The 70,949-nt window shown below is 47.3% G+C and overlaps 2 protein-coding genes and 1 pseudogene across 14 annotated transcripts; 2 read left to right on the forward strand and 1 right to left on the reverse strand.

Annotated features, from left to right (window-relative positions):
* Positions 1-438: 438 nt before the first annotated feature.
* Positions 439-26,407, reverse strand: MPP3 (MAGUK p55 scaffold protein 3). Its single transcript, XM_052658443.1, has 18 exons — positions 26,383-26,407; positions 26,021-26,139; positions 25,776-25,853; positions 24,458-24,571; positions 24,075-24,212; positions 20,422-20,503; positions 18,838-18,923; positions 17,034-17,108; positions 12,888-13,084; positions 10,428-10,492; positions 8,917-8,937; positions 8,312-8,353; positions 6,744-6,908; positions 6,568-6,648; positions 5,118-5,211; positions 4,476-4,584; positions 2,743-2,865; positions 439-615 (listed from the first exon to the last, which is right to left on the reverse strand). The coding sequence occupies exons 1-18, from the start codon at positions 26,405-26,407 to the stop codon at positions 439-441; spliced, it is 1,791 nt and encodes a 596-aa protein (XP_052514403.1).
* Positions 26,408-37,588: 11,181 nt separating this feature from the next.
* LOC128065794 (uncharacterized) lies at positions 37,589-37,690 on the forward strand (annotated as a pseudogene).
* A 9,235-nt stretch (positions 37,691-46,925) lies between these two features.
* On the forward strand, positions 46,926-58,941 carry CD300LG (CD300 molecule like family member g). 13 transcript variants are annotated; one of them, XM_052658458.1, is made up of 7 exons: positions 46,926-47,037; positions 47,929-48,255; positions 49,368-49,665; positions 50,482-50,616; positions 52,654-52,706; positions 55,893-56,012; positions 56,493-58,941. In XM_052658458.1, exons 1-7 carry the CDS (start codon positions 46,995-46,997, stop codon positions 56,504-56,506), a joined length of 990 nt encoding a protein of 329 aa, XP_052514418.1. In that variant the 5' UTR covers positions 46,926-46,994; the 3' UTR covers positions 56,507-58,941. The 13 variants fall into 13 exon arrangements, with proteins under 13 accessions (XP_052514418.1, XP_052514417.1, XP_052514419.1 ...); XM_052658457.1 differs by having other exon boundaries at positions 50,504-50,616; XM_052658459.1 differs by having other exon boundaries at positions 49,476-49,665; positions 50,504-50,616.
* The last annotated feature ends 12,008 nt before the right edge of the window (positions 58,942-70,949 follow it).

Genomic DNA, 70,949 nt, shown 5'->3' on the forward strand with positions numbered 1-70,949 from the left:
TAAGTCCTCTTGGGTAAAACAACTCAACTTTGGACAAAGCCCAGTAAATGAAGTGTCAGTCTGTTTATAAAGCTTAAATTATCTCTGCTAATTGGTACTGCATACATTCACCACCACCTCCCCCGCCAAAAGACAGTGGCTACTCAACTTTGGTACAGAGAATCAGGGTCAACTTGCCTGTGATACTTTAATGAATGACATGTGTTATATTGTGATATATACCCCCTTTTGATTCATGTTTTCTGCTCCAAAGGAGTGCAGTGAAAAGCAATGGACAAAAACCAATGACAAACAAGACTTCCCACAGAGACTCTTCTTGAGGATGGAGTTTATGGAAAATTCTGCCCCTCTCACTTGAGATTCCTTGATGGTATCATGGGGTAGGCTGGGCCAGGTGGTCTTCCAGGTCTCCTCCAACCTGGATGTTCTAGGATACAGTTACCTGACCCAACTAATAGGTACCCAGTGAGTGTCCTTGCTCAGCCTCTCTAAGAGTGCTCTGAGCTGGCTGTACGCACTCTGGAGGTCCTCCTTTACCAGTACAGCATCCACCAGGTGCCCGTAATGCTGGTCTATGAAGGAGGCAGAGGCGGCCATCTCTTGCTGCTCCTCATCCTGCAAGGAAAAGGGGTAATTACGGAACAAGTAGGTTGTTATCCCCCTGACAAGTAATGGACCTACAACCTTTGTCATGGGCAGTGCTGCAGTCTCTAATTTTATAGGCGATAAGTGCATGAATATGGCCCTTGAATAACCAACTGGGTACACAAGAACCAACTAGGTACACAAGGGCGTAATGATGCTAGCCTATCCAACGTCCAAGAAAAGTTCATGAATTGTAGCCATAATCACTGTTCAGTCATTCAGAAGATACCTACTGAGGACCTGTTAGCTGATATGAAGTGCTCTGGGGAGATGCTGAGTCTATCTGTGTGTATATATATGTCACTATCACACTTCTGTCTGAAGGTATTTCCAATATAGTACAATTATGGTACATGGCAATTTGGTTAAAATAATTACAGGAAAGAACCATAAATAGTATTCACTATACAAAAGCCAAGCAAGCATTTCTGGAATCAATGAGGGTAAAAAGGAAAAGAAGTAATTTGAATGCCCTCAGAGGATATCTTAATTCACCCTGTTGAACTCAGTTCTTTTCATTTCCTCAAACCAGAGCCAACCACTTGCATAGTAGACAAAGGAGAGTTATTTAAGAAAGTCTGGGACAACCCTGACCCAATGCCCCATTTCCTTAGGATACCTGACTTCTATCAGATTGCTTTCCTGACACCTAACACTAAAGCATAGACAGCCAATGAGCCCTCCCTTCCCCCAACCTATGCAAGTGTCTGAATCTTCATTCAGAAATACCTCTAGTAAGTCAAATTCCAAGCAGATAGTTCACTGACAATGAACTTGGGTTTTGGAAGACAGGAAAGTGGCAGGATCCACTCTTAAGTAAAACTGCAAAGTGAAATTATCACCGGCATTCACCCACCTCCCTTTCTATCCCTTTCCAATCCTCTGTTGCCTTCTCTCTGCTTCTAGGGCTCAGTGTTTTTATTCTGTCATGGAAGGGGGTGAGCTGTCTCCCCCTAAAAGGACATTCCAGAATATTCCCTTCTCCTCTTCTGTCTCCAGTCAAAACCAGATTCCTTCTTCAGTGACAGTGTCCGTGCTTTCAGAAAATATGTTCTAAAGGGCTAGGAAACAGTTTTTGCCTGCTACCGCAAAGATAGTAGAGGCTGAGATGATTTCCTCTCCTCACTTCTAACCCCCTAGGAGGGAAAGAAAAAAAAACCAACTATTGAGTTGGCCCAAAAGTTGGTTCAGATTTTTCCATAACATCAAATGGAAAAACCCAACAAACTATTTTGCCAACCCAATAGATTAAATTGGGCCAAGCTTCCCAATTCTTTATGGTATCTTACAGGGCTCCTCTCCTACTCAAAAGCACCCTGCAGCATCCCACTGCTGCCCTTGGATCTAACATCCTACTTCTCCCAACCCCTTACACACACACATCCTATAGACCTGTCCACCACTTCTGGAGTTTCCTCTCCCCCGGGCACCCATACGGTTCATCCTGGAAGCATGTATCTATTGGAGAAATTATAGAAGGGACTTTTCTTTTTTTTTGGCCCCTAAATCCCTCTATCTTCCTAATAAATATCTGTCTCTTGAAAGAACTCAAGTAAATCTGTAATGGAGTAAAACGTGTGACATTTGTTTTGCAGCCGTCAATCCCTTGAACCCTTTTCCTGACCTGTAAAGGTGGAACTCAACCACCTGCAGCTTCAGCAAGAGAGCCTCAGCCCTGAGCAGCATGTAGGGAAGACTCCCCCTGCTGCCCCTTGCCTCCATCTTGGATTAGCTTTCTGGACCTGAAGTTGGTGTTTCAATTAAAAATTATTCGGGTTTAACTTAGGAGTTCAACAAATTATTGTGGTTTGTCACACTCAGATCAGGTGCCTGAAAGAGGTCAGTCCCTTATTTTCTGAGAGGATGCTCATGTGAAGGGGTGGAGGGTGGGAAACCCTGGTTAAGCCGCCTCTGTGTGAATCAGGTGGTGCTTCCAGCTGCCCCAACTTAAGCCTTCCAATCATCACATGACGTCTGAGTCCGGGCAACAGGCAAAAATGGAAAGATGGTCTCATGCAGAAGGTACGTCTGCCCACATGCAGCTGTAACAGGCCCTTTTAGGCCTTGGGAGATGAAATGATCACCTTGAAAACTTACAAGTGGGGCTGCTGAGTCCTCACAAGCTGGAGACATGGGTGGCGTCTTCCTTTTTTCCTGAACTGCAGGTTTTACAAATATAACATAGGGTTTAAACTCTGAGGTCCTCAGTTGTTGCAGTGCCTGAAAAAGAAAGTTCAGGAATGTTATATACTTCAAGAATATTTTATTGTGAAATATATTTCTCGAATGCTCAATAATGGTGTGCCTCATCACATCACCCCAATGGCAAAGGTCCTGACTCTATGGTCATATGACAACTGACTTCAACCATGTAGACCACCTGCTCATTTTCCCACTCTTCACTATGACACTGGGCTCAGCTGGGCCCTGGAGGCTCACTCGCTGAGAACAGAGGTTCCAAAGCCTCAGTTCCGAGAGCTGCCATCTCTCTTCTCTCTGCCCACCCTCTCCCAAGCTCTAATTAGCCTTCATACACCCTTCTTTGCCTGCCTACTCCTGAAGGAAACACCAGCAGGATTCAATGCGTGTATCTATTTAGTCAGACGTCATCAATTTGGACTAATGCAAAATTTGTGCTATCACACAGGCTGCCTCCTCATGATATTCAAAGAAAAAAAAGTTTGTTAAGCAAATGAAGAGATTAAGAGATCCCTTGAAGTAAACTGTAAAGACTTTAAAAGGTTTTCCATATGTAAATTGTCCTGTTAATTAGCTCATTTTATTATGATGTGAGCCTCTATTCGGACACACTGGTATTAAACTGCTATGTATACAGTTTGCATGCCCCCACCCAAATCATAAAGTCACTTCTCAAAAAATTTTTGAAATTCAGACTATTTTAATTTCAACTACCAACTCCCAGGAAGTCCAAATTAGTGAGGATTTTCCTTTCTGGACATAAGGTGCTTTAGGGAATCTGTTTCAAGTCTAGCTCTGTAAAATAACAGTTTATGTGATAAAATCAGAACTCTGTTTCCACACAGGGGGAAAAAATGCCCAGACTGAGTTCAAAGCTTAGAAGTTTTTCTCAAAGACAAGGTGAAAAAGATGGTTAAGCCCCTGCGGGGTGTGCGGGACTGAAAATGTTTCTGAAACACTTCACAAGGTCAAGTCTGCCCATTTTCCCTTTCAAATTGCTCTCCTGACTGCCTCCCTCAGTGGTCCTCTAAGCCACTGACTTCACTTGTCCTAGTTGGGAAGGGGGTGGCCCAGCTTTCATTGGTGCATTTATATCTAACTGACTGTCCAGAAGAGCCTGGCAGGCTACAGTCCACGGGGTCACGAAGAGCCGGACATGACTTCACAACCAAACAACAACCCTGACTCTCACATCTAATGGACCAGTTGGTGCCATCACCTGCTGCATGACTTACTGCATGCAATCTATCCCAGGTCTGTGGGCCACCAAGAGGGTCCCTTCAATTAAAGGAGTTTCTGCACAGAGGTGCACATTTGGGGTACAAAAGCTTTCATTACTCAAAGGAATACCCAAGGAGATGTTTGGGGTTTTGTTTGCTTTGGTTGCACCACGTGGCATGCAGGATCTTAGCTCTCCAATCAGGGATCACACCTGCACCCCCTGCAGTGGAAGCACAGAGTCTAAACCACTGGATCCAAGGGAAGTTCCAAGGAGACCCAAAGAGATACTAACATTCACTGCTCTGGAATAAAAAGCCCTTGCACTGAGGTTGAATGTTCTGTAAAATGTATAGCCCCCTAGTTTACAAATTCCATTCATGGGAAATCCCTAACTGGCCCCAGGAACTCACATCTGGCTCCACGTCCACCAAACAAACTTTGTTTTTGGCCATCACAACCCGAATGGCTTCCAGGCTGGTTCCGTAGAGGTTTTCCTTATATTCACCATGCTCCAGGAACCTAGAACACCAACCACCAGAGGGGAAAAAAAAGGCTTTCGGCTCCCGAGCTCGCTTGAGTTCGCACCGAAGGTAAATGTGACGTGAAAGTTGCCCAGTCGTGTCTGACTCTTTGCGAGCCTATGGACTATACAGTCCATGGAATTCTCCAGGCCAGAATACTGGAGTGGGTAGCCTTTCCCTTCTCCAGGGGATCTTCCCAACCCAGGGACTGAACCCAGGTCTCCCGTATTGCAGGCAGATTCTTTACCAGCTGAGCCACAAGGGAATCCCAAGAATACTGGAGTGGGTAGCCTATCCCTTCTCCAGTGGATCTTCCTGGCCCAGGAATCAAACCAGGGTCTCCTGCACTGCAGGTGGATTCTTTACCAACTGAGCTATCAATGGCCCACCACGGCTACCACCCCCGCCCACCCCCGCCCCACTTTCTATGCCTTTTCCGGGAAGCCTTCCCAGGAGGACAAGTGGAACATTGGCCAGATGAAGAGACACACAGCTGCATGGAGGCCCCACTGGCCCATCAAGATGACATACTTGTTGTGATGCAAGTCGGCCTCAAATGTTTGCCTAGAGACAAAGTGATACTCTACTCCTTCCTTCTCATGGCTCTTCCGGGGCCTGGTGGTATCTGTGGAAGACAGAAGGACCACTGGGCAGAGATGTCATGTCACAGCAAGGCTGTGCTCTCATTCCTTTCAGAGGTTCATCGCTGATTTGTGTACAAACACCCACTTCCCTTCATCAAGGGTCCCTGTGCGCAGGTATGCCATTGATTTGCACAGCTCTGTGATGTAGGCAAAAGGAGGCCCCAGTTTTGCAGGTGAGGAAACTGAGAGGTGCAGAGGTTAAGCCCCGTTCTGAGGTCCCAAGGCTGGCAGGGAGCAAAGCCAGGCTGAACACACTGTCTCAGGCCAAGTGTATGCCCCTAACCACTCAACAAAACTGCCTCACTGATGCTGCAGGTTTTAAAGAATTGCTAAAGGAATTCCTAGTCCTCTAAGTTTTAATTTCCCATTTGTTCCTCTTTTAAAAAATATTTTAATTTATTTATTTGGCTGCACCAGGTCTTAGTTGTGGCACACACGATCTTCTATCTTCACCTCAGCATGCAAATTCTCAGTTACAGCATATGGGATCTAGTTCCCTGACCAGGGATCAAACCCAGCCCCATGCATAGCCACTGGAGCATCAGGGAAGTCCCTCCTAATTGTTTTTCTTTTTGAGAGCCAAAGAGCTAAAAACTCAGATGACCCTGCTGTATGCTTTTAATTCTTTATTCAATTATTTCTCATTTTGAGAGGAAAGGAGACGTGAAGACAGACAGTCCCCTTATGGACTGGATGTTTCTGCACAGGTGGCTCTTACAGTTTTAAAGCACATAGTGTTTTCCCTCTGATTTCCATAATAGAATCAAGGTGCACACCTCTGGGGAAAATCAGATTCCCCATAGAACAACGGACACACTCAAAGCAGTACACAGCTTTTTCCAGAGCATTCTGAAAGAAAAGAAGGGGTCTCAGAGGGCAGCCACCCAGGCGATGCTCTGCACTTTAATGTGTGACCTCTTTGTCCAACCTCTGGCAAAGCTGCTAGGGTCACTTGTGACCATGTGCTTGTGTTAATACTTTTATTCACTCACTGATTATATTCTAAACACCTTAGATGAGTATATGAGACCCTCTTGATCAACCCAGCCTCCCATTCAGCTTCATACCCCACCAATCACCCACACTAAGCTCCTCACTCCCTCACACTGCTACTCTGGGTCACATCTTCAAACCTTTGCATTTGTTCTCTTGATATAGAGAACTCGTCCTTCTCTGCCTGGAAAACTCCTATTTACTCTTCAAAACCCAGCATAAAAGTCACTGCTGCTGGGAGTCAAGGCCGCAAGAAATCTTCGTGTGCACATACATGTGCATGCATGCACATACATGTGCATGCATGCACATACACACAAACACACACACTCGGACCCTCTTACGTGGAATGGCAACACCGAAGTGCTGAGGGTTCTCTGCCACCACCTTCTGCTTCAGCTCGTGTAGTCGGGCTCCCAGAGACCCTGAGAAACAAGAGGAAGGCTGCCAGGTTCCAGCTGGGCTCCCTCCCTTCCCCATCAGGGAGGAAACCAGCCCATTCTCTGGAGATGTCACCTACCAATCAGAACCACCAGGCGGGGCCGCTCGCCAGGCTGGTGCTGGTACCTGGTCACCTCCTCATAAGTCGGCAGCTCTGAAGACTCAGCTACTGCAGACGTCTTTCCTTCCTGTGGGCTTCCCAGTCTCTCTCTGCGGCCCAGCCGGAAGCTCCTCCGAAGACCAGCTTGGAGAGAAGGGCAGGGGGACACCGTGGTATTTGTCCCAGCATCTCCCTACAGACTTTCTCTACCTGGTCAGACCTGGAGGTGCGACTGAGACCCACTGGCCTCTCCCAACCACCTCCTGCTGCAGGATGCACAGTAATATGATGAAAGGGGGACCACTTGGCACCCAAAATTAGGGTTCAAGGCTACTATCTTACTTGGCATGTGACTGACCTCAGGCAAGTCATCACCCCTCTGAGCCTCAGTTCCCCTATCCATGAAAGGAGACACAAATCTACAAATGCAATGGGTGCTCCTAGATTGGATCCTGGGTCAGGGGAAATGCTCTAAAGGACATTACTGGGACAACGGCGAAAATGTTGATACGAACAGCATAAATTAAAAAATATATATATATAAAAGAAATTCCCAGAATTGATAATAGCCCTAGATTATAAGAAAATGTCCTTGTCCTAGAGAACACATGCTGAGCTATTTAGGGGTGAAGGGATATGATGGCTGCAACTAGCTCTCACGTGACTCAGGGTGGAGGATTAAATGTGTATATGTGGGACTTCCTTGGTGGTGCAGTGGTTAAGAATCTGCCTGCCAAGGCAGGGAACATGGGTTCAGTCCCTGGTCCGGGAAGATCCTATATGCCTCGGGGCAGCTAAGCCCATGCACCACAACTACTGAAGCCCATGCACCTAGAGTCTATGCTCCACAACACGATAAGCCACCGCAATGAAAAGCCCTCACACCACAACGAGACAGTAGCCTCTGCTTGCCGCAACTAGAGAAAGCCTATGTGTAGCAATGAAGACCCAGGGCAGCCAAAAATACTCCTAAAAAAAAAAAAAGACTTAATAGTCTTAAAAATGTGTTTATGCAGAAAAAGAGAATAGAGGTAATACAGTAAAGTGTTAACGTCTAGTGAACCAAGGTGTAGAGTATACGGGAGTTCTTTGTACAATTCTCACAGCTTTTCAGTAAGCCTGAAATCACTCCTGAATGAAAGGCCTTTGAAAAGATTTACCAAAATAAAAGAAGCAAAGGTACTTCGGAGACTGGTAAAAGGCACCACTGCCGTATAGGGGTGGAAGAAACACTGAATAAGCTACAATTGGGGTTATGGTAATAATAAAATTGGTACTAAAGTAGGGGTCCTTGTCCGGGGCGCTGCTCCCAGTGGCTGGATGGAAGCTGGGGGCAGGCTGGGGACCCCGGGGCCAGGGCAGGCTCAGCTTGGCCTCTGGCTAACAGAGACTGAAAGGAAATGTAGGTCCCACAGACTCAGCTGCTCTTGAGGGGTTCCTGGGTCTCAGTCACCTCTCCCTGACCCAAGAGCCCACGATGGGCTAGGTTATGCGTGGGTGGGGGAGGGGTGTTAAGGCAGGGGTGGAGGAGAGCCCCCATTACTTACCCACGTAGTGTCCTTTGAAATACCCCTCACAGTCACAGGTCTCTGGGAACCAAACAGAGAGAGGGAGGCTGGTGAGCCAGGCTGGACACATGTCCCAGCCCAGAGGTACCTGGCCACAGGTAGCCAGGCAGGACCCTCGGGGATGGAGTCTCAGAGGGGCTTGGGACAAACGCCATGTTCCAGTCAGCCCTAGGTGAACAAACTCCTCTGTTTCTCCCAGTGCTCCATGCTTAGGCCACAAACAGCCTTTCCAGACCTAGGGTTCGGGGTCAGCAGGCCCCATTTCAGCCCCTCTGAGTTAGGGCCTGTGAGGATAAGGAGGGGAGATACACTCGCCCTGCCCTGCCCTCCTGTCTCCTGCCCGCTGCCCAGGCAGGTCACGTGACCAGCCCAGCCAGAATCCGGGGAGGGCTGGGCCCGTGTCCCCACCAGCTCTGCACGCCTGAAGGAGCAGATCGGTCCGGCTGGCAGAGCCGGGAGTGAGGTGCCAGGAGGCGTGCCTGAGGGGCACCGCCCCCCAGGAGGAGTGGGTGAAGGGGCTTGTTCAGACAGTCTACAGAAAAGGGACCTTGCCCATGCACCCAGGGGACAAATACCAGGCCTACCTTTGTCACAGGGCTCATCATCTGCGGTTTGCACAAAAGACAGATGGAGCAGCGTTAGCAGAGGGGAACCGGGAGGCCCCGCCACTGAGAGGCAGCAACAGCCTCGGGTCCTCAGGAGCCCTCCATCTGTCCCCTGTTTCTCTCCTCCAACAAACCTGGGATCTGAGCTGCGGCGCATTATTAAACCAAGACTTGCTCTAATTAGTTTTCCTGTGTGTGTCTCATTAGCGGCCCAAAGAAAGCCTGCTCATTACTGGCTTAAGTAAGCGGCCTCAGGGCCAACGTACTCAGCAGCCCCTCCGACTGGAGAGCAAGTCTGGAAACGCAGCCACACAGCCCAGGGAGCAGCTCGCTGAAGGGTGTCTGTGGCAGACCGGGACCTCTCCCGCTTTTCTGGGGTCTGAGACTCGCCTGGGCAGACACAGATGCAGATGATGGCAGAGCACAGAGCAGGGCAGCCGGCCAGCTGCGCTCCAGTCACCCGGTGTGCTTCTAACCCCCCAACTTGGTTCCGAGCCCCACTCTCGACCCCCCGCTAGAGAGGCCATCCCCTGACATTTCTTCACCACCAGGGGCTCTAACCTGGGGGCTCCGGAACCCTGTTCCCAACCCCACTTCCTTGACCTCATGAGCCTCTGTTTAACTATCTTGGAAAAGATGACCCTGACTCCACTATGAACCAGAGCTGTTGTGATGATTACAAGGCAAGAAGGTAAGTGAAAGTGTTTTGTAAAAGGTAAGGGCTGCACAGAGTAAAATTCCCAGGTAAAATTCAAGACACTAAGTTAAATGTGAATTTCAGATAAACAGCGAAGGGACTCAGCCATACATATACATGTAGCCATTCTCCCCCAAACTCTCCCCCACCGCATCCAGGCTGCCACATAACCTTAAGCAGAGTTCCATGTGCTATATAATAGGTCCTTGTTGGTTAACCATTTTAAATGTAGCAGTGTTTACATAAGAATGTCCCAAATATTGCATGGGATATACTTATATTAAAAACTGATTCATTGTTTATCTGAAATTTGAATTTAACTGGGAGTCCTTTTCTTTTATTTATCAAACCTGGCTGCTAACACAGAGGGTGAGATCACTCACAGCCATCTCCAACCCCTTCCAGCGTCAGTGGTTCCTACGTTGCCAGGGTCAGGGGGCCCCTTGGGGATCTAAGGAAAGCTGTGGAGCCTCTCACAGACACAACACAACACACACCTACAGTCTGCACACAATTCTGGAAGCGGCATCACCATGCCCTGCAGTGCTATCTATGGGCCCTCAATATAGTAGCTCCTCTCCAGGGAATAGCTCCCCACCACCTACCCCCATTTTTCCTCCTCACCCCTCTCCCCAGCCCTTCCTCCCTCAGGAGGTCTGAGAGCTCAGACAGGAGTACCCACTCCAGCCCAGCGCTTGCTTCTTCCGCACATGACGTCCCAGGGTCCTAGGGTCCTAACCCCAGCTCCTCCCTGAACTGCTTCCCTGAAGTGCCATCCTGCCAGACTACTCACAGGGGGGCTTCTTGAGGCTCTGGGGACTCGGCAGGGTGCCTGTGGCTCTCCGGTAGTTCAGTCGCCTATGGGGACAAAAGGGGATGGGCAGGCCAATGAGCTGGATGAGAGAACCAGTCAGAGGAAACCTTCTGGAAAACTCAGGGAAACCAAGGCCTGGATCCCACAGTGGGATACAGCCTGGCACTCCAAGGGCCTCCTGGCTTCACACTGAGTTCCAGTGCAGAGGGACATTTGCACAGGTGCTCACAGGTCTGTGAGGAAAAAACTAAGCTTCTTGCTCTGAGAGATGCTTGCCCAGCCTAAGGTGGTCATTCACACACAGAGGGGGCAGAGCCCAGTGTCCATGATCAGTGGTTGGTTGTTACTTTCCCAAAGCTGATTTTCAAGGAAAGGAAGCCCCTTCTCCACAGTCACCCGGCCTCCCCATCTCTGAGGAAGCCAGAAAACAGCAGGACGACTCTTAGGAGAAGTCAAGGGTGAAAGCGACTCTAATTTAATGCCCTAACCACCCTCTCCCCAGCCCAATGGAGAGCTCAGCCTGGCACTTTATTCAATGTGGCCTTCAGTGGAGAAGCAGCTTCCAAGGCCTCATCTCTGAGCTGACACCCAGGGCTCCTGGAGCTGTCTAGATTTCCACAATTAAATGCAGCTAGAGTGCCTTCCCCCACAACCTGTGAAGCCAAAGACGCAGATGGGTCTGAGGCTGCCCCGAGGAAACAGAGCAGCAGTCTTCAAACTCCAGCCCCTCAGAATCACCTGGAATATCTGTTAGAATGTAGAGCTCAGACTCTGGCCCTGGGGTCCCTGATTTAGCAGGTCTGGGGCAGGGCCCAGGCAGGGACTGGCTTTTCTAACAAATTCCTAGGGGATGCTAATACACCTGGGGACCACACCAGGAGAGCCACTGAAATGGATGAACCCTGAGGTTTGTACATACAGCGCCATGCCACACCCCCAAAATGGAAGAGGGCTACAAATCTCAGGAGAAGCATTGCAGGTGTAAATGCCACACCCTCTGACCCAGGGTTTACGCTTTTGGAAATCCAGCCTAAGGAATCAATTTGGAATATGAGGGCCAGACTATGTGCAAGATAATTATTACAGCCTTGTAGCAGTGAAACATTGAAGAGAGCTTCAACGTACAGCCACAGGGAAGAAGAGAAGTCACTTGAGGTATGACCTTTCTTCCATGAAGCCTTCCATGCTGGCCCAGACTAGGGCCAGTCCTCCTGCTAAGACCTGGTATCCTCCTCACACCCATCACATTTTATATGAAGTGTTCGTCTGAACCACGTGTGACTTTTCAGCTAAACTGTCAGCCCCTACAGGGCAGAAACCATATTTGCTGCCTGTGAATAAACAGTACATCTCCTGATGAAATATTATATTACCATTAATTAATATTATATTGTGATTAATTGGGCTTCCCTGGTGGCTCAGATGGTAAAGAATCCACCTGCAATGTGGGAGACCTGGGTTTGATCCCTGGGTTGGGAAGATCCCCTGGACAAGGGAACGGCTACCCACTCCAGTATTCTGGCCTGGAGAATTCCATGGACAGAGGAACCTGGCCGGCTATATAGTCCATGGGGTCGCAAACAGTCGGATACCTTGAGCGACTTTCACACTCTTCACTATTAATTAATAGTATAGAATAAATACTATTATTCTATAGTAATGCTGGAAATGCTCACGTCAAAATGTTAAGTCACCAAAAAAAAGAAAAGGCAAGACCTCAAATTCTATATGCACCACTCACATAACAGGCACAGGAAGGAAATAAATTATGCTGTTTAGATAAGTCGCTCAGTCGTGTCTGACTCTTCGCGACCCCAAGGACTGCAGCCCACCAGGCTCCTCTGTCCATGGGATTCTCCAGTACTCTTGCCTGGAAAATCCCATGGACAGAGGAGCCTGGTGGGCTGCAGTCCTTGGGGTCGCGAAGAGTCAGACACAACTGAGCGACTTCACTTTCACTTTTCACTTTCATGCATTGGAGAAGGAAATGGCAACCCACTCCAGTGTTCTTGCCTGGAGAATCCCGGGGACGGGGGAGCCTGGTGGGCTGCCGTCTCTGGGGTCGCACAGAGTCGGACACGACTGAAGCAACTTAGCAGTAGCAGCAGCAGATACTGGTGAGACTGGGTAATTTTCTTTTCCTTACCCTCCTCTCCTGTATTTTTATATTTTATTTTTCAACTTGCCCTAGTAGGCATTATAAAAAATACATTAATTTAATAGTACAGATTTATATACACTGACTAAAATCTCAAACAGACATCACTACCAATGATGAGAGAAGAGCCAACACAAGCACACTGGTACTTTGCATACAGAAGGACACCCTGTGGGCACCCCCGCCCCGGGGTTTACTAGCAGAAATTTGGGGCTCTGCCATGTACTTATGCCTCCGGCCACTCTAGAACCACACCCCCTTACAACACGCCCCAGACCCACCTTTCCTGGAACTGCTTGGAAGGGATGAGGCCAGCTCGAAGGTTGGTGTCCCCCACTCGCTTGGCCTGCCACCACGTGGGGTCATCCTGACTCACCACCTCCAGGACCTGCCTGCGCTGGAAGGGCAGGCCTGCCTCCTGGCAGGGAATGGCCCGGTCTTCCCGAGGGTTGTAGTGGAAGAGGGCCCGCATGAACACCTGCAAGGGAGGAGCTAGGTGAGACAGCCTGAAAGCACTGACATGTCTACGCCACATGGAAGGCCGAAGGAGGCTGTTCACAATTAGGAAGAACAAGCAGTGTCAAGAATAGAAGGCTAATCAGAAACCCACCACACCTATTTTCTTACTGTTGTTCAATCATTTTTAATATCCCACTCGGGAAATCCATCAAGAACCAAAAAACTGGGGACTTCTCTGGTGGTAAAGTAGTTAAGACTCCACCCTCTGAAATGCGAGGGGCCTGGATTCGATCCCTGGTCGGGGAACTAGATCCTCCACGCTGCAGCCAAGAGTTCACCTGCCACAACTAAGTTCCTGAATGAGGCTGCAGAGAGGAAGGAAGATCCCGATGGCTGCAGTTGGGACCGGGTGCAGTCAAATAAATAAATAAATGCTTTAAAAACCATCAACTTGCTAAGCTATTTTAAAAAGAATCAGAAAACGATTTACGGATTTCCCTTTCCAACCTAAATATCTCCTTATTAACCTGACCTGCGGTCCTTACAATAGCCTCTCAGCCTACACAAAGCAACCATTAGTCTTGGGAGCAAAAAAGCAAAGGCAAGCCCAATTTCTAACTCAAATGTTATTTCTGATATGCTAACTGCCCCTAATAATGTCAGCAGCCATCTGTTAACTAAGTAGTCTAGATGTTTTGATAAGAACACAAATATCAATGAAACTACTGTTCCTGATTCTTCATCATCACTTTTCAGTGGGTAATTGACAGTCATGTCTTTGACAATTCAGTCCTACCTCATGAGTTACATACTTGGCCAACCCCCAGCTCTCTTCTGTACCCAGAAGCCATCCCTCTAGAGAACAGGATGGGGACAGCATTGGGTCCCATTTCTTCATTCTCTTCTATAATTCAGTGGCATGGATTTATTTATTCCTACTTCCAAATCATTATGGCCCAATTGCTTTAACAGCAAAATAGGGGGGGAAAAAAGGCCAGAGGTTCTCCTTAGACAAATCCAAATCCCTTAGGAGCCAAGCAAAAGAGATTCAGTTAGACAATAGTACGAATTTTCTGGCCACATATTAATATTATGAGGACAGGGACCCTCATTTAACCATACATGTCACCAGGCTCCCAGGCACTCAAAAGAAGGCCAGCCCTGACCAAGGACCTAGCTAAAAGAAAAATATTCAGAAAGGATGGACTAAGAGATAAACTACCAATTTTGTCCTCCAGGAAAACCAAATCCTCTTCCTGTATCAAGTTAGAACCTGCAGAAGCTGCATATGGAGACCATACCAGCTTGTCCCAGGAAGAACAACCTTCCATCAGGTATTATGTGTGCCCTGGGATTCAACTCAAGGCGCAAATAAGAAATCGTCATATGAAGATGATTTCTTCATTTGCGTAAAAAAACTGTCAGACATTGTCTGCTCTTAATTGCCATTCATCAAATTATTTATTGACACCTACTCTATGCCAAGTGTTTTCATGCCCTGTCTTTCCTGCTCCTGGTCCTGGGAGATGGAGGCGGAAAATTAGTTTTCTTGAAAAATCAGCATGCTTCCTTCCATCTTCCATGAGAAGTATGTAATTCATTATGTTCTCCTTTTTGCCTTGGCTGCCAGAAAGTTCAGATCCAAGTTTACTGGGAAGTCAGAGTAATGCCTCTTCCATCCTTCCCACCACCATTTCTGCTCAGGGCTTAATAATCTCTCATCTGGGCTTTTACAACTCCTACCAGTTAGTCAATAGTATGAATTTTCTGGCCATATATTAATATTATGAGGACAGGGACCTCATAACTAACTAACTCCCAACTTTCAGACTCTTACTGTTGGGACCTAACAAACGCCATGATAGGCTTCAGGGACTAAGGTAGGACTCACGGAAAAAGCTGAGTCATTGCCCAGTGAGATCATCCCCGAGGAAGCCAGGACTTGTCTAATCAGCATACTCCCCATAACCTGGTTTGAGTTTATCAGGACGTAAAAGACATCCCCCTGCAGCCAATAGCCAATTAGTAAATACCAGGAAACCCCTGCAGCCAATAAAGATTAGCCAATTAGTAAATACTAGGAAACTCCTGCAGCCAATCAGCCCTTGCCAACTCTCTGTTCTAAAACTTATAAATACTGCTGTAAATCTGGGCTCGGGGCTCCTTGCTCCACTCCACTGCGTTGGATGTGGCGGGAGCCCTAGCTCGAGCTAGAAATAAAACCCCTTCATGCTTTTGCATTGCTGTGGACGTCTTATTCTCTCAGTTTTGGGGACTCAGACTCTGGGCATAACACTTCCCAGGCGCCCTGGACCCCATCTCCACCCTCCTCCACTCACTGCCCTAGGGAGCTTTGTAAAACACAAATGTGATTTCCATCGCTTCCCTCTCAGAACCAAACAAGCAAAGAACACCAAAAATCTAAATACCTTTAGGAGCTTCTCACTGCCTCTGAGGCTGTTACTTGGCCTGTGGGGTGCCTTCCCATATTCCCCAGGGGCCTTACCTTTTCAGTGCACCCCACCCTGACTGCCTAACGACTTCCTCCAGCCACTAGGATCTGCTCCCCCCTAATTCAGCAGGGAGGAACTGCTGGGAATCAACGCCTGGGGTACAGCCTGGTGAGAGCTGGTGTCTAGATTCTCCCTTCCCCAGCTCTCCCAGTTGTTAGGAGGAATGGAGGAGGCATGGTCTACAGGGGACCCTGAATTCTGAAGCAGGATTAAGCTCTGGTGTCTGCGGTGGTAACTTGCTGAGAAGACACCCTTTGTTGCACTGGCTGCCTTCCCTTCCCCAACCCTGTTCTGGTGTTTCCTGGGGTCACTGCCAAATAAACAATTTGCACTCAAATCCTTGCATCGGGATGGGCTTCTGAAATCTAAGCAGGGATTATGCCAAAACTCTGAACAAAGCATTCAAGGCCATTCAGACAGAGCCTTAACCCACCTCACCAGCACACCACCCCCTCCTCCTGGAGGCCCACACAGTGCACTTTCTCATGGACCTCATACTCCTCTCTGCCATGTCTGTGAGCCCCCACTTATGCAGACCCTTCTGCCCGCCCTTCTCTTCTCCCTCTTCTAGGCTCACTGCCAGCCCTCCTATTATGTGCCACCTTCCGAAGTGCCTAGGGACTTCCCTGGTGGTCCAGTGGTTAAGAATCCACCTGCCAATGCAGGGACACAGGTTCGATCCCCGGTCTGGGAAGATTCCATATGCCTCGGAGCAACTAAGCCCATGTGCCACAACTACTGAGCCCTAGAGCCCCATGCATTGCAACAAGAGAAGCCATTGCAATGAGAAGCTCGTGAAACACAACTAGAGAGTAGCCCCTGCTCACTGCAACCAGAAAAAGCCCACATGCAGCAATGAAGACCCAATGAAGGGGGAAAAAAAAGTGCCTAGAACTCTGCTGCAGTCCATGGGTCACAAAGAGTAAAACACAACTGAGCGACTGAACTGAGAACTCTGCACAGAATTTTCCTGAAGCACTTATCACGTTTCAAGGAGACACTGGGTCCCCAGCCTCCCCTACGGAATCAGGAAACCTCTAAGCTACTAATCATCCTGGTCTCCAGCATCTGGCAGGGCGCTTGGCACAGAGCAGGTGCCCACCAAAGGTAGGCTCCACCAGGAATTGAACAAATGGCAGTTACTTAATTGGGCCTGAAGCTGGAACATTTGGTATCTTCTCCTCCTCTTCATGGCCTGGCTTTTCTACTTCAATTAGAAGAATCTTGTCTTTTATTAGCAAGCTACGTCAAATCCTGTTTAGAAGAGATGGGGTACAAACAAATGAATCACAGGTGATTCAGTTTTGGTGACTGAATTACAGGTCTCTACCGAGCACTTGCTCCGAGGACCAGATGGATGGTCTCTTCCCGAGTGACTGTTTCAAAGACAGGGCTGGAGTCCCGCCACCCCCACCACCCCCCTTGCCCACTCCCTTGCCTTCAGCTCCCCCATACCTTGCTGTCCTTTAGGCGGTCTTCCTCCTGGGTGGCTGGGATGATTTTCAGGGTGATGGATCCCTGGGACTGCGCCTGAAAGGAGACAGCACATGACCATATCATCTCCCAGGTCTAACCCTCCAGGACATCCCATTACCTCCCTGATCTGGAAACTCACATGCAGAAGGAAAGTTGGACGTGCAGCCTCCCCTGTGACCTGCCCTTCTGTGGTGGCACCCAGATGAATTAACTCAAGCATTTTTATGGGACAAAGGGACAGAACACTTTTCTCTCTTTTTTTGTTTTTTGGCCACACCACACAGCTTGCAATATCTTAGTTCCCTGACCAGGGATTGAACCTGGGCCCTGGAGAATTGAAGGCATGGAGTCCTAACCACTGGAGTGCCAGGAAAGTCCCCAGAAGATTCTAAATGAGAACTTGAGAACAATGCATACAACAAATACAGCTCTCTCTCTCCCTCCTGACCTCTAGTGCCCTCAAGCACTTCCCTTCTTTTCTCTTGGGTTATTTTCATATCCTCGTTCAATTTCATTTTCCTCTTTCCTGCCTGATTTGGGGCTGGTTCCCAACCAGCACTTCCCTGTTGACCTGCATCTTCCCCAATCTCAGGTCCCCCTCCCTTCTACCAGAGACAGATCCTGCACCCCACGTGGGGGCCCATTAGAGCACATCTCACCCGATACTGTCCCTGATCCCGCCTCACTCTGGAACATGGGAGGCTGGTGCCCAGAACCAGGGGAAAAGGAGAGGGGGCAGAAAGACTGAAGGGTCTGCCTGCAACCAGGGTTCCCTGTGGTCAGGGCCTTAAAGAGTGGGCCTCTGAACTTTAGATCTCATCCCATTTCCAACCCCCTAAACCATTAAAAGTTAGCAAACAGTGTCGTGCTGGAAGAGGATGCCTGAGGATTATAGAGGTCAGAACTATGACAGGGGCTTTTTATAATTTCAGTTTTGACTTCAATTCCCAGAATGGACTGAGAAGGTTGTTTCCATCCCAGCACTGGCTACCCTAGAATCCCCTCGCAGTTGTGAAGTGCAATGCCCTCTTCCAGATGTTTACATCCTAATGATAACCATGCCTTGGTTGAGAAACCATCCCTACCCCTATTGTACAGGAAAGGAAATCAAAACTTGATGATTTGATGACTTGTCCATCAAGGTTACACAAGACACCCCTGGTGGCTCAGTTAGTAAAGAATCCACCTGCCAATGCAGGAGACCTGGGTTCAGTCCCTGGGTTGGGAAGATCCTCTGGAGAAGGAAATGACAACCCACTCTAGTATTCTTGCCTGGGAAATCCCATGGACAGAAGAGTCTGGTGGGCTACAGTCCATGGGGTCACAAAAGAATCAGACACAACTTAGCGACTAAATCACCACCACCACCAAGGTTGCACAATTGTAACGTGATGGAGACAAGATTCTAACCCAGGACCAGCTGACCCCAAAGCCCTTGCTCTCCTGTGCTACAGCCTTTTACTCCATGTTCCTCAGCTCTTTAGAAGAGGGGACCCTTTCAAGAGGCTGTTCTAGAAGGGTCCTCAGGAAACAAGGCTGGGGGTAGGGAGAATGGCTGTGCTGAAGACAGAGTCTGAGAGAGGCAGGTGGTCTGGGCACTCTCCTCCTCCTGTCCCCAACACCCCCACCCCTGCCCCGGTGCAGGGCACACTGTAAGGTCACTAGGCCTGCAGTCTCCCCATGAAAACAGGGAGACTGGGCTAGATCAGCCCTGGCTCCAGGAAGCGCCCTGCTCTGGGTCTCTGAAGAACCACCGCACCCCCAGCTCACGCACAGCACGGACCAGAATCTGGCTAATCTCGTCGGGCCGCTTGTGCAGGACTGTGATCCCGTTCACTTCCCGGAGCTCGTCTCCAACGTGGACCAGGCCTAGGAAATACGAGGGCTGACCGTCAGCACAGCAAGGGGGCCAAGTTTCCCAGAGCGCGAAGTTTTAGGCACCTCTGGCACCTGCCTACAGAACCCAAGCAGGGGGGATTCAAGGCTTAAAGGTAGTGGATGGGACTGGGATGAACTTATCCCCAGGTGTGCTGGGTGGCTCACCTCGAATCACAGCCTCACAGCAGCCTGGTGAAACCCCCCAGTTTACAAACAGTCAGCTGAGATTCAGAAAAGTGATGCAGCTTGCCCAAGGCCACATTGCTAAGAAATAATGGAGCCAGTGCACAGACGCAGTTACTTGGCTATAGAAAGCCTATGTTCTTTCTGCTGTTACCTCTGCTTCTTTAAAAATATCATTAACTCTTCCCCTTCCTGGGTGAGACATAACTCCAAGGACACCCTTCTCCAGTGTTACATGAAAACTGAAGGGCACCAGAGAAGATGGAGTTAAGAGTGTTAGACACACCTGTCTGTTGGCCTCTGCTTTAATGACAAGCAACTCTGCATATGGGGCCCTATTTGCCACTCAACATGGACACCAGTCCAGAAGCAGCAGCATCACCCAGGATGCAGGAAGGGCTGCAGAAGTCTTGGTACCACCCAAGACCTGCTGAGTCAGAATCTGCATTTTAACAAGACACTTGGGCCATTTCTGTGCTTGTTAATGGGATGCACTGGTCTTAGGGCTCCCACCACAATGGTCCCCAGACTTTTGGGGGCAACACTCCCCTACCCCAGGCGATCTGCCTCCCAACTTAGTTCTCCCACGCACCAAAGATTCTTTTTCTCTTTCTTTTATATTGGAATATAGTTGATTAACAATGTTGTCAGCCTCAGGTATACAGCAAAGTGATTCAGTTACATATATACATGTGTCTATTCTTTTTCAAATTCTTTTCCCATGTAGGATATTACAGAGTACTGAGCAGAGTTTCCTGTGCTATATTCAGTAGGTCCTTGTTGGTTATCCATTGTAAATACAGCAGTGTTTACATGTCAATCCCAGACTTCCTATCCCCTCTCCCGCCCATCCTCTCGGGTAACCATTAAGTTTGTTCTCTAAATCTGTGAGCCTGTTTCACAACAGTGATTCTTAACTTGTTTTTCACTCAAACAAATCTGGGACATGAACACGCTCCCCATGGTAACTGAGGCTGGCTAAGGCAGCTGGGGTGTCAGGGAAGGGTGTCTTGCTCCCTAGTTAGGATTTACCTACCAAGTTCAACTACCACAATCTCCAGGCTAAGCCAATGCAAAAACCCTCCTGATGACCCTCAAAGGACTCCATGCCTGACCTATTTTCAAACAAATAAATTTTCTACTGGGCTTAGGAAGGAGAAGAGAATTCCAGTCCCACTCCCAGAAAGTAAAGCACATCCCGAACAGGCGAGCCAGTGGGAGAAGGGAAGGAGACCCATGACCAAAGGAGGAAGGCTGGGGGGACCATGGCCGTGACCGTGGCCAGGCCGGCACTGATGCCACTCACCGCTCCGGTCTGCTGCGCCCCCTCGCATGATCCTGGCCACCACGACAGCCCCTGAGTGCTCATCTCGCCGGATGGTGGCCCCCTGCATCAGAGACAGAGCAGGCAGGCCCCTAAGAAGCAGCCTCGAATCTCAGACTCTGACTCTCTGGACCAGAGAGAGCCTTCCCCTCCCACCCCTGTTCCTCCCTCTGCCACCCCAGGGGGGACAGCCCAGCAGGCACTTTGCCATGCTGAGGACAAAATAAAACCAACATCTCAAATTAGTATAGCACAGCACTTTAAACAAAGCACGATTGTAACGCTGTCACAGCCTCATGTGACAGGTAAGCGACAGGGGCACACAGAAGGTAAGCACCTTCAAGGTCACCCAGCTTTCTGGGATGCCAAATGCAGTGTTTTCTCTATCACATCACAGCCCTTGACTCTTGCAAAGACATTTAATCATGAGGAGAATACGTGCCAGCAAATTCTCAACCTGCCTTGAGCCAATCACGGGGTTACCAGGCCTTCTGTTGTTGCCAAGGGGAACCAACTATGCCCCAGGCGGAGTTTTGGGACCAGGACTTGGCCCCCAAAACACGGCAGACATGATGTCTAGGATGAGAAGGGCACTAATGAGCTCTCGTGCACCAGGCAGGCTAGGCTGTGGCGGAGCAGGGCAGCAGTCAGAAGTTGGATGGCCCTGGGTTTGACTCTGCTCTGTCATTTACTAAGAACAATGGCCTTCCTTTAGCAAGAAAGCCCCTCATCTTCTCTGCGACTGCTTCCTCTGGGGTGTGGGAAAGCATTTGACTCTTGGGGTTGTTGCCAGGATAACGCAGGCCAGGCACTTAGTACACAGTAAGCGCTCCATATGGGCTTCCCTGGTAGCTCAGCTGGTAAAAAACCTGCCTGCAATGCGGGAGACCTTGGTCCAATTCCTGGATTGGGAAAATCCCCTGGAGAAGGGACAGGGTACCCACTCCAGTATTCATGGGCTTCCCTCATGGCTCAGACGGTAAAGAATCTGCCTGCAAGGTGGGAGACCTGGGTTCGATCCTGGGTCAAGAAGATCCCCTGAAGAAGGGCATGGCAACCCACTCCAGTATTCTTGCCTGGAGAATCACAATGGACAGAGGTGCTTGGCAGGCTACAGTCCATGGGGTTGCAAAGAGTCAGACACAACTGAGCGACAAAGCACAAGTGTTCAATACATGCTAACCACTAATTATTGGCTGTAAGTGCAAACACACGGGCACACTTAATCATTAACTTCATTTGAAATCCATAAAATGAATGTTGCTGGAAAGAGAGACCAGCAGCTAAGAACCCTGTGGCTTCTTGCCCCTCAGACCATCAAACTTGCCAGCATCTCTGTCCATCCTCTCCTCCTCTTCCCCAAGTCAGCAGAGGGGACCCTCCTGGCTAGGCTGGTCCCTCCATCTCCCTCCCTCCCTCTCCTGCATTCTCAATGCCCCCTCCCCACTGACTCCTTCTCCTGGTCCTAAAAATATTATCAAGCCTGTCCCATCATTAAAAATGTGGCAGCCCCATCCAGTGGATGCCAGTCTCCATTCCTTTGGAGCAAGCTTCTCAAAGAGGCAGCACACACCTGCTCTAACTCACTCCCTGCCGGCCTCAAGTGCACCAGCAAAAGGATCAGCGACCCATGAGTTGCCATGTCAGTCGCCACGCTCAGTCTCCTCTCTCTGATCTTCTGATTTGCCCTTTCCCTGGAATGCTCTCTTAGCCTGGGCCCTGGTGACACCTCTCTCACAGTACTTCTCACTGGTCTCCTCGGCTGAGTCTTCCTATATCTGTCTTTTAAATGTTGATTAAAGGGCCAGCACTTGGCCCGTGTCCTCTCCGTGTCTCTTTCTACACACGCTTCACCCAGGTGGTCTCAGCCTCTCAGGTGGGATTGTAACCCCTTTGGATGATGGCAGCTACCAAGTCCGCATCTCTACACACCTAAGCCTTTATCTCCTGGACATCTCCACTTGCAGGCACCCAGGCCTCTTGAATTCAATGGATCCTAAGTTTCTCTTTATTTCCCCTTTTGAATCATGGTCCCACTGCCCACCTGTCATCCCAGCTGGACACCTTTGCCTTATATCCAAGATGCCTCCCCAGACTCCTGCCCAAACTGGGCAGTCACAAAGTGACATTAATTTTATTTCTGATGTATTTCTTGGATTCCTCTTCCCTCTTCCCACAAACCAAGGTCAAGCTCTGTCTCTGAACCATATGTATTTGGCCCCCAGCTCTCAAATAAGTCCTCTGCTTCTGGTCTCACCCTCCAGGTGACTTTCTACTTCATAGCCAAGATGATCTTTCAAACTGAAAATCTGACCATTTTATTTCTTACTTAAAACCCTTCAGTGGCTCCCCACTACCTTCAGAGTCCAGGGAAGCAACTGTGGGTGACAATCCAGTCTTTACGCTCTCCTAATGATCTGGCCTCACCTCTGTCACACTTGACCTCCAACTTGGCCAGTTCCCTGAATCTACCATGCCGTTCACCTTCCCATGGCTCTGCTCATGCAGTTCTACTGGTAGAATGCCCTTCTTCTCCCCCTTCCCTCTGGAAAAATTCTGTTCTTTTTTTTAAAAAATTTAGCATGGGTATAACCTCTTCCAGGACATCCCAGTTACTACCTTCTGTAAACTCTCAGAGGGTGGTGACTAAGTCTGTTAATTTTTTTGGCTTTGCTATGGAGCACGGGGGTTCTTAGTCCCCCAACCAGGGATTGAACCCACAGCCCCTGCATTGGAAGGATGGAGTCTTAATCACTGGGCCACCGGGGAACCCCACGGACTAAGTCTTAACCCTCTCCGAACTGCCCGCACCTAATGTGGTGCCTGGCACACAGGAGGGTTCACGATGTGTTTGCCAAGTAGCTGGATGACTGCCCCCGTTTTGAAAGTAAAGAATCAAAAGCAGAGGAGAACCCTGGCCAGTTTGCAGAAGCGGTTCATCTGAGGTCACTTGGTGAAAGTTGACAGTGAAGAAGGCCAGCTGTGGTATTCTCTAGGGCACGCCCTCAGTTCTCTCGACTGCTGCTACTTCCCTCCATCTAATAAACAAACCTGTCCCTTAGCTCCGTAAATCAATGCTGAACCGGGACCAAAATGAAACAATCTGTCAGCTGCAAAGAAGAATGGCTGCTACACTGGGTTTCCTCAGAATTCAGAACAGAGGTTGGCCAACTTTTTCTGGAAAGGATCAAGTATAAATGTATTACTATTTGCAGGCAACACGGATTCCGTTGAGTCTGCTGTTGCCATGTAAAGGCGGGGCCCCGAGACAACACCTAAGTGAACTGGATGGCCAGGCACCAATAAAACTTTATTTAAAAACACTGACTGGGTTGAGTTTGGCTGTTGGATCATAGTTTGCCAACCTCTGGTTCAGAGCGTGATGATCAGGGCTGACCTGAACAGCTGTGCAGGTTCTCGACTGCACGAAGGAGCTTGGCCACAGCAAAGGGAGGCTGAATCTACCCAGAGAAAGGAATACTCTGCACACAGTGGTGTCACAGGGACTAGTGGCAGCCCTGACAAAGCTGCCATCACTTACTCCAAAGACTGCAGTGGGTGGTCCCTTCCTGGGATTCTCAGTGGGTGGGTGGGAAACAGGGAGAGCATGGGGAAGAGAGGTGAGGACCACATACCAAGGGTTCCTTGTTTTTCACCAGGCGGACAATCTTCACTGATTCTTCATCAAAATCCTCGTCAATATTATCGGGCAGAGGGGGAAGAACGGGGTCAAAATTCTTCTGGGCGACTGTGTCGTGTACCATGAGCATGGCCTGTCATGAAAGCAAGACAACAAAAGGGCTAGCCTCCAAAGCACGTGGGGCTCCAGGGGACCTGGCCAGGGGGCAGTGGTTTGGGGTCCCAGATCTCATGCCAGAGAGACGACCTCCCCAGACACTTAGGCTGAGGAACCCTAACTCAGAAATCTCCTTTCCTCAGTTTCACGGCCAAGCACTCCTCCTATCCCCATCCTGGGAGACACAGATGCGTGGGTAGGCAGGGACTGTGGTGTGACTACCCTGAGGTGGGGGGTGGACAGCAGCTGGAGCAGCTCCCTCTCGTCGCTGTGCACGGAGGCAGCCTGCAGCTCCTCCATCACCTGCAGGGGAAGGAGAGAGAAGGCCACAGATGGCTGCAGGTGCTGCGAGCCTCCTGGGAGTCACCCAAGGGGAAACCTTGCTCCCTGGGCCCCCTAGCCACGACTACAGCACCAGGGGGCATTGGACCCTCAGTCACTCTAGGACTGCGGCTCCCAGGGAAGTCATTCCAGGGATCAGAGAGCATGAGAAGCCTCTATAGGCTAATCCTAATGGGAGCTAATTTATGAAGGCTTTCCTGGATGCTGTTTGCCTCATGCGGATTAATTCTCACAACAAACTAGATGGAGCAGGTACTATTATTTAGCCATTTCACTGGTGAGAAGTAAATGAGAGAGATTAAATATTCTGCCCAAGGTCCCCAGGGTAGTGAGCGGCACCACCAAGACTTGAACCTGGGCTTATCTAGCTCTCTGTCTCTACCCTCACCATATGTTCCAGATGAGGAAATTGGGGCTCAGAGAGGTTGAGTGACTTGTTTAGGGTCACAGAGCTAATATTAGAGGCAGTGCTGAGCCTAGGAGCCTGGCAACCTAAGCTGCTCCTAATGGCATCTCACAGGCAAGAAAGGCAGGGAATCTGCCCCCATCCCTCGCTGGGGTGACATGATTTTATTCAGAAACTGGCTTTAGTAATCAACTAGGACAGCTTTTTCAATCGTGTGACACAAAGGACAGGTCCACAAGAAACAAGGAAAGATTCCTTTAAAAAACAAGAAGCCTAGGAATTCCTTGGTGGTTCAGTGGCTAGGACTTGGCATTTTCACTGCCTGGGGCCCAGCAATCAAGGCCCAGGGTTCAATCCCTGGTGGACCCCACAAATCACAAAGGAGCAGCCAAACCAACAACAAAAAACAAGAAGCTGCAAGTCCCTGGACCCAAGACTTCATTTCGGGCCTCCACAAAGCACAGATATGCAGTGTGCATGTTTGACCTGTTCTTGTCACCAGCCCTCAACTGTTTGGGAACTGCTCTCATCACAGCTGGGAAATCAGACTTTCTCGGGAACACACAGTAAGTGGGTGTCACCATGTCGCCATGGCCCCTGGCCCTGTCCAAGGCTCACCAGTTTCTCCCTGCCTATTAGGAGTCCCAGAGAAGAGGTGAAGGGGAGGAGACGTTATTCACCTTGAGGCTCCTGAGCCCTGATGGTCCCTTGCTAAGCAATGGCAAGCAGGCCAGATGAAAGAGCTAGGGGTGGGAGAGGGGCTGAGGCCAGAAGGAGAAACTGGGGGCTTACATCCTCGGCGAGGGCCACAGCGCTGTGCAGGACAGGGGTTGGACTTTGCCTCTCGTAATAGCGAAGCTTCTCGTGAATCTGCAAACACAGCTGAACTCAGGTTGGGGCCTCCCAAGACAATTGCCCAGATATACCCTGGATGTCACACAGCCCACCCACAGCTGTGAGGATGCCTGGGGCTGCAAACCAGGTCATTCAGAGGGCAGCATAAGGGAAAGACCTTCCTGGGGCAGAAAGGACTTTACCTTCATTAAATAACTGAGGCTTTTTTCACTAAAAACATCCCTCAGAAAGCCCATCTCTTCCTTGTGGTTAGAGTCAGGTCTCAGCTGAGAGGTCAGTAGTGCCAGGGTTTCATGCAAACCTGAGGACAGAGTGAGAAAAACACAGTAGAGCCAACGCAGTGGCTACTTCCTGCCCCATGGGACCCCGAGCAGACCCTCCAACAGTATGTCAGCCCTGCCGGGGGCACATTTTCTCCCCCACAGCTCTCATTCCCAGGGCTCCGAGCCAACACCGGTAGCAGCTGCTTTCTTTGCTGCCCTGGGTTGCTGGGCAGGCTCTTGTCTTCAGGACTGTGGCAGGCCCGGCCCCAGGAGACACTCACCGGAGTCCTCAGACAGCACCGGCATGTCTGTGCTGCTTAGATCTCTGTCTGTGGATTCTGGGAGAAAAAGAGGGGATGGGGTGGGATGTGAAACTCTGGCAAGCTTATTCATTCAACGAACAGTGATTACACGTGTACTGCGACTGTCCATGACCAATTCGGGGACAGAAGGGATAGGAACAAATTCTCCACTCAGTTTTTTCAGAGAGGAAAGAAAGAAAACCAAGCTTGCTGAGTGCTCCCAATGTGTCAAGCACTGTCCTGGTGATTTCATATGACATTTTTCTTAATCTCTTCAAAGCCCTGAGGAACAGACATTAATATTTCCATTTACCTGATGAAGAAACAGAGGCTGTGGGGAGGGCCGTTCAGTACATTGTAGATCAGAATCTATACTCCATTGGCCCTTCCAGGCGGTTATCAGGCGAGAAGTGGTCCCTACCTGACAGCGGGTGCTCTCCTCCACAGCTCCCCCCTCCTCTGTGGCCTTCTAAGGGGTCTCTCAAGTCTCCTGACTGTCAACAAGTACCTGGCTGGGCCTACAAGCCCCTCCTTTCCCACCATTCCCAAGCCCCAACCAGAAGCGATCCTGCCCCCAAAACAGAGCGTAGAGAGGAGGTGGAGAGAGGAGAGTCGTGTCTACTATGCCGGCGGGGGGAGCCCTATCTCGGCAGGGCCCCCAGCGTGTTTTGCAGCACGTGGATCTCAAAAAGTCCTCCTTCAGAAGGGGATAAGGAAGAGTAATGATTCATTCATTCCGCAAACATGGAGCCAGCCCCACAGCGCCCGCCCGAGTCCCGCGGACACCAAGACGCAGAAGAATGGTCCCCGGCCCTCCAGCCACCGCCCCGCCCCCCTACGCCAGACTCACCCTCTGGCTCCTTCGAGCTGTGCCCCCAACTCCCCCAGGCAGCCAAGCACAGACTCCGGCTCGCTTTGGGAAGGAACCTGTGGGACCAACAAGGAGCGCGGCTGGGAGAAGGCGAGGCAGGACCTGGGGGACGCTGGGGGCTGTCTCGGAGGATGCGGGCCGGCAGGAAAGGAGCGGTGCGCATGGAGGAGGGGGTGGGCGCGGAGAGGAGGCCAGGGACGGAGGGGCGGGGACTGAGTCCCCCCCACCCCCGCTCTCACCAAGCGGAGGCGGGGGTTCCCCGGGTCGCGAGGCTGCCTGTGCAGGAGAGGCGGGTCTTAGCCCATCCTCCCCTCCTGCCGGGCCCCTACGGCTCCGAGTCCGTGATCCATCGCCCGCGCCGGTTCCTACCTGGGCGAGCCTGGATCTCAGCTCCAGACCCGGAGCGGCGCGGGTGCCGGGAGCCTCGGCGGCCGCTGGCTCCGCCTTCCCGGCCCCTCCCTGCCGCGGCCGCGCGGGCGGGGGTGGCGGAGCCGGAGGAGGCGAGGCGTGGGGAGGAGGAGGGGGAAGGGGGTGCGTGGGGGGAGGGGGAGGGGCGGAGGGCGCACTCCGCGTCTGGCACCGCCAGTCCCCTGCCGGCCCGGGCTTCGCTCTCCTGCGTTGTACCCCCTCCTCTGTATCCTCCCACCCGAGCCTCGAGGAGCTCCCTGCCTTGTGTCCCCAACCAGGGCACACAGCCAGCCTTCCCTCCGCCCCCGTCGCCGGCACATTACCCACCCCCTCTCCCCCCACCCCCGACACACACACACACCGAGTGCTGAAAGGTGGACGCTTGCTTAACACAGATTTCGATTTTGCAAACATTTATTGCGCGCCTTCCAAGTGCCAGGCGCTGTGCCAGGGGCTGGGGGTTCCGCGAGCACCCAGGCGGGGATCCTGCATTTGAGAGACTCCCAGGCCCGGAAAGGAGGACCGGTCAGACGCCAGGGCAACTCGCTGTAACAATACAACGATGCTGGGAAAGATTTATCGGTGCGCGGGGCCCTGGGGGAGCGGAGAAAGGAGAGAGGAGAAGTCGAGTCGGGAAGACTGCAAGGCTCGATTCTGCCCCGCTGTAGTAGGCGGGGGTGGGTCTGCCGGGAAACGGCGGCTCGTGTGCAGGGGCTTCTCCTGGGGGAACTGCTCTGAGATAGCCCTGACGATCACTGACTTTTATTGTGCTGTCTCTGTGCCCGAGATACTCCTCAGACCACTTCGAATCGCATTAACTCCTGAGCTAGAGACCATTATTATTTCTGCTATGTGATTGAGGAAAACTGAGGCTCAGGGAAAAGGACGCGTCTGGAGGAGAGGGTAGGAGCTGCGGGATGAGTGAGCCCGTGGTTGTGGGTATCCGAGAGTGAGGAATAGGCCATTGAGCCCCCTCCCCGTGCCCCCAGCACGCAGCATGCACCCCGAGCGTGGACCCAGGGGTTAAGAATAGGAGTCCGTCTAGCGCTTCTTCATGGAAAGGAAATGGATCTACAGGCCCTCACAGCCCGCGGTGCCTGGGGAGGCTGTCAGTGGCAGAATATGTCATGATCACATTTCCCCTCCTTCCTCAAAAATTATCTACACCAGTGCTTCTCAAAATGTAATGTGATTACAAGTCATCTGGGGGTTGTGTAGGGCTGGCGTGGTGCCAGATGCTGCATTTCTAACAAGCTCCCAGGTGATGTGATGCTTCTTGTCTTAGGACCTCACTTTGAGTTAGGAAAGACTACTTGAGAAACGTTTTTACCAGGGATGCTTAGTCAGAGAGATATCAGGAGCAGTCTGATATAGGGTCAGCTGACTTTTGACATGAGCACCAAAAAATGTGCTGGAAAATTCTAGATATTCTGGGATGGAGGAGTGAAGCCCAGCCTCACACCACGTACAAAGTTCAATTTGAGAGGGACCATAGGCATAAACATAAACTAAATTGAGAAAGCTTCTAGAAGAATGCATAGAAGGATATCTTCTCAATCTTTTGGAAGCCGATGATTTCCTAGAAAGGACATAAAAAGCACGGACTCAAAAAAATCTGACAATCAAAATTTTGAATTTCTGTTCATCAAAAAAACAGTCAAGAAAATAAATAGGCAAGCAGCAGACTACTCATAATTTATATGTAACAAAGGATTTGTACGCTGAACAAAGAACTCCTGCAACTCCATGATAAAAAGGATAAACAACCCAACCAAAAATCAGGCAAAAGATATAAACACACGCTTCACGAAAGATGATGTATAAACAGCCAATAAGCAAACATATGAGAAAGTGCTCAACCAACATTATTTGTGTTCAGGGAAATGCAGAGTAATTCACAAGCAGGTACCACTTTGCATACACTGGAGGGTTAGAATGAGGAACACGTGAGGACCGGGAGAATTTGAAACCCAAACTGCTATGTTACAAGTATTTCACAGTACAGTCACTTCCAAAAGCTTTTGGCAACTTCTTCAAAAAGTTAAGCATACATCTCTCCCATGATCCAGCAATTCCACTTCGAGATATTTGTCTGAGAGAATAAAATCTCTGTCTACAACACCTGTACTAGAATCTTCAGTAAAATCTTTATTCATAATAGCCAGAAAAGGGAAACAATTAAGGATGTCCATCAACAAGTGCCTGGATAAATCGTGGTACATCCTACAGTGGTATATTGACTCATCAGTGAAAAGAGACTATCAACATTATTCAAAGATTATCCCCACAGTGCAACAACATGGGTGACTGCCAAAACAAATTATACTAGGTGAAAGAAGGAAGACATGAAAAATACATACTGTTTGATTCTTGTGGGGTTGTGATCTTGATGTTGTCACTGCCCTCAGAGGCCTTGACTTGGCTGGCCCAGAAACTCAGTTTACTATTATTATTATACAAATTACCCCCAGAAATACTAACAGACTGACTTTAAGGGGAGGTGTCAAAGAATTGTTCCCTCAAAAAGAACCAGATAGTTCTGCAGAAGAACTCTACCAAACATTTAAGGAACAGTTATCCTGAACTCTTCTAGAACATAGAAATAGAAGGAAATCTTCAAAATTCTTTTTATGAAGTGAGCATAGCATTGATACCAAAACCTGCCAAAGAAAGCAACACACACATACATCAACCCTAGATACCAGTCTCATTTATTAAAAAAAATATCCTAAAAACTATATTGGGCTTCCCTGGAGGCTCAGAGGGTAAAGAATCTGCCTGCTATGCAGGTTCAACCCCTGGGTTGGGAAGATCTCCTGGAGAAGGGAATGGCTACCCACTCCAATATTCTTGCCTAGAGAACTCCATGGACAGAGGAGCCTGGTGGGCTGCAGTCCATGGGGTCGCAAAGAGTCGGACATGACTGAGCAACTAACTTAAAAACTATATTAGCTCATAATGTCACCGAAACACCAGAAGAATAATACAAAAGCTCAAGTAGAGTGTATTCTAAATGTTTTAATACTTGGAAATTAAATGGCTTAATATCTGGAAATTCTGTTAACTCCATAGAAGGTAATCCATTAATAGAATAAAAAGTGAAAATTTCATATTATTATGTCCATAGATTCTGCAAAGGCAATCATATATGATTTTTCTAATATATCTTTCAGGGAATTCCCTCACGGTCCAGTGGTTGAGTGTCTGCTCTCTCACTGCCAAGGGCCTGGGTTTGATCTTTGGCCGGGGAACTTAGATCCCACAAGGTGTGTGGCAAGGTAAGCAAACAAACAAAAACTTTCAAAAATATATATCCTCTCCTACATATATACCCAAGAGAAATGAAAACACAAAAACTTATGCAAGAATGTTGAAGCAGTATTATTCATCGTAGCCACAGGTCCATCAATTGATAACGGGATAAAGAAAATGTGATATAACCATACAATGGAATATTATTTAGCAATAAAAGGAAATTAAGGGACTTCCCTGGTGGTCCAGTGGGGACCACCAGAATCCACCTTGCAATGCAGAGCACACTGGTCCGATCCCTGGTCCAGCAAGATTCCATATGCTGCGGAGCAACTAAATCCGTGCACCTGTACTCTAGAGCTGCTCCACAACAAGAGAAGCCACAGCAATGAGAAGCTCACACACCACAACAACGAGCAGGCCCTGCTGGCAACAACTAGGGAAAGCCTATGTGCAACAAAGACCCAGCACACCCCAAAATAAAATGCATTAATTACTTTTTTAAAAAGGAAATGAAGTATATGTGCCACAACATGGAAGAACCTCAAAACATAATACAAAGTGAAAGAGGCCTGTCCCAAAAGACCACATATTATATGATTTCAATAATATGAAAATTCCAAAACGGGCAAATCTATAGAGGCAGAGAGTTGGGAGGACAGAGGTTGGGAGGGATTGATAATGGGCGTGAAGTTTCTTCCTGAGATAATGACAATGTTAGATTTATAGTGATTGTTTTACAACTGTGAATATCAAAAACCATTGAACTGTACACTTTAAATGCATGAAATTTATGGTATGTAAATTACATCTCAAAGTTGTTTTTGTAAAAAGTAAATGGTTTATATCCTCCAAATAAAAGACAGAGACTGTCAAGATAGATTTAGAAAGACTTAACCAAATGTTAGCTAGCAGAAACTCACTTTAAACACAAAGACACACATGTTAAAAGAAAATGAATAAAAAAAAGACTTAGCTGGGAAGTGCTGAAAACTGATTAAGGAATAAGAAAGCTGAAGTGACTACGTTACTATAAGGCAAAGTATTAGGCGCTCAGTTGTGTCCTATTCTTTTCGACCCCATGGACTGTAGCCCACCAGCCTCCTCCATGGGATTTTCTAGGGAAGAATACTTGAGTGGGTTGCCGGTTCCTTCTCTAGGGGCTCTTCCCCACTCAGGTATCAAACCCATGTCTCCTGCATATGCAGGTGGATTCTTTACCACTGCATCACCTGGGAAGCCCCAATATAAAGTAAAGTGGACCTTAAAACAAGGACTACTGCCAGGGATAAAGGGATAAACTGATGAGGGATCAGTTAATCAAGAAAATATATCAACCCCAAATGCGTGTGACTGTAATAGTCAAATCTCAAGGTGCCTAACCATCACCAGAGTAATTTAACATCACTCTTGGTATGTTGGCCAATATGGGTAAGTGAAAAAAAGAAATAACAGGCATAAATACTATAAAGAAGGAGGCAGCACAGATGATACATGTGTAGAAAACCAAGGGAATTGGCTAAAAGTAGAAATAGAAATGATGGGAAATTAAATAAGATGTCATAGGACACAATTGATATTAAAGTTCAATGACTTTTCTATGAACAAAAAGAATGATAGTTCATAATGAAAGAAAAATTCCAAGCTAAAATATTTAATCAACCAAGATTAGATTAAATATCAAGTTCTAAACTGCATAAGGAAAAGTATTAATAAAAGACCTATTGATATATGGTAAAGGACAGACACAGCAAACAGCAACTCAGGGAAAAGCACAGTTCGATACCATAAATACATCAACTCATTCCCAGATAATCTCTAAACCCAGAGCAATCTCAATTAGAATATAAAGAGAGTTTGCAGAAGGAACTCATTAAATGGTACAAAAATCCATCAGGAAAAATAAGCATTGGTAAAGAGCAGGAAAATTCTGAAAAAGAGAAGTTATGGGACTGGACTTGGGGGTGGGAGTGGCACTAGCCCTGTCAGATACGAAACATTTCTGAGATGAAAACTATTTTTTAAAACTTTGTGCAGAAGAAACGATCAATGGCTAGACAAATAGGACAGAATAGAAAGTACAGAAATAGTCCTCATGTATATGGTAATTTAACTTTTGAGAAAGATGCCATTATAAATAAGTTGGGGGAGAGAAATTGCTAAAAAAAAAATAATAATAATAATGTAACTACATGCAAAAGAATCAAACCAGACTACTTTCTCACACTAGAAACAAAAATTAGCTCAAAATGGATTAAGGACAAATGAATCCATCAAGTTCCCAGGAGAAAACCAAGGCAGCATACTCTTTGACATTGGTCTTTGCAATATTTTTTTGGATTTGTCTCCTAAAGCAAGGGAAGCAAAAGCAAAAATAAACAAATGGGGCTACATCACAATAAAAAGCTTTTGCACAGCAGAGGAAACTATCAACAAAAAGCTACCTACTGAATGGGAGACAACTTTTGCAAATGATACATCTGAGAAGCAGTTAATATCCAGAATATATAAAATATTCATACAACTCAACATCAAAAAAACAAATGAACAAACCTAAAACAGAGAAGGACTCTTAGATACAGAGAACAAATTGGTAGATACCAGAGTTGTGGTTCCCTGGTGGCTCAGATGGTAAAGAATCTGCCTGCAGTGTGGGAGACCTGGGTTCAATCCCCAGGTCGGGAAGATCCCCTGGAAAAGGGAATGCCTACCCGCTCCAGTATTCTTGCCTGGAGAACTCCATAGACAGAGGAGCTTGGCGGGCTACAATTCATGGGGTCACAAACAGTCAGACATGACTGAGCAACTAACACTTTCACTTTCAGAAGGGAGAAAGTGGAAAAATGAATGAAATATGTGGGAGAGAGATTAAGAGGTAAAAACTTCCAGGTAAAAAAATAAATGTCAGGGAGATGAAATGTACAGTATGGGGAATATAGTCAATAATATTGTAGTAACTTTCTAAGGTGACAGATGGTAACTAGACTTATCATGGTGATCATTTTGTAATGTATGAAAATATCAAATTCCTATGTTGTGTACCTGAAATTAACATAGTGTTAGGTGTTTGGATGAATGAGAGTTTAGAGCTGGAGAGCTGAGCAGAGGGCCAAGCTCCAGGACAGAAAAGGTGACTCAGGTCAGTGTTGGCCAGGATGATCGGAAGCCCAGCAGGGTCACCCACCCAGGACTTGGTCAAGATGCTCCAGCCAGGGCAGCTACAGATGAAGCAGGAAGATGAGCTTGATGCCAGAGGAATGAAGGACTTGGGGAGTGCATCTTTGGAGAAAGATTAGAGTACAGGAAACATACAGTTCAGTGGTCCCTGATCTTCAAAGAGGTGACAAAGAATCTGCTTCAGGCTACAATCTGCATCCTTTGGTTTGGCATTCATCCCAGACACTGAAGGGAACAGGGAATAATTCCAAGAGGAGAAATGGGCTGATGCCCAGACATGGGCTCACCAAGAGAGTGAGTCAGAAGGTCTGAATAAAGGGTGGGCTCAGCCAATTTACATCTCAGTGAGAATTAGGGAAAGTACTGCAAGTTTAGGGAGGGGGGTTTGAGATTTTTTTTCTTAAGGAGTTATTTATTTATTTTTGGCCGTGCTGGGTTTCAGTTGCCTTGCGTGGGCTTTCCCTAGTTGTGACAAACGGGGGCTACTCTTCGTTGTGGTGCATGGGCTTCTCACTGCAGTGGCTTCTATTGTTGTGGAACACCGGCTCTAAGCACTAGCTCAGTCAGTAGTTGTGGCACACAGGCTTAGTTGCCCCACGGCATGTGGGATACCCCCAGACCAAGGATCGAACCCATGTCCCCTGCATTGGCAGGCGAATTCTTAAACACTAGACCATCAGGGAAGCCCCTCTTTTTATTTTTGGAGATTTCTGATAACTTCTCTTTGTTGTTTTTGTTACTCCATCTCCAAAAAAACACAAAGTTTAGGTTTGTGAAATAAAATGTGCTCACAGGGCATAAACAAGACAATTTCACAAATTAATAAAAAGTAAACATCCTTGGAAGAAAAGTTATGAGCAACCTAGATAGTATATTCAAAAGCAGAGACATTACTTTGCCAACAAAGGTCCGTCTAATCAAGGCTATGGATTTTCCTGTGGTCATGTATGGATGTGAGAGTTGGACTGTGAAGAAGGCTGAGCGCCGAAGAATCGATGCTTTTGATCTGTGGTGTTGGAGAAGACTCTTGAGAGTCCCTTGGACTGCAAGGAGATCCAACCAGTCCATTCTGAAGGAGATCAACCCTGGGATTTCTTTGGAAGGAATGATGCTAAAGCTGAAACTCCAGTACTTTGGCCACCTCACACGAAGAGTTGACTCATTGGAAAAGACTTTGATGCTGGGAGGGATTGGGGGCAGGAGAAGAAGGGGACGACCGAGGATGAGATGGCTGGATGGCATCACTGACTCGATGGACGTGAGTCTGAGTGAACTCCGGGAGTTGGTGATGGACAGGGAGGCCTGGGGTGCTGCGATTCACTGGGTCACAAAGAGTCAGACACGACTGAGCGACTGAACTGAACTGAAACATCTACGTAGCCACACGCCGCAGAAGTCCCCGAGTGACCTAGAGGACACAGGTCTCTGGAGATCACAACATTTTCCCACAAAGAGAGGCACTACCCTACGTTGACCTTTTTTTTTCCTACCTTGACTTTTACAGGAATCACTTCTGCTTTCCAGTTTTTCCATGTAAGTATATATGTGTGCATGCTTGCGTGCTAAGTTCCTTCAGTCACGTCCGACTCTTTGTGACCTTACGGACTGTAGCCCGCCAATTTCCTATGTCCATGGGATTCTCCAGGCAAGAATACTGGAGTGGGTCGCCATTTCCTCCTCCAGGGAATCTTTCCGACCCAGTGTTCAAACTCGCACCTCTTACGTCTCCGGCCCTGGCAGGCAGGTTCTTTACCACTAGCAGCACCTGGGAAACCCAAGTATATATATCTGTTTTCACATTTCATCTAAATGGAATCAGTTTTTTATATGCCTGGCTTCTTTTACTCGTTATCTTTTTTTAATGCGTTATCTATGTTGTCTGTAACATGCATGACACGTGCATGTAACATGCATGACACTCTGTGGGTGTGTCTCTTTGCTCTTCATGGCATCTTTTGATGAACACGTTTTCATTCTAACGTGGTCTGATTTATCAATCTTTTCCTCTGTGGTCTGTGCTTTCTGTGTCTGGTTGAAGAACTCTTTCTCTACCCTGAGGCCATGAAGATATGTTCTATAAGCTTTGAAAAGCTTCCTCATTTTTCCTTTTACACTTAGTCATGTAATCTGCCTAGACTGACTCTTGTGTTTGATGGGAGGCAGGAATCAAGTCTCATATTTTTCCTACGTGTCCCAATACTACTTACTGAAAAGAATACCCCGCCTCATTGCTCTATTGTGCCATCTTAGTCACCCCTCTAATGTCCATATTGTACCTCCTTTGGACCTAGAGAATATGGGTCATGCCCCAGGACACAGGCTTTAGCACCTCACATATTATAAGCAACAAACACCTGTTAAAAAAAAGCTGGAGGTCCAGTGGATAAGAGTCCGCCTTGCACTGCAGGGGATACAAGTTCGATCCCTGGTCTGGGAAGATACCACATGCCACAACAACTAAGCCCATGTGCCACAACTACTGAGCCAGGACTCTAGTGCCCATGAGCCACAACTACTGAAGCTCATATGCCTAGAGCTTGCGCTCTGCAACAAGAGAAGCCACCTCAATGAGAAGCCTGCACACCGAAATGAAGAGTAGCCCCATCATCACAATTAGAGAAAGCCTGTGTGCAGCAATGAAGACCCACCACAGACAAAAAAAAATTAAATAAATCTAAAACAAAACAAAACACTGAGTGTGTTTCTTCACATTTGGAACATTACTGCCTGTGTGACATCCTCTGTTTTCTTTCTTCCCGTGTCTCCAATAAAACATATCGATCCCCCATTTCCCATATTCTCATTTCTCTATTTCCCATCCTTTTGGTTCTCTCTGCTTCATCCTGGATAGTTTCTTCTGATACATTTTTCTGTCTATACATCTTTCTACACTATAAGCATTTCAGCTGTGTCTAATTTGAAACTCTTCAGTTGAATTCTTAATTTAAATGATTGTATTTTTTCAGTTCTAGAATTTTATGCTGCTCTGTTTCAAATCTGCTATGTCATTTTTTATACTTTCCAGTTCCCTGCCAAAAATATCTAGCCTGACTTTTACCTCCTTGAACATAGTGAGGATGGTTGTGTCAAGGCTGTTCCTCCTGTTTTCAGTATCTGGACTCTCCAGGTGTCTGTTTCTGTTGTCAGCTGTCCCCGCACACTCTCACTTATGGAGTGCTGTCTCCTCATACATCTGGTTACCCTTGATCATATATTGGGTTTTATTTGAAAAAAATTTTTTTTAATAATTGGAGGCTTATATTGATGCTATTTTCCTCCAGAAAGGATGTTTCATTGGTATCTTTATGATATCTAGAGATAGGGGCCAGGAGGGTGTTACTAGACCAGGACCATTTTATTATATTTATTTGAGTTTAGCTGATTTACAGCGTTGTGCCAGTTTCGGCTATACAGCAAAGTGACTCATATATATATATAATATATATATATATATATTCTTTTTAAAAATATTTTTCCATACTCTGGTTTCTCTTCAGATCATATAAATCTTTCGCCTTTTACTAAAGATTTCCGTGGAGAGGAACAACGAATTCATTTGAATCAGTTCTGATGAGATGGATGAAACTGGAGCCGATTATACAGAGTGAAGTAAGCCAGAAAGAAAAACACCAATACAGTATACTAACACATATATATGGAATTTAGAAAGATGGCAATGACGACCCTGTATGCAAGACAGGAAAAAAGACAGCTGTGTATAACGGACTTTTGGACTCAGAGGGAGAGGGAGAGGGTGGGATGATTTGGGAGAATGGCATTCTATCATGTATACTATCATGTAAGAATTGAATCGCCAGTCTATGTCTGACGCAGGATACAGCATGCTTGGGGCTGGTGCATGGGGATGACCCACAGAGATGTTATGGGGAGGGCGGTGGGAGGGGGGTTCATGTTTGGGAACACATGTAAGAATTAAAGATTTTTAAATTAAAAAAATAAAAAACTATAAAAATATTTTTCCCATTGTGCTTTATCCCAGAAGGTTGGATATAGCAGTTCTCTGTGCTATAACTGTAATAGTTTGCCTCTATCAACCTCAACCTCTCAGTCCATCCCTCTCCCTTCCCCACTCCCCCTTGGCAGCCACAAGTCTGATCTCTACGTCTGTGAGTCTGTTTCTGCTTTATAGATAGGTTCATTTATGCCATATTTTAGTTGCCACATATAAGTGATATCATATGGTACTTGTCTTTCTCTTTTTGTCTTACTTCACTGAGTTGTGATAGTCTATAGTTGCATCCATGTTGTTGCAAATGACATTATTTCATTCATTTTTAATGGCTGAGTAGTATTTCATTGTAGATATGCACCACATCTTCATTATCCATTCATCTGTTGCTGAGCATTTAGCTTGTCTATCTTTTGGCTACTGTGAATAGTGCTGCTATGAACATAGCATGTATCGTTTTGAATTATAGTTTTGTTCAGATATATGCCCAGGAGTCAGATTGATGTATCGTATGGTAATTCTATTTTTAGCTTTCTGAGGAACCGCCATACTGTTTTCCATAGTGGCTGCACAAACTTACATTCCCACCAACAGTGTGGGACGTTTCTCTTTACTCCACAACCTCTCCAGCATTTGTTATTTGCAGACTTTTTAATGATGGCCCTTCTGACTGTCCCCTTCATGGATCACAGCCTTGTCATGGCAAGGGGGCTTGAATAACTCCATGAAGATATGAGCCATGGGCTGCAGAGCCACCCAAGACAGATGGGTCAAAGGAGAGATAAGAAAGCCTTCTTCAGTGAACAATGCAAAGAAATAAAGGAAAACAACAGAATAGAAAAGACTAGAAATCTCTTCAAAAAAATTGGAGTCATCACAGGAACATTTCTTGCAAGGATGGGCACAGAAACGGTAAGGATCTAACAGAAGCAGAAGAGATTAAAAAGAGGTAGCTAGAATATCAAGAAGAACTCTACAGAAAGGTCTTAATGACCCAGACAACCATGATGGTGTGGTCATTCACCTAGAGCCAGACATCCTGGAGTGTGAAGTCAAGTGGGCCTTAGGAAGCATCACTACAAACAAGGCTAGTGAAGGTGATGGAATTCTAGCTGAATTATCTAAAATCCTAAAAGACGATGCTGTGAAAGTGCTGCACTCAATATGTCAGCAAATTTGGGAAACTCAGCAGTGGCCACAGCACTGGAAAAGATCAATTTTCATTTCAATCCCAAAGAAGGGAAATGTCAAAAAGAATGTTCTATCATACAGCTGAGCTCATTTCACATGCTAGCAAGATTATGCTCAAAATCCTTCAAACTAGTCTTCTGCAGAACCTGAACCGGGACCTTCTAGATACACCAGTTGGGTTTAGAAAAGGCAGAGAAAGCAGAGATAAAATTGCCAACATTCGTTGGATCATAGAAAAAGCAAGGGAATTCCAGAGAAACATCTACTTCTCCTTCATTGACTACACTAAAGCTTTTGACTCTGTGGATCACAACAAACTAAGGAAAATTTTTGAAGAGATGGGAATACCAGACCACCTTACCTATCTCCTGAGAAACCTGTATGCAGATCAAGAAACAACAGTTAGAACAGGACATGGAACAACAGACTGGTTCAAACCTGGGAAAGAAATACATCAAGGCTGAATACTGTCACCTTGCTTATTTAACTTATATGTAGAGTACATAATTTGAAATGCTGGGTTGGATGAATCACAAGCTGGAATCAAAATTACCAGCAGAAATATCAACAACCTCAGATATGAATATACCACTCTAAGGGCAGGAAGTGAAGAGGAACTAAAGAGCCTCTTGATGAGAGTGAAAGAGCAGAGTGAAAAAACTGGCTTAAAACTCAATATTCAAAAAACAAAGATCATGGCATTTGGTCTCATCACTTCATGGCAAGCAGAAGGGGAAAAAGTGAAAACAGTGACAGATTTTCTTTTCTTGGGCTTCAAAGTCACTGCAGATGGTGACTGCAGCTATGAAACTAAAAAACGCTTGCTTCTTGGAAGGAAAGCTATGACAAACCTAGACAGCGTATTAAAAAGCAGCGACATCACTTTGCCGACAAAGGTCCATATAGTCAAAGCTATGATTTTTCCAGGAGTCATGTATGAATGTGAGAGTTGGACCATAAAGAAGGCTGAGTGCTGAAAAATTGATGCTTTCAAATTGTGGTGCTGAAGAAGACTCTTGAGAGTCCTTTGAACAGCAAGGAGATTTAACCAATTAATCCTAAAGGAAATCAACACTGAATATTCATTGGAAGGACTGCTGCTGAAGCTGAAGCTTCAATACTTTGGCCACCTGATTGGGAAGAGCCAACTCATTGGAAAAGACCCTGATGCTGGGAAAGATTGAAGGCAAGAGAAGGGAGCAGCAGAGGATGAGATGATTAGATAGCATTACCGACTCAATGGACATGAATTAAGCAAATTCCAGGAGATAGTGAAGGACAGGTAAGCCTGGCGTGCTGCAGTCCGTGGGGCTGCAAAGAGTTGGATACAACTTAGAGACTGAACAATAACAAATTCTGACTAGTGAGAGGTAGCAGCTCATTGTTTTGATTTGCGTTTCTCTGATAATTAGTGGGGATTTCCCTGGTGACTCAGCAGTGGAGAATCCGCCTGCCAATGCAAGAGATGTGAGTTAGATCCCTGGGTTGGGAAGATTCCCTGGAGAAGGAAATGGCAACCCACTCCAGTATTCTCGCCTAGGAATTCCCATGAACAAAGGAGCCTAGTGAGCTACAGTCTACGAGATCACAAAAGAGTTGGACAGGACTTAGTGACTCAAACTACAACAAGAACAATAATTAGTGATGCTGAGCCTCTTTTCACGTGCCTACTGGCCATGTATGTCTTCTGTGGAGAAATGTCTGTTAAGGTCTTCTGCCCGATTTTTGATTAGGTTATTTGTGTTTTTCATTGTTGAGTTGTATGAGCTGTTTGCATATTTTGGAGATTAAGCCCTTGTTAGACCAGGACCATTTAAAATTCAAGTTCAAAGCTTGACATTTCCTAGGACACCCAAAAGACAGGAAGCTGAGTGAAGTCCGTGGTGGCTTGGTTTATTTGCAATTCATCCTTCTCCCAAAGTGCAACTCTTTGAGTGATAAAAATACATACATAACAGATTCCTCACCTTTAGAGGGCCCTACACTCTTAGCTCACTTCTTCTAAATCAGTAAATGCTCCCAGAGACAAAGGCACCTTGCCTGCATAGCTCATCTTTCTGGGTTTTCTACTTGCAGACCTCAGCTTGGTAATCCCTCATGCTCTTGTTGGCTCTTTGCTGCCTTTTTTTTTTTTTTTTTAACAAATAAACTTTACATTGGGGAATGATTTTAGATTTCAAAAACTTTGCAAAGTTAGTACAGAAAATCCCTGAATACCAGTCACTGTTTCCCGTAATGTGTGTTTCCCTATCTTACATAACCATGTACATAGGTCACATCTAAGAAATTAATATTGATATATTACCATTAATTAAATTCCAGACTTTAATAGTATTTCATTAGCTTTTCTAATGTTTCCCTGGTGGCTCAGTGGTAAAGAATCCACCTGCCAATCCAAGAGACGTGGGTTCAATCCCCGGGTTGGGAAGATCCCCTGGAGAAGGAAATGGCAACCCACTCCAGTACTCTTGCCTGGGAAATCCCATGGACAGAGGAGCCTGGCAGGCTACCAACCATGGGTCTTAAAAGAGTTGGACACAACTCAGGAACTAAACAACAAGCAACAAGGTTTTCTAATATTCTTTCTCTATTCTGGGATCCAATCCAAGATACCACATTGCAGTTAGCCTTCAATGTTTTTGAGATTTAAAAATATGTCTGTTGCATCCAGCTTCTGAGAGAGGATGGTCCTAATTACTTCCATCTTACATTGCTGCTCTCCCCCATCATTTCACTGGCATTCCTAGAAATGAAAAAGAAAATCCTTTAAACAGTCAACATAAGCAGTTTTCAGATTTGTACAGTGGAGGAAGTTGAACAATTGAGTTTGCCACTGGCTGGGGACAAGGGAGAGGTAAGTGGAATAGAGGATGAAATGTATGTGAGAAAACAAAACACTTTGTGTTGGCTTAAGCTACACCCCAAGGGCTTCCCTGGTGGCTCAGATGGTGAAGAATCTGCCTGCAATGCAGGAGACTAGGATTCAATCCCTGGGTTTGGGAAGAACCCCTAGAGAAGGGAATGGCTACTCACTCCAGTATTCTTGCCTGAAGAATTCAGCGGACATGGGAGTCTTTCGGGCTACGGTCCATGGGGTCACAAAGAGTTGGACACGACTGAGCCACTAACACTTTGACACTTCACACACTCCACAAACTGCAGCTTCTTTAACCACCTAATGTGTGGCTAAACACATTAAAGTCTGTCTTTTGCTCACATCAAGTTTGCTGCTGGGTTGGAAGAGTGTCAGCTCTTTTCTAAGTGGTGACTCAGGAATCCAGGCTCTCTCCAGCCTCTGCCTCAGTCATCTTTGTTGGGTATAACACCTTTGATCTCTCTCTACACCTTCACTTATTTGACTGATGAATTGGAAGGAGGAAGAAGGCATGTGTCACCCAGCCCTCTTTTCTTTGCTTTTTCCTTAGAGCTGGCTTGCCTGCAGAGAGTGTGTGTTCTAGGCTGCCTGTGACTGTTGCTGTTTAGTCGCTTAGTTGTGTCCAACTCTTGCAACCCCATAGACTGTAGGCCTGCCAGGCTCCTCTGTCCATGGGACTTCCCAAGCAAGAATACTGGAGTGGGTTGCCATTTCCGTCTCCTTTCTTCTGCCTGTGTCTACAGTCTTCCTAACTCTGAGGTTCAGGATTAGAAAGCTCACTCTCCTACATCTAAAACCTGGTTACTGCACCTGTGTAAACACAGCTTCAGCTTTTTTTTTCCTAAAGATTCATGCATCATCTAAGACAGTGGTTCTCAACCCAGAGTAATTTTGCCTCCCAGAGAGACATTTGACAATGTCTAGAGAGTTTTTGATTGCCTATACTTGGGGGGCAGGGAAGAGACTGACAGCATCTAGTGAGTAGTGGCCAGAGATGCTGCTCATGTCTCTGTCAGGGATTACTGACCCCCCACAACAAAGAATTATCGGTCCCCAAGTGCCAATCGTGCTGATCTTGAAAGCCCTGATCCAAGGGGAACAAATGACCATCAACAGAAGTGACTTAGTCCAAAGAAAGTCCAAACCAGAGGGAATGGATGGAGGTGACAAAAGTGGCCCCTTCCCGGGCCAGATTTTGTCTGCCTTGCCAACAGGCTTTTTCTAAATCCCGCCCGGCAACTGGGACTTCCATTTCAATCTGGGTCTTCCATTTCAATCTGGGTTTTCTCAAATGACTCAGGGTAAATTCAGTCTCTTTATAATTTTCTCTGCTCCTTCCTTCCCCCTGTGTGTGTGTGTGCTGAGTTGATTCAGTCATGTCAGACTCTGCAATCCTAAGGACTGTAGCCCGCCAGGCTCCTCTGTCCATGGGATTCTTCAGACAAGAATACTGCAGTGTGTTGCCATGCCCTCTTCCAGGGGATCTTCCCAACCCAAGGATCAAACCCGTGTCTGTTACTCTTTACCAGATTGGCCAGTGGATTCTTTACCACTAGTACCACCTGGGAAGGGACTCTAAACCTGGAGGTCTTTACTTACCATCAGGGCCTAGAACACTAGAGGGCAGCCTTCCTCACTGTCTGCCCAGTACTAGCATCCACTGTGCTCCCCAGTTTCTGATGGGCTGCACTGTGGTTGTTTCCTCCTCCCCAAGGCAGCTGCCCCATCTCCTCATCCCAGCCATGGCGCCAACAGGCATGGCCAAACCACCTTTGGGCTTATGGATATCGTGAGGATGTACTGAGGCTGCCACAAGCCCATTTTCCAGGAACCCTTTTGCCTGCCTGCTCTCCTATCCTGGGATGGGAGGGCATCTCCAAGTGCCCCAGGAAGGAAGCAGAACACAAGTATCCTCTCCTCTCAGATCTCCAAACCTATTGTGTACGGAAGGGTTTGTATCTGTTGTCCACCCCCCATACACCATGGGGCAGGGTCAGGTGTAGGACCCAGACCAGTGCCTCACTCCAGGGTCTTCTCTCTAGGATCTTTTTCTTTTTTGAAAGTAATTTATTTCTTTATTTTTGGCTCCACTGGGTCTTCGTTGCTTCGTGCAGGCTTTCTCTAGTTACAACAAGTGGGGGCTACTCTCTAGTTGCCGTGCTCCGGCTTCTTACAGTGGTGGCTTCTCTTGCTGAAGAGCACGGGCTCTAGGGCGTACGGGATTCAGTGGTTGCAGCAGGCAGGCTCAGTACTTGCACCCTGCAGGCTCTAGACCCCGGGCTCAGTAGTTGTAGTACCTGGGCTTAGTTGCCCCATGGCATGTGGATCTTCCCGGACCATGGATCGAACCCATGTGCCCTGCGTTGGTAGGCAGATTCTTAACCACTGGACCACCAGAGAAGTCCTGCAGGATCTATTTCTAACAGAGCTGTCAGACCTCCCTCTCTCCTGGCTAAGTGTGGAGATGGTGGGGTGGAGGGGAAGGACATCATAATACATATGAAGGGAACGGGGGGCGCACAGTAGACGCCACACCCTCTCCATAAAATAAAAATTTTGGCACACTGCCTTTACTCTCCCAAAATATCATAAATAACATGCTTTCTCACACACCTAATTTTAAAAAATGACAGTATAATGCCTGGGCTGTAATAGAAGGGGAAAAAAATCAAAGGAAAACAATTTGTAGCCAAGTAACACATATTTCAAAGTACTGAGTTCCCTGGTGGCTCAGATGGTAAAGCGTCTGTCTATAATGCAGGAGACTTGGGTTCAATCCCTGGGTCAGGAAGATCTCCTGGAGAAGGAAATGGCAACCCACTCCAGTATTCTTGCCTGGAAAATCCCATGGACAGAGGAGTTTGGTAGGCTACAGTCCATGGGGTTGCAAAGAGTTGGACACGAATGAGTGACTTCACTTCACTTTTTTCAAAGTGTTGATGCTGAGGCCCCATGACACTGGAATAACACAATCAAGTGTCAGAAGCTTGTCCCTGCTTATAACAAATGAGTTAGGATTTAAGGAAAACAAGATCAGAAATTATTCTGTTTAAGGACCACCCCCCAAAAAGAGCTGATACACTATTAAACACTAGAATTAAAATTATTTTGATCTGTGTTTTTAAAACGGTGATTACCTTTCGTAGTCTGAGACCATAACAGAATTCTTACCCTTTTGAACTCCTGTCCCTGCCCATTAAATGTCAGCAGCTCCCCCCACAATGTTGTGAAATTAAAACTTATCTCTTAATTGACACAACACTGTAATTCAACTATTTTGTTGTTGCTTAGTCAGTAAGTTGTGGTCCAACTCTTTTGAGAGCCCATGGACTATAGCCCCCCAGGTTCCTCTGTCCACAGAATTTCCCAGGCAAGGGTACTGCAGTGAGTTGCCATTTCCTTTTTCAGGGGATCTTCCCAAACCCAAGAACCCATTGGCAGGCAGATTCTTTACCACTGAGCCACCAGGGAAGACCCCAAATCAACTATACTTCAGTGAAAAATAAAAGAAAATAAAACATAATTCCCACATCACCAGAATCACACACACATACAATCTCCCTTCCCAGAACCACTGAGTTAATTGATGCTTCAAGTATTAGCCCAGCAAGTGGGTAAAAGTTCCACCTGTACATATGGAAATACATATGCTAAAACATTAACAGTGGTTTTCTAAGAAAAGAGGGGAATAACAAACACTCCCATTCTTCTCTCTCTCTCTCTCTCTCTCTCTCTCTCTCTCTCTCTCTCTCTCTCTCTCTCTTTTTCTTTTTAACATTTCTGCATTATGTAAAATTTTGCTTAGAACGTGTATGACTTTGGAGTCAGAAAAAACAACCGACAGAGCTATTTGGGGAAAACGATATGCCAGGACACCCTCCAGCGTGTGTGTTTGTTTTGTTCCCTTTCAAGGATTCGGTTCCACCGTGGGAAACTTCTAGCTCACTTTTTAAAAGGCCAAGAGAACCCAGTGCTCCTGGGGAGCCCAGCCCTTCTGCGTGGCCTGCAGGTGGCTGCAAGTACTCGGCTCCGCCCAGCCGGACAGCTTCCCTCACCTCCGTCTGCACCGCCGCCTAGTGGCCTAGGGCGATACTGCGCCCTTCGGGAAGTGATGGGGACAAGGGGCAGCTGGCTGAAGCTTATGCACCACGTCTGAGAATAATGGTCTTTTAAACGTATAAGACAAAATATACGTTTAAAAGAAAACCGATAATATTGAAGAGGATGTTAAAATATTTATAACTATGTAACGCTATAATAAATGTGCTTTTTCATTAGCACTTTAAATAACTTACTGTAGTGGCAGATCTAATAACTAAGTGGGGAGGTGCACACACAGTATTTCACGCTATCGGTGACAAGTTGAAGTGCTAGTGTCACGATTTTTAACTGGCGACAGAATCCCCATGGACAGAGGAGCCTGGCGGGCTACAGTCCATGGAGTCGCAGAGTTGGACACGACTGAGCGACTAAGCGCAGCACAGCACGGCAAACACGACTCCTAAGAAAAAGATAAATGCTACTTCAAGGTTAGTGGAAGTAACGATGTACTATTTTCCCGCCCAGGTTCACGGACTCCCTGAATTCTACACACAGGCCCTCTGGAGTTGGGATCTCCTGCGGGAGTTTGGCAGAAGCGCTCCGTGGGTTTTCAGGGTGGGGTCTGCGCGTGCTGAGAGGCCGCAGAGGGAACAGCGGAGGCGCCTCCTCCGCCTCCAGGACCCGCACGGCCCCTCCCCTCCCTTCCTGGTCTCTATCTGCTTCTGGAGGAAGTTAAAGCCCCGTGTAGCCAAAAGAGGAGCTCCCAGTTGCCCAGCTGCGCGCTCCCGAGTGGCCCGGCGCCCACCATGCGGCCCCTCCTCATGCTATGCGGCTGCCTCGCGCTCCCAGGTGAGATGGGGGCGAGGGTGGAGGGATGTGGGGCTCATCCCCAAGCTCGCCCCCTGTGTCTGCTAGAGGGACCTCCTGAATCTACATTCGCTGGGGCTGTGACGCAGCCCCGCCGCCTGATCCATCCAGGCTTCGCCCCACCCTACTCCTCGTCCTCAACCCTCAGAGGGGCCACTTGATGTTCGTGGAACCGAGAGCCAGGTCTCCCCCCAGACCTGAGGGTCCTGGACCCCTCATGGCTGAGTGGCTGTGAGCGAAGCTTTGCCTCTTTTATCTTCATTTCCTGACTCGGTGCCAGCCAGGGAGCTGAGAAGACACCCCTTATACTAAACTCAGCAAATATTTCTTGAACTTCTGCTGTAGCGCTCACAACAACCCTGAGAGATGAAGAATTATTACATTTCGTCAATTCACAAGCCTGCTTTTTTTAAAAATTTTTAAACACAAAATTTAGGATGTATCTTATAACTGATGTCAGTTCCATTGACTTTTTTTTAATGTTATGTGAAATCATGGTAGCTCTTACATATGATAACATCTTAATTCAGTGACATAGGACATATTATCTATAGGTAATAGAAAACCTAGAGGGAAACTTACAGAAACTTAGAGAGGTCAAGCAGCTTTCCCAGGATCACACCGCTACTAAGCAGCTGTGCTGGGATTCAAACTCCCGGCTGTCTAAATCTAGAGTTTCCCCATCACTAGCCTTCAATACACCAGGTTTAGGGAAACAGTAACAGCCCTGCCCCAAGGTCCCTCGGTGGCAGAGTGGAATACCAACTCTTACCAGGGTTGCCCCAGGAAGGGAGTGACTGAGGAAAACCTTCTGGTCTTGACCTTGGAACTTAAACCAGGGAATTCCAGTCTTCTCATGTGCTGTGGTTTCAGGTTATGGATCGGTGGTGGACCCGAAGGAGATCAGTGGCTTCGAAGGTGACACTGTGTCCCTGCAATGCACCTATGGGGAGGAGCTAAAGAAGCACCAGAAATACTGGTGCCGCGAGGCCGGGCTCTTCATCTCCCGCTGCACTGGGACTGTCTTCTCTGGAGAATACGGCCAGGAAGGAAGGGTGTCGGTCCACGACAACCCGCGGGAGAACAGGTTCACGGTCATCCTGAGGAACCTCACCCTGAAGGACATGGGGAAGTACTGGTGTGGGGTCAAAAAACTGGGCTTCGATAAGACTATGTCAGTCTCTCTGCTTGTCTTTCCAGGTAACACACATCCCTCCTTCCCTGGGAGGGATTCAGGGTCATGGAGTTGGGGGCAGGGGAATTCCACCTCCCCACAACAGAGGACTTCCCTGGTGGCTCAGAGGTTAAAGTGTCTGCCTGCAATGCGGGAGACCTGGGTTCAATCCTTGGGTCGAGAAGTTCCCCTGGAGAAGGAAATAGCAACCCACTCCAGTATTCTTGCCTGGAGAATCCCAAGGATGGAGGAGCCTGGTGGGCTACAATTCACGGGGTCACAAAGAGTCGGACACGACTGAGCGACTTCACTTCACTTCACTTCACAATAGAGGATAGACTGCAACACAAGAGGGGTGTTCCTGAGGTGTGACCTGCTTGTTCAATACAGTTTCTTTCTTTCTTTTCTTTTTTTTTTTTTTGGCTGTGCTGGGTCTTTAGCGCTTTCTCTAGTTGCAGTGAGCAAGGGCTACATTTTGTTGCAGTGCACAGGCTTCTGACTACACTTACTGCGGTGGCTTCCCTTGTTGTGGAGCACAGGCGTGTGGGCCCAGTAGTTGTGGCTCAAGGGCTTAGCTGCTCTGGGGCATGTGGGATCTTTCCGGACCAGGGATCAAACCCATGTCCCCTGCACTGACAGGCAGATTCTTAACCACTGGACCACCAGGGAAGTCCTCAAAACAATTTCATTGAGACCTCTGTTTGTGGTGCCCTGTAGCTGGGGAGGTTCTGAGAAATTAGTCCTAGGGAGACTAGGGCTCAGGGGTCAAGGGCCAGAGGTCTGAGGATGCTGGGAATCAAGGATCAGGGAAGGTGCTGAGGCATTGCTTTTGGACTTGTACCTTCTCCTGGTCTCCTCCTGACAGTCACCACAGCCAAGCTGGGGAAGACAGAGGCTGAGGCCTCTCCGTTCACAGGGACCTCCCTGTCCAAGCACACAGCATCTTCTCTGTACACAGAGACCTCTCCTCACCCGGCAACCTCTCCATTTGCAAGGATCTCTCCTCACCCAGCAGCTTCTCCGTATGCAGGGACCTCTCTCCACCCAGCAGCTTCTCCATTTGCAAGGATCTCTCCTCACCCAGCAGCTTCTCCATTTGCAAGGATCTCTTCTCACCCAGCAACCTCTCCGTATGCAGGGACCTCTCTCCACCCAGCAGCTTCTCCATTTGCAAGGATCTCTCCTCACCCAGCAGCTTCTCCGTTTGCAAGGATCTCTCCTCACCCAGCAACCTCTCCGTATGCAGGGACCTCTCTCCACCCAGGAGCTTCTCCATTTGCAAGGATCTCTTCTCACCCAGCAACCTCTCCGTATGCAGGGACCTCTCTTCACCCAGGAACCTCTCCTCCTGCAGGGATCTCCCAGCCAGCCACACAATTGGACTCTACCTCAACAGAGGACACCAGTTTTGTCCCCAGCAGCAGCTCCAAGTCCAGGTGAGCCCCAGGTGACCAAAGCCAGCTTTCAGGTCAGCACTAAACTCTGAGCCAATAAGAATCCAGTACTCCTTTCTCTGGGTCGCAGCTGCTCACGAAGGGCAGATTCTGCACCATCCCACCCCCTACCCGGCACTGCAGGGGCCAGCAGCCTTGTTGCCTTGGACATGCAGGCCCCCATAGCCTCCAGTCCCCACCTCACTCCCTGCCCAGTTTTAGGGAAAGCCACCCTAGTCCAGCAGCTTTTGCCTGAGCACTTTGCACTGGGCCCTATGCCAAGCATGAAAACATGGAACCAAACAAAATGATTTTTTCTTACCCAACTGGATTCCCAGCTGGAAGGACTGGCTCTTGGGGGGTTGTATACAAACTACACTTCTCAGGTGGCGTTAGTGGTAAAGGACCTGCCTGCCAATGCAGGAGACATAAGAGATGTCGGTTCGACCCCTGGGTCGGGAAGTTCCCCTAGAGGAGGTGGGCATGGCCACCCACTCCAGTATTCTTGCCTGGAGAATCTCATGGACAGAGGGTCCTTGCAGGCTACAGTCCAGGGGGTCACAGAGAGTTGGACACAACTGAGTGACTGACCACGCATGCATACTCCATTACTGGTAGCCAGGCAACTGCTCACGGGTTCAGACCCTGCTGAAAGTGTCTCCTGGGGTTGGCGATGGGGTCTGAGGCCCCTTCCATTGGGACTAACCAGATGTTCTGGTCCCTGGTGCTCTCTGATCTCCTTGGGAGAGATGAGGGATGTGACCAGGACTCAGAATAAGAATGCCCAGTGTGTCACTGACATCTGGTGACAGCCACCAGGCTTCTTCCATGTCGCCCACAGGGTATCCGTCCCTTTGATCAGAATCTTGGCCCCAGTCCTGGTACTGCTAGCCCTTCTGCTGGCCACAGGCCTGGCCGCCCTCGGCAGCTGCATGTTTCAATGGAGAGAAAAAGGTGAGCCATGTGGACGGGAGGGGTGAAGGGCTCTCAGCCAGGGGTCTCCCTGAGACCCACAATCCCCTCATGACCCCAGAGAGACCTTATGGGGCTCAGTGTGTGCATCTCAGACATGGGTGTCAGGAGCCCTGCTCCTCTTTTCTGAGGAACCCACAGGACAGTCCACAAGCAGTTCAAGTGGGGTAGCAAGAGACTGGGGGGCTCTCATCTTGCTTTGATCTGTCCGGTCAAGCTCATCAGCCATGTCGCTCCCTGTTGATCCCATGAACCCATCCATATCCAGTCTCTGCAGGTTCTGACCTTGTGTGAGGACTGACTACATGGTGGAGTGCTGGCCGGAGCACTTAACAGGATGTTCCTTGAGGCCCTACACCTGCTACTGCGTCTCTAGAGATGCTCAGCCCCTTTCAAGGCTTGGCTTCAAATTCCCAGCTCTGCCATTTTTTAGCTGTGTGGCCTTGGGCAAGTCACCTAACTTCCTTGAGCCTCAGCTTTCCCAGATATATGGCCTACAGAAATATAATACAAGCCACATGTGTGGTTTAAAATTCCCTGACTGAGTAGCGTGGAAACATACACACTACCATATGTAAAATAGATAGCCAGTGGGAATTCGCTGTATGACTCAGGGAGTTCAAACCAGGGCTCTGTGACAACCTAGAGGAGTGGGATGGAGTGGGAGGTGGGAGCAAGATTCAAGAGGGAGGGGACATATGTGTACCTGATTCATGTTGATGTATGGCAGTAACCAGCACAATATTGTATAGCAATTATCCTACAATTAGAAATAAATAAATTTTTAAAAGAGTTCCCTAATAGTCACACACAATAAAGAAGAAACTAGTGACGTTAATTCTAATAATAAACTTTATTTAACATGATACATCCAAAACTACCATTTGAACATGGAATCAATATAAAATACTAATTATATATATTCTACATTCAGTTTTTCATATAGAGTCTTTGAAACCCAGTATAATTCAAAGTAGTCACATTTCCAGTGCGCAGTGGCCACGTGTAGCTCCTGAGGTGGATGGCACAGATAAAGAAGGTTTAACTAAAATAACAGTACTGGGAGACGCCTTGTGCCAGGCACCGTGGTGTGGCTTATGTTGTTTTTATCTCCTTTAATCTCAATACTGTGGAGTTCGGAACTGCTTATTACAAAACCTGGGCTTCCCTGGTGGCTCAGCGGTAAAGAATCCGCCTGCAATGCAGGAGCTGCAGAAGATGAGAGTTTGATCCCTGGGTTGAGAATATCACCTGGAGGAGGGCTTGGCAACCCACTCCAATATTCTTGCCCGGAGAATCCCATGGACAGAGGAGCCTGGTAGACTACAGTCCATAGGGTTGCAAAGAGTCAAGATATGACTGAAGCAACTTAGCATGCATGCCTGCATTATAATACCTGCAAATACCCCATTTTATAGGGCAAGAAACTGAGGCACAGAGTGGTTAAGCAGTTTGCCCTTGGTATAGCAGGGAAGCAGTACAGCCAGGAAGCCAAATTTGCCAACTGGGAAACGACGGGCCTGCCACCCACCTCCTCCTTGTGTGGCCCCCAGGAAGAAATGTCAACTCTGCCCATGTCCCTAGATCCCCTCAGAGGAGCCGGGAGGATCCCACAGGGTGAAAACATTCCAGTCACAACCTCAGAGCCTCGTAGCCCCTTGGCTCTCAAATTGCAGTCCCCAGCTGGCAGCAGCGACATCCCCTGGTAGCCTGTTAGAAATTCAGACTTTAGGGCCCCAACCTCAACCTACTGAATTAGAATCTGCATTTTAATAAAATTTCCTATACACACATTGAGGTTTAAGAAATAATGACCTGAGCACACAGAATCACTTCCCTAGCCAGTTGCTGGCCTCCACACAGGGATTGCCGTGTAATGATCTTAAAAGTCAGGGTCACTGCCAAGGGGTTGGGCTTCTCTGCCAAATCTTCTTGCCTGGGAAGCCCCAGGTGCAAGGGGCCATCCATCTCTGTGGGAGCAGCTCCCGGCTTCAAGGTGCTCCTTCCTGTCTCTTTCAGCTCAGCTGGCCTCGGAGACACAGAAGAAGGACAATGTCCATCTCTCCCACTTGGTAAGGAAGGAGGCAGGCCCAAGCTCAGATGCCCCTGAGGCCAGAATTTAAGACTCACCCTGACTTCCCATCAGGTGCCAGCAGGTCTCTGCTTCTGGCCTGGGGCCCCGTTCTCATTCCTCTCCTTGTAGCATCAGAGAACATTGGAGCTGGATCCACAGCGGGTCTTTGAGATCATCTAACCCAGCCTTTCTCTAAGTTTGGTACAAACTCCCTTTCAAAACACCTGGGGGTGGGGTTGGGGTTGGGGGCTCTTAGAAACATTCTCTTCTACACCAGTCCCAACCAAACCCTCTAGGGGTGGGGCTGCTGCTAAGTCGCTTCAGTCGTGTCCGACTCTGTGTGACCCCATAGACGGCAGCCCACCAGGCTCCCCCGTCCCTGGGATTCTCCAGGCAGGAACACTGGAGTGGGTTGCCATTTCCTTCTCCAATGCATGAAAGTGAAAAGTGAAAGTGAAACCGCTCAGTCGTGTCTGACTCTTCGCGACCCCATAGACTGCAGCCTACCAGGCTCCTCCATCCATGGGATTTTCCAGGCAAGAGTACTGGAGTGGGGTGCCATCGCCTTCTCTGAGGGATGGGGCTAGGAACCTGAATTTTAAACACAGCCTTGGGGGATTCCGACAGCACACTGGAATATGACTACCAATAGATGCTAGTCTGCTTTTGCAGAAGAGAGCACTGAGGCCCAGAGAGGGAAAACGTCTTGCCCAGGGTCACACGGCAGGCGGTGGGTGGCTTCAGAGCTCTCAACCCCCATTTCTCCTCTTTCCAGAGCACCCTTCTCTGAGCTTTCCTTGGTTCTGAGACCAAGGCGGTGTGCTACCCTGACGTTCAGACTGAGGGGCCAGGGGGCAGGAAGAATGGGGGAGGGTCCCTGTGCCCATTTTCCTGGAGAGAGGCACCTGGTGCCAGGCCCCTCCCTTATCCCTGCAAGGAGAGACCCCTGCTTTCCATATCAGCACCCTACAGAGAAGGCCACCCCTTAGAAGATAGCAGCCCCACCTGCCTCACCCCCCACCCGACCTGATCTCTCCTTCCTCAGCTGTTTACTGAGATGCCTCCACTCTGATTTCCTTAAACACTAGAGCAGGAAAGGAGGACTGCCATTGCCTTCTTTCCTGGCGCCAGCAAGGACAAAAGACTCAGGCTGGATCCCCCCAGGGAGGGCCTGCGGTGGGATAGGGTACTTGGCCGTCCTTCGCTTAGGAAGCAGCTGTTGCTGTCTCAGGAAGCTCAATGGGAGTGAGGCAGAGGTCGTGGAGACAGATACAGGGGCTGACAAGGTCACCGCCAGGACTCTCCTCCTGGCTCTACATCCTGGGGCTCGCCCCTCCCCAGCTCAGAAAGAGAGGCTGGGCTGGAGGGAGAATCTCCATGCTGCCTCACTACTTGTTCTTCTAGAATCTTCCCAGGTGGCGCTAGTGGTAAAGAATCTGCCTGCCAGTATAGGAGACACAAGAGATGTGAGTTCAATCCCTGGGTCAGGAAGATCCCCTGGAGGAGGACGCAGCAGCCCACTCCAGTATTCTTGCCTGGAGAATTCCATGGACAGAGGAGACTGACAGGCTATAGTCCATAGGGTTGCATAGAGTTGGACACAACTGAAGCGACTTAGCACACATGCAGAAACAGAGGCTCATATAGATCTTGTATAATGCAATCCAGAAAATGCCTCCACGCTTGCTGGAACAGCCCAGGGTCCACCGCCTGGGCAGAGGGACCATTGAGAGATGCAGATGCTCCTGGGGCAGAGGGCAGTGGTCCTGGCCACAGGCTACATATGTGGTTTGGTCTCGGCCCCCCGAAGCTCTTTCCTCAAATTCGGTCACCCCTGAGTAGGTGACATTTCTGCAGCTGTTGATGGTCAGTGGTCAGCAATGGCTGGGTTTTGACCAAATCCCAAAACTGTTGGTATGGGATTCATGGGAAATGGAAGTGACCTCAGAAACTCTCTGGTCCAGCCCAGCTCTGCCATGTCCTCGCCACAGGCAGGGCTGGGGTTGACAAGGGCCACGAGTGACAGCATTTGTGACATCTCTCTCCCCCTCCCATGCCTTCAGGCCCTCATTCTCCCACTCACATCTCACCTGAGAAACTCTGTTCTGACTCTTTCCTTGTCCCCAGCAGCCTGCAGGTGTCACCAGAGGTGGCTCACACGTCCACCTCTGCCCCCACCCCCCACAGCTAGGGTATTGCTCAAAGCCGGGGCCAGTTAGTAGACAAGAGACACTGTCACTAAGAGAAGTGTGCGTGAGGCCCTGCCAGGATGGCAGCATAGCATAGGAAAGAGCTTGGATCTGAGGTCAGCTAGTCACAGGTTCAAGGCCCGGCTCAGCCCCGCCTGCTGTGTGACGCCTGGCGAGTGACATCACCTCTCTGAGCCTCGGTTTTCCCATCTCTCAGGACTGTGGTTAGAACAAGTGAGATAAGCCATCTCGTAGTTATCCAGGAAGTGGGAGCTTCTTTCCTTGGCTTCAGTGCCCATCAGACTGTGGGATCTGCTGGCTGGTCCCACTCAGGGCAGCTGTACCCTTAGGAGAAGTGGCTGGGGGCCTCAGCCAGCTCCAGCCTCTGCTCTGCCCAGCTGCTGGGCAAGGAAGTGAGAGGCAGAGGGGCCCAGCACTCAGACCTGAGTACCCATGGGATCAGCTGAGTGTCAGGAGATGGGCTGCCTCACTCGTTCTAGACTACCCATCTTTCCTCCCTGGGCCTCGGTTTTCTCATCTGATCAAGGAGGGGTTGCTCAGATGACGATTCCTAAGGAATCCTTCCTGTGCTGTTTGTTATTCAGTGAGTCTTTGAAGTGTCCAACTTTGCTGTCTCCGGCCTATGACAAAAAGCCTGCAGCCTGCACAGTCTTCCTGCTTCAAAGAGAGAAATAACAATCATGGAAACAAATTAATCACTCCAGGAGTTCCAGTTGTTGAGTGTGATAAAACATTATCAGAAATGTTTATTATTTGCCTAAGGGGAATATTTCACTCCTCATTTTACAGCTTGGGAAATTGGGCTCCAGAGAAGTTAGGTGGCTCACCCAAGGTCACACTGAGACGGAGTAAATTGGCCGTTAAGGACTCTGACTCCACAGCCCACCCGCTGCTTGTCCCTCCTGCTGCTCCAGCTTGCAGCCCATCCCTGTGGCCCCCGAGAACAGGCTGTTCTGACTGAATCTGTGTTTCAGGCGCTGGGGAACAGCTGTGTCCCGGAGTCCACTGTGATCAAGCTTGCAGAGCCCACTGGGCTTCCCGCCAGCCCCGAGCCCTCCGCCAGCTCCAACACGGAGATCTGGTGCCTGAGCCAGGTGTGGACAGAGGGCTCTGGGGGCCTGGAGCCGCCTAGCCTGGCTCCACTCTGACAATGCAGGGAAGTGGGGGAGGGCCCTGCTCTCAGCAACCACCCACCGCCCCCACCATAACCAGAGTCTTGGCCATTTCACCCGGAAAGCCAGGGCTCCTGACTTCACATCCTCTTTTTTTCTGACCCAGAAAAATTCTTGAGTAGCATGGTAGGAGTGACAGCTTAAAGAGTTCTGGGCTGGCAGGATTCCCACATCTGCAGTCAGAACCGGGCCTGAGGCCATAAGGATGCTCCCCCAGGGAATGGGGAAATATAGGGTGTGAAACAAAGCCTGGGGGGTCCTGGGGAGAAGGAGTGGTTAGTCCTACATCTCTTAGATGGACAGAGGCCCAGAGCTTGTGGGAAAGGCCAGAGGGGACCCAGTAGCTGCCTGGAGATCCCCCAGCTGGGCTCCGATTTTCACCCCATACTGTTGTCTTTACAGACTTCAGAGGATGACGAAGCCTCTTGGCGGGACCATAAGGAAGACATGACCCCAGCCTCTACCCTCCCCATGTCTGGGGACGAGCCAGGCTTTTCAAAGTTCAGCTCAGTCTAGCCATCGAAAGCTCTCCTTGAATCTCTGGAAGGGCTGAACTTGCACTAACTTGGACAAGCTTTCTGCTATGACTTCAGAATCCTCCTGCCTGAGTCCAGGTCTCTCCCCTACCCTTCCCAAGCTTTCCTCTTGCCCATCTCAGCTGACCCTGAAGGCTTCATCAGCCCTGAGGCCTGATGCGGTGGCCTCATATTTCCAGCTGGAAACTGGGGCCTCTCCAAGATGGTCACATCCTTGGGCAAAGCATACAACCGCTGGACCTTCGAGGGGTCAGGCAGGGCTCAGAGGGTCTGGTCGAAGTCTGTGTCTGCTATGGGGGGTCCCCTGGGCCTCGGTGCCCAGTCACAGGTCCCTTCTAATTCCCCTTCCAGACGCCACCTTCTCCTCCCTTCCTTCCATCCTCAGACTCAGGGCTAAGTTCTCCCACATAAGCTGGTGAGGAGGAGGGAGCCTGTCGGGTTAGCCTGGATCCTGATTTCTCAAAGCCAATTGTGAACCACCTGCATCCCTTTTTAACCAGGAAACTGGTTAAAAAGATGATTCTGGGGCCCCATCAAGAGCTGCCCAAACCAGGATTTGGCTGGTGGTCCAGTAATTGGGACTCCATGCTTCCACTGCAAGGGGCACTGGCATGGTACTGCCGAAAAAAAGAAGAAAATAAACTACCAAAACCATCTCTGAGGCTGGGCCTGGGATTATGCATTTCTTCCAAGTGCACCAGTGATTCTAACACTGGTGTTTGAGTACCAGTGGGCTGGTTGAGCTCTCAGGTCCCTCCAGCTTAGAGAGTCAACATTTGGTGTGTGGAGTCTTCCCCCTTTCCCCTATAGGGCCTGCTCTTCCCACCACACCATGGCCCAGCTGGAGGCTTTCCTGGACCTGCCTCAGTCCAGGCTCAGGTCAAGTGCATATCAGAAAGGCCAAGCCCAAGACTGGCCAGGAGTGGTTGTCTATCCGATCTTGAGGTAGGAGGAAGATGGGCTCCAGGCTAGGCATTTACAACTGGCCTCCTCCTATTTAGATTTCTTGGGGACGAGAAAAAGATGGGCTTCAGGCCGGACACTTTGAACTAGCTTCCTGTTTGCATTTCCTGAGACAGAAGAGAAGTGGGCTCCAGGTTAGGCATTTATAATCGGACTCTTGTTTGTGCTCTGAAATGGAAGTCACAACAGAAACAGGGTAAATAGCCAGGATTTGTCTCATGTGGACACTTGCCAAGATAGCAGTCTTGGCAAGAACAAAGAGGGACTAAACCTTGTTGGAGCAAAAGATCAAGAGATCCCATATTCCCCCTCCTTTAACCTCAGATACGCAGATGACACCACCCTTATGACAGAAAGCTAAGAACTAAGGAGCCTCTTGATGAAAGAGGAGAGTGAAACAGTTGGCTTAAAACTCAACATTCAGAAAACTAAGATCATGGCATCCGGTCCCATCACTTCCTGGAAAATAGATGGGGAAACAGTAACAGACTTTATTTTGGGGGGCTCCAAAATCACTGGAGATGGTAACTGCAGCCATGAAATTAAAAGACGCTTGCTCCTTGGAATAAAAGCTATGACCAACCTAGACAGCATATTGCCAACAAAAGTCTGTCTAGTCAAAGCTATCGTTTTTCCAGTAGTCACGTATGGATGTGAGAGTTGGACTATAAAGAAAGCTGAGTGCCGAAGAATTGATGTTTTTGAACTGTGGTGTTGGAGAAGACTCTTGAGAGTCCCTTGGACTGCAAGGAAATCCAACCAGTCCATCCTAAAGGAAATCAGTCCTGAATATTCATTGGAAGGACTGATACTGAAGCCGAAACTCCACTGCTTTGGCCACCTGATGCAAAGAACTAACTCATTGGAAAAGACCCTGATGCTGGGCAAGATTGAAGGCAGGGGGAGAAGGGGACAGACAGAGGATGAGATGGTTGGATGGCGTCACCGACTTGATGGACATGAGTTTGAGCAAGCTCCAGGAGTTGGTGATGGACAGGGAAGCCTAGCGTGCTGTAGTCCATGGGGTCGCGAAGAGTCACTCACAACTGAGCAACTGAACTGAATCTGAATCTGAATGGGGCAAGGGAGGCAAAAGGAAGGGAGGTCACCCCATAGGCCTCTGGGCTGGAATCCATCTTGGCTGAGGGGTGTGTGCTCACCTAGGGGAGAGTCCTGAGACAAATTAGCCAGGGGGACAAACAAGACAGTTGGCCAGAGGGAAGACAATGACCTGTATAACTGCCTCTTTATAAAGGATTTAAACTTCCCAAAGGCGTAGCTCTCAAGACTCTCGGGGTTCATCCATGCTTCTTTCTGCATGTACTCTGCTTTTCCAATAAATGTTTACTTTTCTCTTTACCTTCTGCCTCCTCTTCAGATTTCTTTCTTGTCAAGGACTGGGGATTTAGGCCCAGTGGTCTAGCAGTTAGGACTCCTGGTCAGGGAACTGAGCCAGCTGCTGCTGGCTGCTGCTTACTGCAAGCTACTGTTCACTGCTGCATGAGTCCAGAATCAGTCTTCCTACTCAGCGTCCATTCCAGGCTCTGGAAGGAGGATGGGAAAAATCTCAACTCCTTCCTTGTCAAGAAAGGATTGATTGCCTGTGGGTTCTGGCAGCTGGGAGGTGGGTAGGAAGACACAGAGCGCAGATGGAGCTGGATATCTAACAGGGAGGAGGGGGACTTCCCTGGTGGTCCAGTGACTAAGGGTCTGTGCTCCCAATGCTGGGGGCCCGGGTTCGATCCCCAGTCAGGGAACTAGACACCAAATGTCCCAACTAAGATCCAGCGCAGCCTAATTAATTAATTAAAATATCTAAAATAAGTAAATAAAGGCAAGGGAGGGGACAGGATAGGACCCTAAGGGGAACCTGAAAGTGACCCTGAATTTGGTCCCCTGGAATGAAGAGAGGGGAGGTAAAGTATCAGAACCACTACTTTTTTTCCTTTTTCTATTTTCTCTGAAAAATGAACCAGGAGCTGCTCAGTACACAAAACCTAGAAATATGGAGGGATAAAAAGGAAAAAACATATCACTCATTGTCTCACCGCTACCCAGAGACCATCGTTACTGCATTTTGTTGTTTCTGTCCAGTTTTTTTCCTCCACATCACTTGCCGATGTGTTTTTAACAAATTATTTTGTCATACAATTTTATATCCTGTTTTTCATACTTAACTATTATATCATTAAGCATTCATGTTTTTGCATAAGGTTTTTACAAACATTTTCTAAATTAAAGTTTATTGGCTGCATAATATTTCATGTCAACTTATTTTAATTCCCTCTCACCAGATACTTGTTTCTCTTTTTGCTATTATAAATAACATCGTGGTGAATCTTCACACACTGCTTTGTCTGCATTTGGAGATTTCTTTCAGAAGGATTTGCTTATATGGACGTGCCAGGTCAGAGGGCATAAAGATTTTTTAAATTACTGATACTCATCACTGAACAGCTTTCAGAAATACTAGAACCCATTTCAATCCCACCAGGGCCTGTCAGTCAGCATTTCTCAAAGTCCTCAATAGCCTCCACCCCTGCCCCTGTGGCTTTAGGAGGAGAAACCACTTATAATGCCCCAGAAGTGAGGGCCAAGGTGGCTGGGCAAGGTGGAGCCGATCTTATGATTCTAACGAAACTCACCAGAAAGTGGCAGCCAGTGCAGGGTGGGAGTGGTGGGTGTCACATGGGGAGCACATCTTACCTTTTCCAAGTGGAAAGGGAGCCCCAGGTCTGAGCTCTGGAGACTCTGCCCAGGATCCTGGCACAGTTAGTGCCCAAATATTGGGGGAGATAGGAAGCAGTAAGTTACAGATGGTCTCAGAGAGACCTCAAAATTTCCTCCAAAGCAGGCTCCCCCCATGATAAATCCCTCAGCTAGAGGCTGGTAAGAACGGGGGCTTCTCAGGAGGGAAAGAACCTTCCTGCCTTCTCAATCTGTCACCTACAGCAGCCAGAGCTTTGGTGGGGACTCAGCCAAGTCATCACAGGCCCACCCCTTGCCTACTTTCAGACAGTGTTTCCACTAAAGAGATTTTATGTTTTTAAAAAATTACTTATTTATTTGGCTGCACTGGGTTTTAGTTGTGGCATGCAAACTCTCAGTTGAGGCATGTGGGATCTAGTTCCCTGACCAAGAATAAAACCTGGGCTTCCTGCATTGGGAGCTCAGAGTCTTAGCCACTGGACTGCCAGGGAAGTCCCAGACTTTATGTCTTCCAGAGGTAAAACTCTCTCCAAGGTAGCCTAGGATTGACATCCTCAAGGTTCCAAGTTTCTATGGATTTATTAGAAACTTGAGCATCCTTCACAGACGCTGCCACACTGACCTAGCTCCCAGCACTGTCACAGAGCCAGCCTGGGCAGGGGAGGAAGTCCAGCTCCTCACCAGCTGTCACTCTGCAGTCCCTCAGCTTGACATAGCTTGGTTTTATATTTGTACACCCAAATCTTCAGCTCTGTGAGCTACGAGAGGCCCTTGAACAAAAGAACTGCAACAAGCCACTGTTCAATCCTGAGAGGAAGAGTTTCCAGCCTGGGAACCTGCTGAGAGGTAAAAATTAGGGGAATGTCAACATGGCTCATGTTCTGTTTTGTCAAATTGGGACATTAACTATAATAATCAACTATCCTTTATCGTCTCATTTGTTCCTTTCAGAGAAATATTTTAACACCAAAAAGAGTATTGATGGTGAAAATAAATGATTTAAGATTTAGGTCCTTCCCTAAACTACCCTACTACAAAGATTTAGATGCTGTGATCCTAATCCACTGAAGCCTACTGAAGAGATTTTCTATAATCTTTCTGTTACAAAAGGGGAAGGGTGAGGAAAGATAAATTAAGAATTTGGGATTAACAGATACACACTACTATATAGAAAAGAGATAACAAGGATTCACAGTATAACACGGGGAACTATGCAGCATTCAATATCTTGTAATAATCTAGAATGGAAAAGAATCTGAAAAGAACATATATAATATATACAAAATTGATGTTATACAGGGAATCCAAACACCTTCTTCCAACAACACAAGAGAAGACTCTACACACGGACATCACCAGATGGTTGACACCGAAATCAGATTGATTATATTCTTTAATATAGTCAGCAAAAACAAGACTGGGAGCTGACTGTGGCTTGGATCATGACCTCCTTATTGCCAAATTCAGACTGAAATTGAAGAAAGTGGAGAAAACCACTAGACCATTCAGGTATGACCTAAATCAAATCCCTTATGACTACACAGTAGAAGTAAGAAATAGATTTCAGGGACTAGATCTGATAGACAGAGTGCCTGATGAACTATGGATGGAGGTTCATGACATTGTACAGGAGACAGGAATCAAGACCATCCCCAAGAAAAAGAAATGCAAAACAGCAAAATGGCTGTCTGAGGAGGCCTTACAAATAGCTGTGAAAAGAAGAGACAAGAAAAGCAAAGGAGAAAAGGAAAGATATACTCATTTAAATGCAGAGTTCCAAAGAATAGCAAGGAGAGATAAAGCCTTCCTCAGCGATCAGTGCAAAGAAATAGAGGAAAACAATAGAATGAAAAAGACTAGAGATCTCTTCAAGAAAATTAGAGACACCAAGGGAACATTTCATGCAAAGATGGGCTCGATAAAGGACAGAAATGGTAGGGATCTAACAGAAGCAGATAGATATTAAGAGCCAGCCTGGGCAGGGGAAGAAGTCCAGCTCCTCACTAGCTGTCACTCTGTTAATAGATATTAACAGAAGATATTAAGAAGAGGTGGCAAGAATACACAGAAGAACTGTACAAAAAGGATCTTCATGACCCAGATAATCACAATGGTGTGATCACTCACCTAGAGCCAGATATCCTGGAATGTGAAGTCAAGTGGGCCTTAGGAAGCATCACTATCAATAAAGCTAGTGGAGGTGATGGAATTCCAGTTGAGCTATTTCAAATCCTGAAAGACAATGCTGTGAAAGTGCTGCACTCAATATGCCAGCAAATTTGGAAAACTCAGCAGTGGCCACAGGACTGGAAAAGGGCAGTTTTCATTCCAATCCCAAAGAAAGGCAATGCCAAAGAATGCTCAAACTGCCGCACAATTGCACTCATCTCACATGCTGGTAGAGTAATGCTTAAAATTCTCCAAGCCAGGCTTCAGCAATACGTGAATCATGAACTTCCTGACGTTCAAGCTGGTTTTAGAAAAGGCAGAGGAACCAGAGATCAAATTGCCAACATCCGCTGGATCATGGAAAAAGCAAGAGAGTTCCAGAAAAACATCTATTTCTGCTTTATTGACTATGCCAAAGCCTTTGACTCTGTGGATCACAATAAACTGGAAAATTCTGAAAGAGATGGGAATACTAGACCACCTGACCTGCCTCTTGAGAAACCTGTATGCAGGTCAGAAGCAACAGTTAGAACTGGACATGGAACAACAGACTGGTTCCAAATAGGAAAAGGAGTACGTCAAGGCTGTATATTGTCACCCTGCTTATTTAACTTATATGTAGTGTACATCATGAGAAACGCTGGGCTGGAAGAAGCACAAGCTGGAATCAAGATTGCCGGGAGAAATATCAGTAACTTCAGATATGCAGATGATACCACCCTTATGGCAGAAAGTGAAGAAGAACTAAAGAGCCTCTTGATGAAAATGAAAGAGGAGAGTAAGCTTTAAGTTGGCTTAAAGCTCAACATTCAGAAAACGAAGATCATGGCATCTGGTCCCATCACTTAATGGAAAATAGATGGGGAAACAGTGGCTGACTTGATTTTTCTGCACTCCAAAATCACTGCAGATGGTGACTGCTGCCATGAAATTAAAAGACGCTTACTCCTTGGAAGGAAAGTTATGACCAACCTAGATAGTGTATTAAAAAGCAGAGACATTACTTTGCCAACAAAGGTCTGTCTAGTCAAGGCTGTGGTTTTTCCTGTGGTCATGTTTGGATGTGAGAGTTGGACTATAAAGAAAGCTGAGTGCCGAAGAATTGATGCTTTTGAACTGCGGTGTTGGAGAAGACTCTTGAGAGTCCCTTGGACTGCAAGGAGATCCGACCAGTCCATCCTAAAGGAAATCAGTCCTGGGTGTTCATTAGAAGGACTGATGTTGAAGCTGAAACTCCAGTACTCTGGCCACCTGATGTGAAGAGCTGACTCATTTGAAAACACCCTGATGCTGGGAAAGATTGAGGGCAGGAAGAGAAGGGGACGACAGAGGATGAGATGGTTGGATAGCATCACTGACTCGATGGACATGGGTTTGGGTGGACATGGGTTTGAGTTGGTGATGGACAGGGAGGCCTGGCATGGTGCGGTTCATGGGGTCACAAAGAGTCAGACACGACTGAGTGACTGAACTGAACTAATGCTGAGAAGTGGTCCCTCATCTTCAATTTTCTGGAAGAGTTTATGTATAATTAGTAAATGTTTTATATGTTTGGTAGAAATCATCAGTGAAGACATCTGGGCCTAGAATTTTGTTTGTGGGAAGGTACAAACTAGACATTATTGCTCATTGCTATTTTACATAAACAACATTAACTTGGATTCTTACATATTAGCTTTTCTTTTTAAAACATCATCTCAATGGTAAAGTCTGTCAGTTTTTATCTGAAAAACTCTACTTTATCAAAATTCTTGGAAGGATTTTGTTGGGTATACAATCGTAGGTTTATAGCCATTTTCTTTCAGCATTCTGGCAATACTATTGTTTGGTTTTCTAGCTGTAAGTGTTGCTGGTGTCAGACTGAGTAATGTGCTCTTTTTTTTCTCAGACTGCTTTTCTATTTCTTTTGGTGTCCTGAAGTTTTACTCCTGGCTGGAAACTTCAAATTTTAAAAATATGTATATTTACTTATTTGTTTGGCTGAGCTGGGTCTTAGTTGCAGCACCAGGGATCTTTCTTGTGGTATGCGGGATCTTTTTAGTTGTGGCATGTGGGATCTAGTTCCCTGACCAGGGATTGAACCCAGGCCCCCTGTATTGGGAGCTCAGAGCCTAAGCCAGGGACCGCCAGGGAAGTCCCCAAATTCTTCTTGTTTGGTACAAATCCTTATATCTGTGGGTTCATGCATTTCATCTGTTCTTGAAAAATATTTATCTTCAAATATTTTCTGTACTTCATTCTTTTTAAAAATGTCTCCATTGATCAGGATAAAAAATTTTTAGACCTTACCTTTATACCTGCTTTTACCTTCTCATATTTCCCTTCTTATCTCTCTGTTATTCATTCTATTTTTTCAGCTCTATCTTCTAGTTTAGTACTTCTTAAACTTGAAAATGCCTATTAATTGCCAAAGAATCTTGTTAAACTACAAAATCCTTAAAAATATATATTTGTTTGGCTACACTGGGTCTCAGCTGCAGCACTCAGGACCTTCAGTCTTCATTGGGGCACACAGAATTTTAAGCTGCGGCATGTTAGCTCCTAGCTGTGGCACGTGGAACCTAGTTCCCTGACCAGGGATCGAATCTGGGACCCTTGCATTGGGAGTGTGGAGTCTTAGCTACTGGACCACTAGGGAAGTGTCTAAAATTCAAATTTGATTCAGTAGTTTTGGATAGGGCCTGAGAGTCTGCATTTCTAACAAGTCCCCAGGGTGATGCTGCTGCTAATCCAAGGACCATAGTTCAGGGAGCAGCTTTTTTATTCATTCATCTCTTTTCAGCTGTGTTTGATTTGCTGTTAGCTCCCTCCAATTAGTTTTTGTTTTAATCATTGTATTTTTTTTATTTCTATAATTTCTGGATGGTTCTCTTTCAAAATTGACCATTCTAGTGTCTTGTTGCTTGTTAATTTTTATAATGCCATCTTTTATTTCATTAAACATTTACACACATGTGGTTAGTTTACATTTTGTGGCTAATATCAGAAGTCCTTGGACCTATAAATATATTGTTTATGTTGACTGTTGCTCATGGTGGTCTGTTTCTCTGTGTTTTGTGATCTCACGTTGTGAGCTTGTGTTTGGATGAACCTATGGAAAATCTGGAGGCTGAAATTGAGGATACTTTCTTCCAGAAACAATTTGCATTTGCTTCTGTCCAGAGAGGTCCAGAATAGCATAGCAACTTGGGACCAGGTCCCTAACATACCAGAATCTTAGGTTGCCTTACCTTGACCCTGGGTTAATATCTAACTTACCAAATGTGATGCTAATATTGGCATTTGCCTTTAGCACAACTCCACCTTTCCTGTCCATTCCCCATGCCCAAGAGGATTGTTTTGTTTTGTGGCCTCTTTGAGATTTCCCTTCCCACAAGTCCCAGCAATGCAATGAAAATTGTTTCACATTGGATCTCATTGTTTAAAAGCATAAGGCTCCCCTGAGTTTTGATGTCTTAGTGATTTAGTGCATAGAAGCTTAATTCATATTTTGAAGCAGATCCCTAAAACCTTGTCTGTATTTTCAAAACAACTGAGGATTTGTAGATATGAAGATACATGCAGAAGTGTACATGATCAGTCGTGTCTGACTCTTTGTGACCCCTTGGACTGTAGCTCTTCTGTCAATGGGATTTCCCAGGCAAGAATACTGGAATGAGTTGCCATTTCCTCCTCCAGGGGATCTTGCGAACCCAGAAGTCAAACCTGCCTCTCCTGCATTGCTGGCAGGTTCTTGACCACTGAGCCACTGGGAAACCCATGAAGATAGGTAGGGACCGGTCTGTAGCAGCAAGTACAAAGGGAAGGAAGAGCAGCTGGAGAGTGAGAGAAGGTTGTTTTTTGTTTGCTGTGCTGGGTCTTCATTGTAGCATGTGGGCTTTGTTGCCCCGAGGCATGTGGGATCTTAGTTCTCAGTTCCCGTACCAGGGATTGAACCCATGTCCAATGCATTAGAAGGGGGATTCTTTACCACTGGACCACCAGGGAAGTCCCAAGAGAATTTGTTTTGCGCATAACTTCTAACAAATGCTTGTGAACGTGCCTTAGCCATGCCCTGTAAGTGTCAAAATAAAGAGCATTCTAAAATTTAAAAATTAAATAAATAAATAAAAGCACTAGGTACCTTGTTCACTCCACCTGAACTAAAACCCTGACTCTCATTTTCCAGGCACCACGTAAGGTCCTTTAATTTTTGTGCAACTCTAGGCAAGTGAAGAAACTCTCCAAAATAGGCTTGAGATCTCATTTCTTTCCACTCTGATGAGCAGGGATTCAGGGAAAGATTTTATTCAGGTTAGAAAAATAATGCAGTGTTTCTTAACATTAGTGTGTGATGAAATAAAATTCATAATCACCACATCACAGTAAAGGATAATCCTTAAAAGTAGATATATTCAGCTTAATGATAAACTTTCCTTTTGTTCTTAATTTTCTCATCTTGCTGCCAGTGAAATGGTCCACAAACCAACACTTGAGTACTAATACTACACAGCATGAGGGCAGGTTTATGGGAAACAGCAGAGAGAAAGGAAGATCTCTTTCTGGAAGGGAAACCAAGCCCCGATAAAAATAAAAATGGGTGGGAGCAGGCTGAAACACTCAGATTATTTGTGAAATTGTCAGGCACTGTGCCAAGACTTGCACACATGAAATAAGAGAGGAGACAAATATGAACACCCAGATACTGCCTACTCCTTGGTTGGGGACGGCGGTCAGAGGTGTACAGTCATGCCTCACACCTGGCATATTTGGTTCCCACAGTGCACTGCAGCTCCAGGATGGCATTTTTCGAGGACATTCCGCTGCTCCCACGAGCTAGACTCCTGCCAACTGAAAGATGTCCTTGGTTAAGTGGGTTCAATGAACCCTCTTAATCGTCAGCTCCATCTTCAGGCAACTGTCCATACACCTCCCCCCAGGGCTCACTTCCTGATGGCTTTTCTGCTTGATTCCTTAGCCTAGAATAATTTTTCTAATTCACTCATGGCTGAAGTGCTGAAAATGGCTATTGTTATTCATAACTATTACAGTCATTATTGAAATGAACAAGTAGATTGAAACATCTCTCTAGTTGACTGGACCCCTCGCAGGTGTGGGGATGTAGCTGGGAGTGTTTGTATGTGCCTTTAAAGTTTACCTAACTTGGGCCAAATGTGACTTTATCCTTTTGTGTTGTCCCAGAAAGGTCATACTTCAAGGTGTTTCTAAGTCCTTCTTAATGAATTTATGCTGAAGTTTTATTAAGTTATATGGTAATAAAAATAATGAAGTCTCTGTTCCTAACCAGTTTCAGAATTCAGAACTTACACACTCCGGGTCTACCTCCTCCCTGTAAACGAGAGACATCACACTGCATGTTATAAAACCCTTTCCTGTTCAAAAGGACAGAGATCATTGCCCAACTCATAAATATTTAAGGGAAGAAAATGTCTACAGATGTCAGCCGATTGTTTTTATTTGTTCAAAGAAATGGTTTTCGCTTGATTATAATTGTATATATTAAGGCTTTGTGCCAAAGGACAAGAAAGCCTGGCCTCTGCCCTCTAGGAACTCTTAGTTATGGGGAAGCCAGGAACCATATAAACAATGACCACAGAGTCCAGATGGAGTTGATGGGGTTCTTGGGGGGTCACAGAGAAAGTGAACAGCAGGCACTTGAAACTGTGGCTTTGGGTCTTGGAAATTTTCTAAGGGACTTAGAAATTCTAAAGTTCTTCCAGGGACTTTCCTGGAGGTCCGGTGGTCAAGACTCCACACTCTCAATGAAGGGGCATGAGTACAATCCCTGGTCGGGGAAGAAAGATTTCACATGCCACTTGGCACAGCCGACAAAAAAAAAAAAAGAAGTTCATGTACGTGGAGATATGTCTCATGAGCAGTTGCAGATAGGGTTTGGGAGTCTTAAAGTATAACTGAAGCATGCAAGGTAACTGAGGCTGTGGATCCACTGGCCCAGGAGCCCATGTAGCAGAGAAGAAACGAGAGCTGAAGGCAGTATAACATTTCAGGGGTTGGTTTATGGGTAGTCTTATTTCTTCCCACTGTCTCTCTTAGAAGAACACAGCTTCATCTTCTGCATTAGGAAAGTATATGGAGACACATCTTAATCCCGACAGGCAATAAGAGGGGCAGTATCTTAATCCAGGAAGTCTGGGTGTCTTAAGTCTGGCCCCAAACCAGGTGGGCTGACAAACGGGGAGGGACACTCCCTAACTGGGACGTTTGTGACCGGAAGGTAGAGGGGAATCAGTTCAGTGACCTGTGCCTTAAGCAAAAACTCCACGACCACCATCCTCCCCTCACATATGTGCATACACACTCGGAGCCAGGATTCTGGAGTAGAAGAAATTCAATATCAAAAATACCAAAATACTTATCCTTTTCCAGGGTACAACAAGCATTCATTCATTCACTTAGTAAACATCCCCGTATGTTTAAGAGTTCACTCCAGCATCAGCACCTCTTGGAAATGCCTTTTGATGCCCCCATGGGTTGACTGAGTAGCCATTTCTTGGTGCTCCCATAACAGCTTCTCATTACAGAGTGCTAATCAGGACCTTCTTCCTATCCACTGCCTTAGACTCTGGGCCTCTGGATGTAGGGACCCTGCCTTGATCAATGGTGCTCATTAGATGGTTGTTGAATGAATACATCCACCCCAACCTTATCCATGGTTTTGATTACCTGTGGTCAACCATGGTCCAAAAATATTAAATGGGAAGCTCCAGAAATAAACAATCTTCAAGTTTTCAATTGCATGCCATTTTGAGAAGAGTGATAATGCCTGTCCCAGAGTATCTTAGCTGATAGTCATTAAGTAGCCTTCTAAATTAGATCGACTGTCTTGCTACCACATTGCTTGTGTTTATTTTTCTCAAAATCACCCCAAAGCATCAGAGAAGTGATGCTGGTTATTCAGGTTTGCCACAGAGAAGCTGTAAAACATTAATGCTTCCTTTAAGTGAAAAGGTGAATGAAAAAAAATCAAACACTGTGGTTGCTAAGATGAACCTTCTATCCCAGAGATTGTGAAGAAGGAAAAAGAAATATATTCCAGCTTTGCTCTTGCACCTCAAAGTACACAAGTTATGGCTACACTGCGAGATAAGTGCTCAGTTAAGATGGAAAAGGCATTAAATTAATACAATAAGATATTTTATGTATATGAGAGATCACATTCACATAACTTTTATTACAGTTGTTGTTAAGTCACTAAGTTGTATCTGACTCTTTTGCAACTCCATGGACTATAGCCCTCTGTCCATGGGATTTCCCAGGCAAGAATACTGGAGTGGGCTGCCATTTCCTTCCCTGGGGGATCTTCCCAAACCAGGAATCAAATCTGTGTCTCCTGCATTGGCAGGCAGGTTCTTTACCGCTGAGCCACTTGGGAGGCCCATTAGGATGAGTACAACTTCCCAAAGTGGTTTTTAACATGCTGAGTTTGAGACCCTCTGCTTTGAACACTTGCTAATTCACATGTGTTCCATGAAGAGTAGCACACGGGCGTGACCAGGAACTGTTTAGATATGCAAAATCTCTGGTCCCACGCAAGATCTACAGAATCAGAATGGACATTTATTACAGTACACTGATAAAATCATTTTACTTTATTATTATTGTTGTTGATCTCTTACTGTGCCTAATTTATAACTTGAACTTTACCATAGGTAAGTATATATAGGAAAAAATAGTATATATAGGGTTCAATACTATCACAGTTGCAGGCATCCACTGGGGGTCTTGGAACGTATCCCCCACAGATAATGGGTGACCACTGGACTTAACGTTCATGCTATAATTTTTAAAGGAACTGGATAATTTATTAGAAGGTATAATAGGGGGGAAAGTCTTGCACGATAGCAACCCCAGTGCAAAATACTCAGCAAAACGCAGGACACCTATATAACTAAACCTAGCAAGGAATCTAACTCAAACTTTGAGATTTCACAGATCAGCAAAACTTCCAAAATATACATTATCAACTTAAGCATTCAGAAATAAGAAAATAATTCTCGGGACTTTCCTGTTGGAGGAACTTCTAAAAAAAATTCTAATGTCAGAGCCCTTTTATAAAAGGAAGACCATTTTAACCCCAAAGAGTAGGGAGAGGAGAGAGAATCTTGAGACAAAGGGCAGTTTGTGTTGTTGTTGTTGTTTCTCTGGACACACAGTGAGGCTGGTGGGACCTTAATTCTCCCACCAGCGGTTGAGCCCAGACCTGTGGCAGTGAGGCCACCGAGTCCTAATCACTGGACAACCAGTGAAGTGTTAGTCGCTAAGTCATGCTCAACTCTTTGCGACCCCATGGACTGCAGCCCACCGGGCTCCTCTGTCCATGGGGTTTTCCAGGCAAGGATACTAGGATGGGTTGCCATTTCCTTCTCCAGGGGATCTTTATGACCCAGGGATTGAACTTGGGTCTCCTGCACTGCAGGCAGATTCTCTGGACAACCAGAGAATTCCCAAAATGGCAGTTCTT

This window comes from Budorcas taxicolor, chromosome 19 (genome assembly GCF_023091745.1).
Source record: "Budorcas taxicolor isolate Tak-1 chromosome 19, Takin1.1, whole genome shotgun sequence".
NCBI lineage: Eukaryota > Metazoa > Chordata > Mammalia > Artiodactyla > Bovidae > Budorcas > Budorcas taxicolor.

Coding starts and splice junctions, on each gene's coding strand:
- MPP3 (XM_052658443.1), bottom strand. CDS start 26,407: ATGCCGGTGCTGTCTGAGGACTCCG. Junction 18,924..20,421: donor GGGCGCAGCAGACCGGAGCG/GTGAGTGGCATC, acceptor CGTATTTCCTAG/GCCTGGTCCACGTTGGAGAC. Junction 8,938..10,427: donor GAGCCTCAAGAAGCCCCCCT/GTGAGTAGTCTG, acceptor TGCAAACCGCAG/ATGATGAGCCCTGTGACAAA.
- CD300LG (XM_052658457.1), top strand. CDS start 46,995: ATGCGGCCCCTCCTCATGCTATGCGGCTGCCTCGCGCTCCCAG. Junction 48,256..49,367: donor CTCTCTGCTTGTCTTTCCAG/GTAACACACATC, acceptor CTCCGTATGCAG/GGACCTCTCTCCACCCAGCA. Junction 49,666..50,503: donor AGCAGCAGCTCCAAGTCCAG/GTGAGCCCCAGG, acceptor TGTCGCCCACAG/GGTATCCGTCCCTTTGATCA.